At 36.1% G+C, this 72089-nt stretch overlaps 2 protein-coding genes across 7 annotated transcripts; one reads left to right on the plus strand and one right to left on the minus strand.

Annotated features, from left to right (window-relative positions):
- The first annotated feature begins 27265 nt into the window (after window positions 1–27265).
- On the plus strand, window positions 27266–32964 carry LOC104218200 (uncharacterized). Of its 6 annotated transcripts, none has more exons than XM_009768639.2 (7): window positions 27266–27381; window positions 30346–30421; window positions 30612–30648; window positions 31275–31348; window positions 31440–31533; window positions 31669–31751; window positions 32583–32964. In XM_009768639.2, the coding sequence occupies exons 2-7, from the start codon at window positions 30350–30352 to the stop codon at window positions 32745–32747; spliced, it is 525 nt and encodes a 174-aa protein (XP_009766941.2). In that variant the 5' UTR covers window positions 27266–27381; window positions 30346–30349; the 3' UTR covers window positions 32748–32964. The 6 variants fall into 6 exon arrangements, with proteins under 6 accessions (XP_009766941.2, XP_009766937.2, XP_070027846.1 ...); XM_009768635.2 differs by having other exon boundaries at window positions 27267–27381; window positions 30340–30421; XM_070171745.1 differs by lacking the exon at window positions 27266–27381 and adding an exon at window positions 28186–28325 and having other exon boundaries at window positions 30340–30421.
- Window positions 32965–59454: 26490 nt separating this feature from the next.
- Window positions 59455–62006, minus strand: LOC104213872 (universal stress protein PHOS32-like). The gene is made up of 4 exons (XM_009763429.2): window positions 61646–62006; window positions 61437–61546; window positions 60634–60752; window positions 59455–59804 (listed from the first exon to the last, which is right to left on the minus strand). Exons 1-4 carry the CDS (start codon window positions 61818–61820, stop codon window positions 59705–59707), a joined length of 504 nt encoding a protein of 167 aa, XP_009761731.1. The 5' UTR covers window positions 61821–62006; the 3' UTR covers window positions 59455–59704.
- Window positions 62007–72089: the final 10083 nt, after the last annotated feature.

Below are 72089 nucleotides of genomic sequence, written 5' to 3' on the forward strand. Positions count from 1 at the left end.
ATTTTTAGTTTTTATTTTTATTTTTGAAAGCTTAAATATTTTTCGGAATTTTTCTCTCTTCTATTCTCTGTCTGTTTTTTCTCTCTATCTGTGTGTGTATTTTTTCTCATATCCCCTCTCTCATTGTCTTGTGTTCAAGACTTCTTCTTATAACTCATCCCATAAATCTTTCAAATAATTAAAATCCATACTTTTTCTCTACCCAACCCATTATCTTTCCACTCATCCCCATTACATTAAATAAACATATTACACCACCCTATTATATTTTGTACCCCATGCTTCATTTAAAATAATGCAAGATTCCCCCTTTAAATTAAATCTTGTCCCACCTTTATATTAAACAACTATATCACAACTCACCCCATTTCATTTTGTCCCCCATGCTTCAAATAAACAATTTCAAAATGTACAATTCCTAAACTACCCCTCACGACCTTACTGAAATTACCAAACTACCCCTGAACGTACTACAAATTACCAAACTACCCATCAGCTATAACACATCATTTAATCAAACATAACCAAAATATAGACAATATGATTAATTTCTAACAATGTTCAAACAACAAATTTCATGAACATGATTTCTTCAACATTTCAACAACAAAGCACATGAACATGATTTCAACAACATTTCAACAACAAATCACATGAACACAAATTGAACAACAAAGAACAACTAAAATTTGATTGAACAATATTTTAGCAACAAACAATCCTATTTTCGGATTCAACAACAACAACAAACAAGTATATTTAGATTTCTAAATTCAATAATATTGAACTTAAAATCAACTACTCTAACAACATTACAACAAACAATTCCTATAAACAAGATTATGAGACAAATTCAAGAAATAATCATAAATGATAAACAAAAAATCAAACTATACACATTTCGGATTCAAGATCAAACAAACATAATATGAACATGAATTAAATCTAAAAAACGATGGATTCAAATGATTAAAACCAACATACTTCCCTTATTACAACTAAATTCTTTTAGGCAAATGACAAAACAAAAACCTAAGAAGAAACAATTATGAACTTAAGCTTGAACTTAACAATATTAACAATTTCCGGAAAATACATAAAATACATGAAACAAATTGAAGAAACAATTAATTAAACTTCAATTTGTATCTAACTAATATTAAACTAACAAATATTCATTTAAACAATAATACAAACATGAAATAAACATGAAAACAACTAATTAAACTTCTATTTTGAAATCTGAAAATTAATTTTAACAAAGCACATGAACATGAACAAACTAGAAAAATGATTTCAACGATAAACAACGAACAAAACAAGAATCAAATATTTAACGATTTTAACTTTTAGAAATATAAAAACGAAATATGGACAAAATAAAACTCAAAAACAACTAACCGGAGATGAATCAACGAAGAACTTTGATTGTAAACAAATCTGTCCGAGCCTCGACCAAAGCTCGAACAAATGACGACGAAGACGAAGAGAAGATGAAGCAGCCCGTAGCTACTGCCGCGACGAGCAGCAGCAGCAGTCCGTCCAACACCTGCTGCGACGAGCAGCAGCAGCACAACGTCGAGACAGCAACAGCGGCGGCGACAGGCAGCAGCAGCGGCGACAGGCAGCAGCAACGCGGACAACCATGGACGACGACATGGTCGACGTCGAAGCTCGTCCATGGCTGTGTTCGTTTGGTTGTTTGGTTGAGATAGAAGCAGCAGCGACGGGGCTTCGAACAACAGAAGGAACAAACAATGGGCTGGTCGACGCACAAGCAGAAGCAACTGGTGGCGACGACGGACTGTTTTGCCGGAGAAGATGAAGCTCGACCAAACGACGACGAACTAGAGCAACAATGATGGACGAAGAAGATGAAGTGCTCGGGCAGCAGCTGTTTGGACGATGAGGATGTGTCGAAGAAGAAGGTAAAGGGCAGCCATGGATGCTTGGTTGGAGCTTTGGAGGAAGAAGAAGAAGATAGGAGAGGGGGGGATGGTTTAGATTTTAGGGTTTTCTTCTTTTAGTTTTTGTTTTGTTTTTGTAAAATGTAAGACAAAGGGGTTTGGGTCTTTTGGGTTATGGACTGGGTCGACCCAGTTCGAAATGGACTGGGTCGTAGGGAAGATTGAGCCATTTTTTGGGCCTATGGCTTGAAATCGAAGAAGAGGCCCAATTCCGACTTTCTTTATATTTTCGCTCTTTTTTCTTCTTTTATTTCTCTAAAACTAAATTATAAAAATACTTAAACTATTATTAAGAATTAAATTAAGTTATAAAAGCGCAAATTAACTCCCAATAACAATTAACGCACAATTAAGTAATAATTAAGCATAAAATTGTATATTTGGACATTAAATGCTAAAAATGCAAACGATGTCTATTTTTGTAATTTTTAATTTTTGTAAAACAAATTTAATTACTAAACAACTATAGAATTAAATCCTACATGCAAAATGCGACATATTTTTGTATTTTTTATTAATTTATCAAATAAACACGCACAGACAAATACAAATAATTATTCAAAATATCACAAAATTGCACACCAAAGAAAAATCATTTTATTTTTGGATTTTTTGGGAGTAATTCTCATATTGGGCAAAAATCACGTGCTTACAGCTGCCCCTCTTTGCCCGAAGACACGAAGGGTTTTCGTGCAAAGATAAAGCGAGCGATTTTTTGCCCATCCGAGTACTCCGTGTGAAGCAATTTTTTGAAAAAGATTTGACCGAACCTTTGCTTCAAAGGTTTCCTACATATCCTGGGCTAAACAGGAATCAGGTCAATGTAGTTCGGGAAGTTTTGGTAGCTGGGACTACCGGGGAACTGCATTGTTACTGTTGTTGCATGCTATTACCACTGCTTACCGATCTCCTTGTTACACCATGCTTAAAAGAAAACAAGAAGCTAGGCTAGAGTACAATTTGTTTTTGTTGCCTTGCTTCCTTGTCTGCTTGCATTTCCTCCGGTGCTTTTCTTCTTTTGACACATGTACTTGAGTTTGTGTTGTGACCTCTTGTTGCAACCTTCTGTTTCCCGGTGCCGGGGAATTTTATTGTTTCCTGCTGGGGATTCCTATTGTAACCCTCTGTTTTATTGTCCTCTGACTTGATCTTGAAATGTATGCCTCTGTTATCTGGGCGGGCTCCCAACTTCAATACTTGAAAATTAAAGACTTGAAATGTATGCCTCTGTTATTTGGGCGGGCTCCCAACTTCAATGCTTGAAATATAAAGACTGAAATGTATGCCTCTGTTGTCTGGGCGGGCTCCCAACTTCAACAACTGAAATGTAAAGACTGATATGTATGCCTCTGTTATCTGGGCGGGCTCCCAACATCAATAACAACTTTAGAAATAAACGTCATTCCTCTCTTCAGGCGGGCTCCTGACTTCAACCAATACATTGCCATTCCTTTCTTTAGGTTGGCAAGATTTCAACAACTTTTAAAAACGCCTTTCCTCTCTTCAGGCGGGCTCCTGACTTCAACAACAACTTTGAAAATAATCGTCATTCCTCTCTTCAGGCGGGCTCCTGACTTCAACCAATACATCGCCATTCCTTTCTTTAGGTTGGCAAGATTTCAACAACTTTTAAAAACGCCTTTCCTCTCTTCAGGCGGGCTCCTGACTTCAACAACAACTTTGAAAATAATCGTCATTCCTCTCTTCAGGCGGGCTCCTGACTTCAACCAATACATCGCCATTCCTTTCTTTAGGTTGGCAAGATTTCAACAACTTTTAAAAATGCCTTTCCTCTCTTCAGGCGGGCTCCTGACAACAACTTTGAAAATAATCGTCATTCCTCTCTTCAGGCGGGCTCCTGACTTCAAACCATACATCGCCATTCCTTTCTTTAGGTTGGCAAGATTTCAACAACTTTTAAAAACGCCTTTCCTCTCTTCAGGCGGGCTCCTGACAACAACTTTGAAAATAATCGCCATTCCTCTCTTCAGGCGGGCTCCTGACTTCAAACAATACATCGCCATTCCTTTCTTTAGGTTGGCAAGATTTCAACAACTTTTAAAAATGCCTTTCCTCTCTTCAGGCGGGCTCCTGACAACAACTTTGAAAATAATCGTCATTCCTCTCTTCAGGCGGGCTCCTGACTTCAAACCATACATCGCCATTCCTTTCTTTAGGTTGGCAAGATTTCAACAACTTTTAAAAATGCCTTTCCTCTCTTCAGGCGGGCTCCTGACAACAACTTTGAAAATAATCGTCATTCCTCTCTTCAGGCGGGCTCCTGACTTCAAACAATACATCGCCATTCCTTTCTTTAGGTTGGCAAGATTTCAACAACTTTTAAAAATGCTTTTCCTCTCTTCAGGTGGGCTCCTGACAACAACTTTGAAAATAATCGTCATTCCTCTCTTCAGGCGGGCTCCTGACTTCAAACCATACATCGCCATTCCTTTTAGGTTGGCAAGATTTCAACAACTTTTTAAAACGCCTTTCCTCTCTTCAGGCGGGCTCCTGACAACAACTTTGAAAATAATCGCCATTCCTCTCTTCAGGCGGGCTCCTGACTTCAAACAATACATCGTCATTCCTTTCTTTAGGTTGGCAAGATTTCAACAACTTTTAAAAATGTCTTTCCTCTCTTCAGGCGGGCTCCTGACAACAACTTTAAAAATAATCGTCATTCCTCTCTTCAGGCGGGCTCCTGACTTCAAACCATACATCGCCATTCCTTTCTTTTAGGTTGGCAAGATTTCAACAACTTTTTAAAACGTCTTTCCTTTCTTTAGGTTGGCAAGATTTCAACAACTCTTTTAAAACGCCTTTCCTCTCTTCAGGCGGGCTCCTGACAACAACTTTGAAAATAATCGCCATTCCTCTCTAGGAGATAAATCGTCAGACTAGGTCCATTTTGTTGTGATCTTAGGAGAAAGATTCATCCGACTAAGATTTTATTATATTATCTTGGGAGAAAAATTTCATCAGACCAAGATTTTGACTCTAGGAGATAAATCGTCAGACTAGGTCCATTTTGTTGTGATCTTAGGAGAAAGATTCATCCGACTAAGATTTTATTATATTATCTTGGGAGAAAAATTTCATCAGACCAAGATTTTGACTCTAGGAGATAAATCGTCAGACTAGGTCCATTTTGTTGTGATCTTAGGAGAAAGATTCATCCGACTAAGATTTTATTATATTATCTTGGGAGAAAAATTTCATCAGACCAAGATTTTGACTCTAGGAGATAAATCGTCAGACTAGGTCCATTTTGTTGTGATCTTAGGAGAAAGATTCATCCGACTAAGATTTTATTATATTATCTTGGGAGAAAAATTTCATCAGACCAAGATTTTGACTCTAGGAGATAAATCGTCAGACTAGGTCCATTTTGTTGTGATCTTAGGAGAAAGATTCATCCGACTAAGATTTTATTATATTATCTTGGGAGAAAAATTTCATCAGACCAAGATTTTGACTCTAGGAGATAAATCGTCAGACTAGGTCCATTTTGTTGTGATCTTAGGAGAAAGATTCATCCGACTAAGATTTTATTATATTATCTTGGGAGAAAATTTTCATCAGACCAAGATTTTGACTCTAGGAGATAAATCGTCAGACTAGGTCCATTTTGTTGTGATCTTAGGAGAAAGATTCATCCGACTAAGATTTTATTATATTATCTTGGGAGAAAAATTTCATCAGACCAAGATTTCTATCTTAGGAGAAAATTCATCGGACTAAGATTTGATATCTTATCTTGGGAGAAAAATTTCATCGGACCAAGATTGTATCGGGAGGGAAGTTCATCAGATTAGGACTTTTTATCCTAAGAGGAAAATGTAAAGATCAATGATTTGAGAAACTTACCTTCGTAATTTCTTCTTTTCTTTTCTCCTTCCTTTGCTCTGCTTTGTTCTTGCTTGCTGGGGATAATACCACTGTGGGAGTCTCCTTTCTTCCCCTCCTCCATTCTTTATATATATATATTTTTTTTCTCAACACTGCTGGGGATAAAAGGGTTATCTTTTTGGATAACGTTGTTGAGGATAACGCTGTTGGGGAATTTTATCCCTTCAAATCGATGCTTTATTCTTCTGGAAGCCGTTGGGGATGACAATGGCTCTTTGCTTTTCTGAGCACAAATGTCATCCCTTTGTTCTGCTAGGGAACAACTTCTCCATTGAAACTTGTTATGCTGGGGGCAACACTGGTTCAATGACCACTTCCCTTGAGACTGGTGTTATCTTTATTCTTCCTCGAGTGGGTACCTGACTTCCAGAAAATTTTCCAAATGAAAGGAAAATTTTCTGCCCCAGTTTTACAGTCTCCCTTATGGCATGCATTTCTGTCATCAATGCCATTCCCTTTACCTGTTTCAAATCAAACAAAATTTGTTAGTTTAAAACGTGGTGGTTGGTTGTGATACTCCCACTGGGATGGTTTTCCCTTTTCCCTTCCTTGCTCTGCGTTCCACAACTTGTTGGGGATGATATTATTTGCTGGGGATAATCCTTTTCTGCTGGGGATATCCCTCTTCTTTCGTGGCATGGCTCGGAAACTTGCATTTTCCCGACCTTTTAGTCTCGCATGAATTTCCCAAATCATGCTTATTGTTTTTCTTGTTTTGTCCACGGGCTCTGGTCTTGAGGTTTAATAACCTTTGATTTCGGCAAGGATATCCCTCTTGACACTCGTCAATCCTTTTGCTGGGGATATCTTTCTTGACACTGGCCTCGCGCTTGTTCCTTCCTGACTATATCACTTGGATGTACTAGTCAGATCTTATCTTGGAAAGCTGATGGTCTACTTTGAAGTCATTTCCCACTGGTCTTGACCCAACAGACTCTACTGGGGAAATTTCTATGAAAGGAAAAGATAAAAGGGAACAGAATAAAAGACAAAGGAAAAAAATGACTCTTTAACAAAAGAAACTATAAATAAAAACCTATCAAACGAAAACACTGACTCTAATGGTCATGACATGCATATGTGGCCTATCCTTCGTCATCAATCGTCTTTCGAGGTCTTCCCTTGACTATCCCCCATCTGATTCCCAATCTTATTCAACCTGTAGTGCCCGAAGGGTTTTCACTATCAAGCCTCTCTCATTTTGGTTTTTCTCTCAGCTTGCGTCGCCTTATGGTGTCCGTAAAAATTTTCACCGATAAGACTCTCTCATTTGTATCACTTTCCAGCTGGGGATTTGGAGTGTTGCCGGTATGACTCTCTCTGCTGGAGATTAGAGTCCTTTCTGCTGTGGAACAGAATGTTATGTTCGTTGGTAAGATTCTCATTTGTCTGACTTGGCATCTTTTGCAGACTGATCAGAAGGTCTTTCTTTGGACCGTAATGTGGGTTTTTTGGATAGGCTTAAAAAGAAAGGGTATTAAAGGCTCAAAAACAAAATAAATTTGGGGTTTTAAAATTACAACCTTCGGAACCAATTTTGCTTACAACGAGTACAACTCTTGCCCCAGTTTCTTGCTTGGGGATTATTTATTTATTATTTTTAATTTCTTTTTACACCATGACCGAGCCGTGAGGCGCCTACGTATCCTCTTTGAGGAATCAGGTCAAATGTAGTTCCCAATTCCTCTTTTTTCATTTGACTTTCTTTTGTTTTTTTTTTCATTTTTCTTTTTCTTTTTCATTTTTTTTGTTTTTTTGTTTTATTTTTTCTTTACCTTCCAGGCTCGTATTTCCTAGTCGTTGTTATTGATTCCGAACGAGGAGTATGAAAGAAAATAAATAAGGCTCAAAAGGGGTAACGAAGGATAAAGTGTTTAGGTAGCAGAATAAAATGCCTTCGTCATTCCAGTCTTCAAAACATGCCAAGTGCAAACAACACAATTGAACATAGATTTATAGTCTCTTCCGATGGTGCTGGACTTGACAATTATGTTAAACACTTGCTTTTTCATTTGTCATTTCTAAAGCACTGCTGGGCGACACTCTCACTCTCATGCACGACCCTCATGCCAATTTGGCGAATCTTGCATTTAACGGTTTTCTTTATGTTTTACTTGCCCCAGTTCCACATGACTCGGGCTTCAAATAATCTCAAACCGTTCTTATTTCCTTTAAATGCTTTGATCACCTTCCCAGGGTTTTATGATTAACTTTATAGACTAGGCCCAAACTGTGTGCGCATGTCATGTCCCTAGAATCGGCATTGAACGAAAATGACAAAAGGACTAAATAAAAAGATGACTGGAAATAATAAAAGACCGGCTTTTGTATTAGACTTCCGGCGAAATGGTTAGAAAAACAAACAAAACAACCAGAATAAAATCTTAACACAACATCAACGAGACTTAAACAAACTGATACGACAAAAATGGAAAGATAAGAAGGTTTGACACAAGACAATATTCGGATTACAACCCTAAGAATAATCCGGATAACAGAAATGACAACAAAATAAACCACCAACAGCTTCTCTCTTGCTAACCAAGGAACGGAGCGTCCTCCCATTTTATCAAAATTGGCATCTTAGCCACTAAGCTTTGCATTAGTATTGCCAAGACCATTATCAGCTTCCATATCATCAACCTCCGTCAACAAGTTCTCGATAGGGTTCGAGTGCTCCATGTTACTGTTATCGATCACAATCCGCCCTTCTTGGATCATTTTCTCTACTTCCCTTTTCAAATTACGACAACTCTCAATGTTGTGCCCTATGACATTGGAGTGGTACGCGCATTGCGCTGCCGGATCAAAGTTTCTTGCATGTGGATCTGGAGTATATGCGGGGAGCGGCTCAATCAAGCCAGCATGCTTTAGCCTTTCAAACAGACTTGCATAAGATACTCCGATAGGGGTGAGAGCCTTTCCTCGTTTCAGCAACCTTTCGTTCCTAAATGCTTGATTGGGCCGGAAACCTGATCCAGGGGGCTTCCGGTAGGCTTGTGAGGGTGGATAGGCCTTCTGTGGAGCTGGGTATTTGGAAAGTGAAGCCCATCTTTGGGAACCTCGTGGAGAGAAGTAGCATTGGGGAGGGGAGTAGCGTGGACGAGTGATGGAACTACTCGGGTAGCTAGGAAAGCTGTCATAAGTGGGTTGGGATGGAGAGTATGGGGGATGGGTAATGCCAGAGTTTGAAAAGCTTGGCGGTGGTGGGGGTGGTGCTTTCCCAGTTATCCATGCCTGATACATGTCTGCCACATGTTGTCTCAGCATTTTCACTTCTTCTACCAACCCGTTGTTCTGTTCGACCAATTGTTGTCGGTCATCAGTACCGACCCACCCTGTTCTGAGGTTCTGTGTCATTTGCTTTGCAGGGAGGAGTTACCACAACCAACCACTTTTCTATATATGAACACAGCAAAGGGAAGCCATCACGTTAGTGTCAGGGCATTTGACAGATAATCATATATTAGAGATGCAATGCACCTAAGCAGTTAAACCGTTCTATCAGAGATGCGATGCACTTGCGCTTTCCTTTATTTTTCTTTCTTCCCTTTTTTTTTCCAGTGGTGGTCGAATCTTATGGAGATTGCCTACGTATCATGACCCCGCATGAATCAGACCTTGCGTAGTTCGGACCAATAAAAGATAAACAATACTAATCATTTTTTCGATTTTCATATTAAAATAAACTGGGTTTCAAAGGTTTGAAGATGACCTACAAACTCGAAAATCAAACATCCCACATATTTTAATTAAAAGATTTTCAAAATTCAAAACAAACGGCCAGCTTCCTTTCTCCGTTTGACAGATGCAACCGAACGGTTATTTTTGCAAACGTGGCCCCTTCCAAATTTTGAGGCCGGAGAGGATTATTTATGACACTTTACACACTTGTTCGTTCTTTTACGAAAATAGCCTTTCGACAACTGAAAGATATTCTAAGGCTATTTCGGCAAGAACGGTTTAAGACGCGGCCGAAGCTGGCTTGACTTATTTTTGACTAAAAAAATTCAAATGGTATTCACCTGACCGCTGACTCTTTGTTTTTTTTTCAAATTACAATAAAAACCGGGTGTTGCAAACACGGCCCTTCAGCGCCTCGGGGACGAAGATTTTTTTTTAAGGCCGTGTGGGTTAACTGGACCAAAATCCTACACATGACCCAAAAAGTGGCTGTTTATGCAAAGTCAGCCTTCCGGCGTCCTTTTCGGGAACATTCGGCTATGTCTTGATAAAACAGCGTCACCCGATTTCTTTATGACAAAATTAAAATTAGACATATTTTTTTTTGGCTATTTTTTTTTAGCAAAAGGGGAGGCTAGACACCGCCCGACTTATTTATGACAAAATTAAAATTTTGACACGTTTTTTATTTATTTATTGGTTTTTGGCTATTTTAGCAAAAAAGGGGGTTGGACCCGATGAGGGTTGCCTACGTATCTCACATCCAGTGAGAATCAAACCCGCGTAGTTCGGGCAGGTCATGAATAAAGTAAATAAACTAATTTTAATTTTTTTTATTTGTAAAAGAACTGCTTTAAAAGAAGAAATGAAAAGTGTATATATATATATATATATATATTTATTTATTTTATTTATTTTTGATTGATTTTCTTTTTGAAATAAAGACTTCTAAGAATTCCTTTTCTTTTGATTTGAACTTTGAGGATTTCAAAAGTAAAAGGAAGATATTTTTTTTGTTTTTTCTTATTCTAAGAAGAAAGAAAATATTTTTTTGGAATTTTACCTTTAATAAAAGAAATGCTTTCTAAAAAAATATTTTTTTTGAATTTTGAATTTTCTTTTCAATTTTTAAAGAAGAAGGAAAATATTTTCGAATTTGTTTTATTTTATTATATATATATATATATATATATATATATATATATATATATATATATATATATATATATATATTAATAATTAAAAAGACTTTCTTAAAGAAGTCAATAATGGAAAATATTTTTTGAATTTTTTGTTTTGAAAATTGGGAGTCTAAAAAAAACTTTTCTAGACTTTGGCAGGACAAATATTTTTGCAACAAATAAAGATATATATACATTTTTTGGAAATAAAGAAAAACTTTTTGGATTTATATATATATATATATATATATATATATTTGCAACAAATAATAAAACCACTTTCAACGCGACTCTTTTTATTTTATTATTTTTATTTTTATTTTGGTATCTAAACAAATAAATAAATAAAAACCCATTTTAAAAACAAGACTCTTTTTCATTTTCATTTTTTATGGCAAGACAAACTATTTTTTTTCTAATTTGTTTTTTTTTAAAAAAACAAGACAGAACAACGACTCTTTTTTTTTCTATTTTTCCTTTGCTTTTAATAAAACAAACTAATAAAACATTTTTTTTCATTTTCTCAAAATTTCGGCAGAGTTTTGACAGTTATTTGGGCATTGGTTTTTTTTTCCAAAAATTAACAATCAATTCCCTAACCACTATTTTTTTTCAATTTTAAAATATTATTCCCGATATTCAAAAGTCAATCAGCACACAAGTACGAATCAAATAAATGCGCAAGTAGGAGCAAGTAAGATGCATCAGGATGGTCATTTTCATTTTTTGGTACACCTGTCCTAGACAGACCCAACCCCTGTGTTGAGTCTCCAAAGTCAAATGCACGTGATGCAAACAAACGCTCCTACTAGGGATCCGGCATGAAGCTGAGTTATTCTAAGTGAAAAAACCTGAGGCATATTGATCTAGCCCTGGCTTACCCAAACGGACAGTTTGAGCCGAAGCGGGGGCAACGTACCGGGAGCACGAAAGTCTACCCGGCCTAGTTACTTGTCCCAACTTCGTCTTATTTGGTATGACTTTAACAGAAAGGTGGGCCACGCGCACGTGTGCACCATAAATTTAGAAGACTCAGAAAGAAGGGGGTTTCGTAGCAGTTGTATATATTCATAATTCAAATAATATTAAAGCGGTAAAAGTGTCATTTAGCACATTGGGCATATATCATGTAAAAAAAATCAGATAATAAATAAAGCCAACTATAACAATTATTTTAAGCTCGAATTCTTGAACCCTGAGCCAGAGGTTCTGGGTTCGGTCCCCAGCGGAGTCGCCAGAGTTGTCGCACCTCCTTTTTACATACCCGAGAGGGTGCAAGGGAGTTTTCTCCAATTAAAGGACAGTCGAAACGGGATTTGTTTGTTTGTTTCAGAGTCGCCACCTGGGAATTTTAAGGCGTCCCAAGTCACCGGTTTTAATCCCTGAATCGAGGAGAATATGACTCTGTCTATTTAACAGTCTGCGCACCAGAAATCCGGATAAGGAATTCTGTTAACCCGGGAGAAGGTGTTAGGCATTCCCGAGTTCCGTGGTTCTAGCACGGTCGCTCAACTGTTATATTCGGCTTGATTATTTTGATTTGTAAAATACATTTTTATTGCATGATTTTATTGTTACCGCTTCTATTTATATTTAAAGACCCTTCTTTGAATTGAATCACGCGTACGTGTATTCGTGTTATAAATTATATATTTTTTTAAAAACATGCGGAGTTGTGTCACGCGCACGTGTACACAATAATATAGATAATATTTTTATTATAATAATTATTTTCGAAATTATGCTTTAATAAAATCAAGAACATTCGCCCTTTTTGTATAATTAAGTAGTGAACCTCACATCTCGGGTTTTTATGAAATTAATAATGATATTCTCCGAGGAATCCCTTTTATTAAATATTCGATCGAAGTTGCGCGAACGCATAATCCGAATTGCTTTTAGAAATATAATCAGGTTACGCGAACGTATCCCTAATCACAAAAATATTCTTGATAAGGTTCTCTACAAATTGTTATTATGTGTTGACCGCGAGCCTTGTTTTACACATATGAATCATATACCTCAAATTTTAAAGAATTAATGACGTGAAAAAGAAAACAGACAATACGTATCTAAAACTAACATTTTTCGTGGATACAACCTTTGGATGTCCATAAATCGAATCGTGTATAAAATTGGGAAAGAACTTAAAATGGTAAACAAATTAATATTTTCCGCAGAATCTTCATTGTTTCATTTAAGGCGAACTCTTCTTCTATATATCTTTTACATAAAATGCCACGATTCGTTTATAAATCCTATGTCCTTCTCATGTATTTGTTTTAGTCCAAAGTTGCAATGGTTTGGTTAATGTTTGCAATGGAAGATAAGAGTCAAGTTGATAAGAAAGAGAACTATTATACAAATTGATTCAATAAAATTACATCACATGCAATATAGTTGTACGTTTGAACCATTCCTAATATTGTATCAACTCACCTTCCACATATGATTATATATATACTCATCATCATGCCATATATGAACATACAACTTATATCAATCTAAACGAAAATCAGATTTTTTTTACAAGATATACTAATAATGTAATTTATTGATACTTCCATTCTACTTTACATTTAGCTAACAATATTACGGGATGTAATTAATGGCCCATTTTATGCCATGTTCCCTACCTTGGTATTTTAATCATGACTTCACTTAATGAAAATTCCGAAATAGATGATATTATTACAACACTTAAACGAATTTTAAGAGGTAACAATTATCTTATATTCATTACGCCAAACGTACTACTATATTAATCAACTGAAACAAAAACCAAATTTTTAACTAATGAACTTGAACGAATGGAAAACAGAATTATAATTCCCGAACTTCATTAATTTGTCATGTTGAAGCTTTTCGTGACATGAATTTACAGATATGTACCTGATATTGGAAGCAAAAGAAAATGAAGATGAGAATCAGCAGCAGTAATAACAGTACAACAGCAACAACTGCCCAGCAACAGTAACAACCCAGTAACAGACCGGTGGAGTAGTAATCCCAAAAACAAAAGCTTTAAGCTTTAAATGAAACAACAACCATTAATACTAATTTCAAACAAAGAAAGAAAGCAGTAGATTTTTAGTTTTTATTTTTATTTTTGAAAGCTTAAATATTTTTCGGAATTTTTCTCTCTTCTATTCTCTGTCCGTTTTTTCTCTCTATCTGTGTGTGTATTTTTTCTCGTATCCCCTCTCTCATTGTCTTGTGTTCAAGACTTCTTCTTATAACTCATCCCATAAACCTTTCAATTAATTAAAATCCATACTTTTTCTCTACCCAACCCATTATCTTTCCACTCATCCCCATTACATTAAATAAACATATCACACCACCCCATTATATTTTGTCCCCCATGCTTCATTTAAAATAATGCAAGATTCCCCCTTTAAATTAAATCTTGTCCCCCCTTTATATTAAACAACTATATCACAACCCACCCCATTTCATTTTGTCCCCCATGCTTCAAATAAACAATTTCAAAATGTACAATTCCTAAACTACCCCTCACGACCTTACTGAAATTACCAAACTACCCCTGAACGTACTACAAATTACCAAACTACCCATCAGCTATAACACATCATTTAATCAAACATAACCAAAATATAGACAATATGATTAATTTCTAACAATGTTCAAACAACAAATTTCATGAACATGATTTCTTCAACATTTCAACAACAAAGCACATGAACATGATTTCAACAACATTTCAACAACAAATCACATGAACACAAATTGAACAACAAAGAACAACTAAAATTTGATTGAACAATATTTTAGCAACAAACAATCCTATTTTCGGATTCAACAACAACAACAAACAAGTATATTTAGATTTCTAAATTCAATAATATTGAACTTAAAATCAACTACTCTAACAACATTACAACAAACAATTCCTATAAACAAGATTATGAGACAAATTCAAGAAATAATCATAAATGATAAACAAAAAATCAAACTATACACATTTCGGATTCAAGATCAAACAAACATAATATGAACATGAATTAAATCTAAAAATAAAAACGATGGATTCAAATGATTAAAACCAACATACTTCCCTTATTACAACTAAATTCTTTTAGGCAAATGACAAAACAAAAACCTAAGAAGAAACAATTATGAACTTAAGCTTGAACTTAACAATATTAACAATTTCCGGAAAATACATAAAATACATGAAACAAATTGAAGAAACAATTAATTAAACTTCAATTTGTATCTAACTAATATTAAACTAACAAATATTCATTTAAACAATAATACAAACATGAAATAAACATGAAAACAACTAATTAAACTTCTATTTTGAAATCTGAAAATTAATTTTAACAAAGCACATGAACATGAACAAACTAGAAAAATGATTTCAACGATAAACAACGAACAAAACAAGAATCAAATATTTAACGATTTTAACTTTTAGAAATATAAAAACGAAATATGGACAAAATAAAACTCAAAAACAACTAACCGGAGATGAATCAACGAAGAACTTTGATTGTAAACAAATCTGTCCGAGCCTCGACCAAAGCTCGAACAAATGACGACGAAGACGAAGAGAAGATGAAGCAGCCCGTAGCTACTGCCGCGACGAGCAGCAGCAGCAGTCCGTCCAACACCTGCTGCGACGAGCAGCAGCAGCACGACGTTGAGACAGCAGCAGCGGCGGCGACAGGCAGCAGCAGCGCGGACAGCCATGGACGACGACATGGTCGACGTCGAAGCTCGTCCATGGCTGTGTTCGTTTGGTTGTTTGGTTGAGACAGAAGCAGCAGCGACGGGGCTTCGAACAACAGAAGGAACAAACAATGGGCTGGTCGACGCACAAGCAGAAGCAACTGGTGGCGACGACGGACTGTTTTGCCGGAGAAGATGAAGCTCGACTAAATGACGACGAACTAGAGCAACAATGGTGGACGAAGAAGATGAAGTGCTTGGGCAGCAGCTGTTTGGACGATGAGGATGTGTCGAAGAAGAAGGTAAAGGGCAGCCATGGATGCTTGGTTGGAGCTTTGGAGGAAGAAGAAGAAGATAGGAGAGGGGGGGGGATGGTTTAGATTTTAGGGTTTTCTTCTTTTAGTTTTTGTTTTGTTTTTGTAAAATGTAAGACAAAGGGGTTTGGGTCTTTTGGGTTATGGACTGGGTCGACCCAGTTCGAAATGGACTGGGTCGTAGGGAAGATTGGGCCATTTTTTGGGCCTATGGCTTGAAATCGAAGAAGAGGCCCAATTCCGACTTTCTTTATATTTTCGCTCTTTTTTCTTCTTTTATTTCTCTAAAACTAAATTATAAAAATACTTAAACTATTATTAAGAATTAAATTAAGTTATAAAAGCGCAAATTAACTCCCAATAACAATTAACGCACAATTAAGTAATAATTAAGCATAAAATTGTATATTTGGACATTAAATGCTAAAAATGCAAACGATGTCTATTTTTGTAATTTTTAATTTTTGTAAAACAAATTTAATTACTAACAACTGTAGAATTAAATCCTACATGCAAAATGCGACATATTTTTGTATTTTTTATTAATTTATCAAATAAACACGCACAGACAAATACAAATAATTATTCAAAATATCACAAAATATCACAAAATTGCACACCAAAGAAAAATCATTTTATTTTTGGATTTTTTGGGAGTAATTCTCATATTGGGCAAAAATCACGTGCTTACAGAGGAGACGGTGTTTTTTAAGTTATATATATTACTATACCTTTAAATTCAAGAAAGTATGGTTGTATTGTATTTAAAGAGGCGTGAAATTGTAGAATAGGTTGATTGTGAGGAATGAGTCAAATAAGACTCACCATGGCTTGTTTTCTACATTTATTCTATAATAAAACTACATATCATTTGGAGAATTAACATGAAAATATAGAATTTCAATGTTTCTACAAATTATCTACAAAATTTCTACAAACTGTTCATAATAGAATTTATCTTTATTTTCATGCATGTTCGTCTGGAACACTAAAGTTACTTGATATGCCAAGATCTCCTGCTATAGAAGAATACAACTTATCTACAATTTTCTACAACGTTCACACATTATTTCCACCCAATTAAATACAACTACAATAACATAAAATTTGAGCTTTGTGTTTTTGTGTTAAAAGTTTTGATGGGAGCTTGTTATTACACTTTGTCTGTTTTGGAGCTAACTTGTGCAGAGGAGAAGATGTTTTTTAAGTTATATATATTGCTATACTTTTAAATTCAAAAGGTATGGTTGTATTGTATTTTAAAAAGCATAAATTTGTAGAATATGTTGAATGTGAGGAATGAGTCAAATAAGACACACAATGGCTTATTTTCTACATTTATTCTACAATAAAACTACATATCAGTTGAAAAATTAATATGAAATTACAGAATTTCAATGTTTCTACAAATTATCTACAAAAATTTTACAAACTGTTCATAACAGAATTTATCTTTATTTTCATGCATATTCGTCTGGAACACTAAAGTTACTTGATATGTCAACATCTCCCGTTATAGAGGAATACAACTTATCTACAATTTTCTACAACTTTCACATATTATTTCCACTAATTAAATACAGCTACAATAACATAAAACTTACATACAAAATTTATGCAATATGTCTTTTGTATATTTTGTATCTGATTTATACATACTAAAAATAATTTTCATACAACTAATTATATATTATACAACTTATCTACAATTTTCGTACAATATTTCTACTAAGTTATATACAACTACAATATAATACCACTTAAGTATAATTTTTATACAATGTTGTTCAACTTTCATACAATATGTAAATGAATAAAAGAAAAATAAATAAACAACATTCTAACAATTTTTCTACAATTTCTGCAATATAATGTATGTCATGTCTTCTTCTTCTTCGAGTTTCAATCTGAAATTCAGCCAAAACCAAGTCTAATCTTCACCAAAATCCCTCAAAATTGAGATATAAACTCCAAACCATATTCCCAATTATTTTCAACAACACTCAATCCAAACAAGTAATGATTTTTGAAAACCCAAATTTGAATTCAAAGCTTCAAAGTTTTTTAATGGTTGTCAATGGTAGAATTGTTGCTCTCTTTTCTTTTGCTTTGTATTACTGAAATTTGGACATAATTGCGTTTGTTGCAGAAGAATTGTAGAAGATTTAGTCGTTTTAGATTTGTAAAATCAGAAAAATGTTGAAACAGAGTGTATCGCAAAAATAGGGTATGAAAAGTTTGAAACGAATCCGACGATAATTATGAATGTGCGTGATTTGCGTTGTAGAAGATCTTGAAGAATATTTAATTCCCCAATTTTAGCGTGCCTAAATAAGAAAACTTACAGCTACAATGATTCCTTATTTAATGAATTGACTATATTTTGTAGAAATACTATTAGCATGGTGGGTAATATGTAAACTATGAACATATTTGGTAATATAGTTTCCTATATGGTATAGGAATGAAAATTTCCCTTTGCTTTATGGGCGGAATTTTAAGTTTAATAAGTATTACCTCACTTGTCCATAGTAATACTTTTAAATTTTGACTTTGAATCTGTCGATGAAAGAAAAAAGGAATTTTTACCTCCTATAATAAAGGTTGATACCTTATTTATTTTAACTAAATACCATTTTAAAAAATTATATTTCATAACTACCTTTTAATTTTTATAACCAAATATCTATTTATGATCACTTCCTACTCTTAAGCCATAAAATACGATGCTCTCTCTCATAAAATACGTTGTCATCTCTTTCTCCACCCACTCTCTTCAATTGTTTGTTTTGTTGATTAGAAAAACAAACTTTTGAGAAATTCTTATAGATTACTAGATCGGGCTTTCCATGGCCTTTCCGCCGTAACTGATCCATCTGTGTCCTCTGTTTTTCTTCTCTTTCATTTTTTTTAATTCACCAACCAACAATTCAAATAAAAATCATGAACCCTTAAAACTGTTTCTGCACTATAATCACCGACAATAGCATCTTGCTGTGTTAATTTCAAAATCTGCTATCGACGAGAGGATATTGGGGTTATTCTTGAACAAAGACGACAGAGTTTTGGTGCTGAGCAACTTGAAGAGTCTGTTACTTTTTTTCCACTGTATTTCCATGTATTTGGAGTTTTGGGGCTGAGCAACTTGAAGAGTCTGTTACCGGTTTTTTCATTGTATTTCAATGTATCTCGCTGTATTCTATGTATTTCATTGTATTTATTGTCTTTTTTATTGTATTTCAATGTATCTTGTTGTATTCCATGTATTTCATTGTATTCATTGTCTCGCTATATTCCATAAATGTATTCATATTTTTTTTAATCAATATAATTTATATATTCAAATGTATTTATGTATTCAAATTTATAATTGAGTTTGTTGAGTTATGTTAGGAGTCTATTTGTGTTAATTGATTCACTTTCCGTTTAAAAACAGTGTAATCCCCTATTTCACGCCGTGAATACAATCGAGTACAATCAAATACAATAATTTGTTCGGCTGTAATCCTATGTTTCACGCCATGAATACACTCGAATACAAAAATATGTCTAGTTGTAATCTCTTGTTTCATACCTAGAATTGTTACTGTATTTATGAATATAATAGCTTAAATACATCGAATACACTCCAAAAAATCTGAAAACATAGCTATAGGAAATAATATAGTAAATGGTAGCTACAACTAGCTAATAACCACTAAAACATATTAGTTTCTAAAAGTTTCTCAAGAAAAAAATGCAGCCGAATACACTAAACATCTCACATTTACATAAGGTCTGGGGAAGTGTCGCACCCTAACCCTAAGGGTCAAGCAGGGGTCAATGTTAAAGATTGGAAAAAATATCATTTTTCTGCAAATTTTTTGAGTCTTTCAACTGGAGTTAAGTTCACCAATAGCCACTATTTAAGATATAATCAATATTTAAAGTATTTAAATATTAATCGTAACAACGACACATGACTGGCTTCTCCGCGCTTTTTTATTCGAATCATCAAAGAATATTGTCGACATATGAATATTAATTGTGAGCACGTAATTTTGCTTATATATGAAATCGCTTCTAAAATAGTTCAAAAATAATTTTAATTTTTTTATAGAATTTTATGAATTTTTCTTTATTTTTTTAATCCAATTTGTTGCATTTAGTTGCATTGTTCATGCGTATTTAGAAATTTTTTAAATCCTAAAAAATCATCAAAAAATATTTTATCATCAAAAAATATTTTATCTTTCATGTAGTGTGTTAGTTGTATTTTAAGATTTAATCAAATGTTAAATGCGTTATACATAAAAAATCACAAAAAAAAAAATGCATTTGTCGTTTGCCATTATTTTGCATTCTTTGAATTAATTAATTAGATAGTTGGTTAGTTAGTCAATCATCGGATAAAATTAGTGGGTAGATTAATCTTGCAAATTGGTGGTTTCAAATTAGAGTGTCAATTTGGAGTGATTAATTGTGCAAAATCAAGGGAAGAAAATGGGCTGTCGATACACATCTTTTGGAATTGGGCCAACAAAATTCGGTGGCCCAGTTACTCCACAAGCGCGCTCTTTTTGGCATGGTATAACAACATACTCATATAATTGACAGAAAATAACCCAGTTATAGATATTGACATCAAATAGCCAATAAACGTATATCACAATAATAATATATATATCACAACTCTTTTTTTCTTCTTTGTCTATATCAACATGTATATTAAAATTTTATTTTTATTCTTTGTATATAAATAAAAAATATTATTCTTTGTATATCAATAATATAAAATTATATATATAGTTATTGCTGCCTTTTATATCAATGTATATCACAATAAAAATATTATATTATTTGTATATCACAGTGTCTAGAACATCGGACATGTGTATACCAAAATAGATATTATAATTTTATTTTTCTTCGTTGTGTATATCAAAAATTTAATTTTTTTATATACCAAAATATTATTTACTCCCACAATCATATTTATTATTTTTATATTTTAGAACTTGCTTAAACATGCTATATCAAAAACTTATTTTCCCTTTTTGATCAATAATTAATAATTACATTATTTGTATATCACTGTGTATAACATAATAATAATGTTTATATCAAAACAAATTATTAAAATTTTATTTTCGTTCTTTATATAACACATTTAAGATTGAAAACTCAAGTTCAAGATGACTCCACATGTGTATCCCCTATTGTAACTCGTGTATATCTCTATGTACATTAGTGATATCTCATGTATATTATGTGTATCTGTGTATATTCATGAAAATTTGTATTATATATATGATATACAATGTGATATATACGAGCGTCCAAAAATAAATTATGTTGTATACACGATATATGAAGTGATATACACATACATCCGTAAAAACTTGTGTGTGATATACACTGATGTACACGATATACAATGTGATATACACATGTCGTATTTGGATTTTTAGGTCTGATTTTTTGCTTAAAACCACTCTAAAATCACTTCTAATATTGCTCAAATTTTGTATATAGCCTCGTTTAGGTATTTTCAATCACATCCACTCATTCAATCCAACCAAAAAAGGAAGAGAGAAGAAAAACAAAATTGAAATATATTTATTCTCTCTTAGTTTTTGCTAATCTTGCTCAAATTTTGTATATAGCCTCGTTTAGGTATGCATCTACGCTGAGTGAATCACCATCCATTTCAATAACATGATTAATTGCCCTCATGTATTTCTCTTAAGTTTGAGAAGGATCCGAAAATTCCTCAAAAACCTATGAATCTCGTAGAGTTCACATCTTGTAGGTTGGTCTTCTTCGGTTGCGGCGGAAATTAATTGGACGACGTCGGCAAGGCATCGGTGGTTGTGGGTGCTGATTTGACGATGCAATTGGTGTGGATAAACGGAAAAATTTTAAAAAAAAATCCTAAATTCTCTCCCCTCCTCTTTAAGATAGAAGAAGAAATACAAGGAGAGAAAGGGGAAGAAAGCCAAAATAAGCGTATAGTTTTTTTGGGAGAATATAAAATAGAGTAGTTTTTTTAGATTTGGCTATATAATGCGAATTGTTTGGGGCTATCTTTGCCAAATCTAATATAAGGCTAAAAAATTGCAACTTTTTGTTATGGGTTGTTATAGGATGCCAATTTTTCCCCTAAATTCCCCCTTTATTACCCAATCCTTTTCCCATTTTAAGATGAGAAAATGGCATGATATGATAACACATAAAGAGAATTTGCAATATTTTAGCCTTATAATAGGTTTGGCAAATGTAACCCAAAAGAATTGGCATTATATAGCCAAATCCTAAATAACCCTAATTTCTTATTTATTCTCTTTTCCCGAATCTTATATTCTCCCTCTCCGTATTTCTTCTCCAATTTTCTTCTTCAATCTTTTTTTATTATTATTATTCTTCAATCTAGCAAATTTTTCTGTTCAATCTAGATTTGGAAGGGTATGTGTTCTTTGATATGGGAAGTTGTAATGGTTGGATACATTTTTCTATTTAGTCTCCCTCTCTACCCGTCATATTCCCATCTATACAAATAAGCGAAAGCCCTAAAAGTGGCTATGATGATGATGATTGCAATGACATTTAGCAATGATAGATGTCGATTTCCTTTGGCAAATTGCTATGACAATGACGACAACAATAATAGCAATCGTAGAGTTTGATTTGTTTCGTGTCTCTTTGGTGATTTCGATTTTCTTCTTCTTCTCTATTTTTTTTTATAGTAAAAAAGATAATATATATATTTGAAGTGGTATACATCTATGTATATCGTCATGTATACCCATGTGTATACCATATTGTCTATCGTGATATTTTGGCAATATAATGTTTGATCAGAATAAAATCGTCCAATTAATTTGAAAAAGGTGAAATTTATTTTGAATAAACTTACTTCAATTTTGTTATTGAACAAAGAAGGAAAATAAATTATTGGTATAATAGGTGTAGAGCAAGTTCTAAAATAAAATTAATAAATATAATTATGGGAGTAAATAAAATTTTGATATATAGATAAAGAAATTTTGATATACACAATGAAAAAAATAAACTTAGGATATACATTTTGGTATACACATATTCGATGTGTTATACGCTATGATATATAAACAATACAATATTTTTTATTGTGATATACATTAATATAGGGGCAACAATAAATTTTAAATAACTATAATATAATTTCATATTGTAGATATACTAAGAAGGAAAATAAAATTTTAATATACATGTTTATCCACGCAAAGAAGAAAAAATGTGACGATATATATATTAATGTTGTAATATACATTTATTGGCTACTTGGTGCCAATATTTATAACTATGGCTTTTTTTCTACTAATTATGTGGGTAGGTTGTCACACTATACCTCTACACAGACGCCTGCATGGGGACTCTCATCTGAATTGACAGAGAATCTCCCCCCCCCTACATACATAATTCTCACCCAAAAATCATCTCCTCTCATTTTTCTCATCTGCATACACAAAAAGTACTTACTAATCTCACACATACGATTAGAAATATAGACCAATAGCTAAGAGAGCTGGAAATATATTTTTTCCCCAAATCTAGAAAACAAAAACCAAAAAAAAAGGAAACAGAATTTCAAGTTTTCTCTGCCTCTGCTCTTCTGCTTCATCTCTCTTGATCAAAAAGGTTGAATGCCTGTTGAAATTATTGTTTACTGTTGAAATTACCACCGAGCTCTTTAAATTACTTTTTCTGCCTTTATTTGGCTCATTTTAGTGCCATCCTTTGTTCGATTTAGGTAAGTTTTGAACCTTCCCTGTATTACATTTGCATTGAATGATTGATTTGTTAAATCCTCATGCGATCTTTGTAGACTTGTTGATTGGCACTTCTGTGAATCTAGTATCTTGTGAATGTGTCTTGTGCTTCAACTTGGAAAAGTGTCTACAATAGTGAAGTAATTAAAATGCAAAATACATAAGTTCCCCCTTAAACTTGTCAAAAAATATATTTGAACACTTAAACTAAACGGGTGTTCTTTTACCCTCCCCCCCTTCTATTCTTGTTCGGAGTGAATTAGATACCACCCTGAAGGCTGATATAAGAAACGGAAAAAGAAAATAAAATAAAAGTGCCTAAAATTTTTAAAAAAGTGGGTCCGCTGATAATTTTACCCCCTCATCCTTCTTCTCCATGCCCCCCTCCCCTCCCCTCCCGTGCTTCTTTCTCCTTCCCTTCGTCCTTCTTCTCTGTTCGCCCCCCTTCTTCCTTCTTCTAATCCCCCTCTTCTTCTTTCTTCTAATCTTCGTCCCCCCTCTCCCCCTCCCCCCCCCCACACAATACTTATTTCTCCTTCTTCTAACCCCCTCAGAGGCGTTTGATAGGTTTTCCGCTTATGTCCTCTTACTATTCTTGTAGACTGCAAAATGTCGTACCCTTCTCCCCTTTTGGTTACTAGGGCAAATTGGAGCTGACAATGGAGGTTCGAAATCTGCTATCGACGAGATGACATTAGGGTTATTCTTGAACAAAGACGACATAGTTTTGGGGCTGAGCAACTTGAAGAGTCTGTTACCTTTTTTTTAATTGTATTTCAATGTATTTCGCTGTATTTTATGTATTTCATTATATTCGTTGTCTCTTTTTTTCATTGTATTTCAATGTATCTCGTTGTATTCCATATATTTCATTGTATTCACTGTCTCGCTATATTCCATGACGTATTCATATATTTTTTTTAATTAATATAATTTATGTATTCAGATTTATTATTGAGTTTGTTGAGTTATATTAGGAGTCTATTTGTGTTAATTGATTCACTTTCTGTTTAAAACAACTGAATAGACCACGATTTACGCTATTTACGTTACTGTATTCACAAATATATATTGTGAATACAGTCGAATATAATAATTGCCTAGCTGTACTCCCCTATTTCACGGCGAGTTTTGCTACTGTATTCATGAATACAATAACATAAATACATCGAATACACTCTAGCAAAACTGAAAATATAGCTATAGAAAGTAATATAGTAAATGGTAGCTACAACTAGCTAATAACCACTAAACAATAGTGGTTTGTGAAAATTTCTCTTTGTCAATTTGGAAACAAATGAGCTTAGCAATCGTCCAATATTTCCACAACAAAAAAATGAATTCCATAAATTCTAGGCTTGCGCACGAATCCCAACAAAATAAACTCCATAAATCCTTGGACCATCACAGATAATTCCAATTATAGGAAATTAACCAGGAATATGATAGCATGCTTTAGGCGCGCTCTTAATTAATCAATTTATCATGATTATGTATACGTTCGCGTGACATAATTATGATTCCAAAATAAATCAAGGTACACGTTCGCACGACTTTGGCCAAAAATAATCTTAATAATTAATAAAGCGTGATTAATTGTGTACACATTCGCGTGACATGATTTTAAACGCACTAAACAAAACGGATTTACGCACACGTGATCGTTTCAAAGATAAATCCATAATGCCATAATTAAAAGCGGTAAAAGGTACTATACACATATGTTCTAAAATACGTAATTAAGTAATTAATTAAGCCAGGTATGATTAAAGCGACCGTGCTAAAGCCACAAAATTTGGGAATGCCTAACACCTTCTCCCGGGTTAATCGTATTCCTTACCCGGTCTTCCATATTTCGCGGACTGTAAAGCAGAGTAAAAATTTTCCTTAGATTTGGGATTCGAAATAAATTGTGACTTGGGACACCCTAACAATTATTCCAAGTGGCGACTCTAATTAAATAAATAAGCCAATTTCGAATAATATCACTTTAGTTGAAAAAAACTCCCTTATCTTCGGAAAAAGGAGATGTGACAGCTTTGGCGACTTTGCTGGTCCGCGAAACTAGAGATTCTAGGTTTGATCCTCAAAGAGTCGGCAGAGCTATCACGCCTCCTTTTTCCGAAGAACCAAAAACTAACGTCCAATTGTTCTTGTTAAGAACAATCGATCAACGTAGGTTCTAGGTCAAAACAAGTTGAAATCGCCAAAGAAATCAGAAAAGGGGAAAAATTAGGTTTTCCAGAATTTAGATATGTTATTCTACGTGTTTGGGAAGATTTCTGGGGAAATTGAGGGTGAATTTGGGATAAGGAGATGCTGGGGGGTGTTTGATAAACCTTTGGGATGATTTGGGGTTTAACTGCCGGTGGCTATGATTTCTGGAGGCGGCTAAGGGTGAGGGGGATAATAGATGTGAGAGATGGGGAAATTAAGGAGGTTCTAGGGTTTGGGGGGTCTGTTAGGACAACTATAAGGGAGAGTTTGATTAGTTCAAGGCCGTTGGATGATGGAAAATCGACAACCAAAACTTGATGTGACAAAAACGGCGCCGTTTGGTTTTAACAAAGGGATATACCGGGTAATGGAAGTGGTCTGCGGTATAAGGGCGAAGCTGAGCGGGTATTTGAGCTTGAAAAGAGGAGCCCAATTCAAATGTGAAACCAACAACCGTGTTTTCTCTTTTTTCATTATATTGAATTTCAAAATTGATCACTTATTAACTTTTTAATTCTAAAACCTAATTTGCAAAATTAAACCTACTTACCTATTTTAGTCTACAATTGGCAATTTAATTAATTAAACAATGCAGGTAAAGTGACTAATGTATGCATATTTTGGGTATTTTGTAGTGTTTTTACGAATGCAATTAATTATGCAATTAAAATTTGAAAAAATGTAAAGATTAAAAAATATTTGTTTGTATTTTTCTTAGGATTTAAAATTCTATTAGAAAATGCATCAAATATAAATACGCACAAAATAAATCATGTAAAATAAAGCAAAATTCCTAAAAATAATTAAAATCCACTTTTGAAGTTTTCTAGGAGTAATTTTATATTAGACAAAAATTACGTGCTTACATTAATTAGTAAAATAGCTTGTAAGCTTATCCAAAGGAAACAAAGCACATTAGGTAAATGAAAACGTACTAACATTTTATTACAAACAACAACGATAAGGCGCCGTTTGACCATGAGTTTTGCCAAAATAAATTTGGGATTTATTTTCAAAACTCATATTTGGCCATAAATTTTGTCCACATTTTGGTAAAATCCCAAATCCCAGATCCCTAAATCACCCCAATTGTTGATTTTGGGCCAAAATCCTAAAATTTGGGAATTATATACATGTTTTTTCAAAATAAAGTTGGAAAATATGTTTTGAAAATGTATGTCCAAACACATATTCATTTTCAAACCAAAATTCAACCAAATCAGATTTTTCAAAATAAATTTGGAATCTATGGCCAAATGCTTGCTAAAAGTATAGTAAAAAAAGATTTGAACCTCTTCAACAATAATATAATGAACTTAAGGCTAGTGTCATGAAGTTAGGTATAGAGTGAAGAAGTTAAGGCGGAAAGGCCAATGTCATGAAGTTTTGAGTTTTGAACTTGGCAGTTCAACAATGTAGCTAAACTTTAAATACATTATAAAATGTGGCTAGGTTTTAAATAGAATCATTTAAAAAGTGGCTACCTGATGTCATTTCTACCTATTTATTGTACTCTAAGCCAACGCTCCGAACCCCAAGTGCTCCCCCGTCATCTTTGCCGGAAAATTGAAGAAATTTCATCATCTCCTCTTGTCGGAGCTCTCCCTCATTTTGCTCAAAAGTATAAGTTTTATCTGTTTACAGCTCTATTTTTTGCTCTTTTTTCATAATTTAGTTGTTTCTAATGTTTCATTTGATTGGTTGAAAATCCCCTTTAGGACCTTAAGTTAAAATAAGTGCTACTATTTTTTTTAGATTTTCATTTTTCTAATTGAAAGTCCTCTTTTAGCATTTGATTTCAATGTGTTTCAGATCTTTCAGGAATTTTAATTATTAAACCATTTGGTTGATCTTGAATTTGCTGCAAAATAATCAACTTTGTTACTTCTTTTTTTGGCTTTTAGTTATCATTGGATGTCTTGCTACAATGAAAAGCTTTACACACTTGTCGTAACCGATTAAGAACGAAATATAGAACACAATAGAAACAAATGAAAAATGTTGTACCAACTAGTTGGGATCAAAGTAATTATGTTCAGCACGAAAAGTGTGAGATTTAGACAACCTAAGTTTCTGCTTAAGATGGATTATTTGGTTAATATGAGATTGAGGGATACTTGATTGATTATTAATGATTCATAGGGAGTTTGTTCATGGACTAGTTTACAGTAATTATAATTATTGTATGAAATTCTAAAGGAATGCGGGGACTACAGGAAATAACCTATCTACCTGCATAAGGTAGGAGTAAGGCTATGCACATACTATCCTCCTCAGACCTCTATTTGTGCGATTACCCTTTTTTTTTTGGTGGTTGTTGTTGTTGTTGTTGTCTAAAGGACCGGAGAAGGGGGAGGGGGTGGAGTTCACACTTAAACATCATATGCTTGTGTGGATAACTACTGAAAGGGTGTATTGCACGATGAAGCTTTGCAACTATGCCATTCTTGGAGACGGTGATTGCCGACAAGAAGGTGACAACCACTTAGCAAGGGCGGGATATGGAGGAGGAGGAATGGTTATTGAGCTGGATGGATGACACAAGGGTGCAACAGCTGTAGACATGTAATTTTTGACCCTCCCCGAGATTTTACCCTTTTTAGCGTTTAAATATTTAGTTTAGGTCTAATATCGTTATTTTAACTAGTTTTGACTCTTTTACTTTATTTTTATCACAAAATTAAAAAATACAAAAATAGTTTCATTTTTCTCTATTTAATTAAGGTATTAGGTATTCTTAGAAAAATATTATTTTTAACCCATTCTTATATTTAGTATAATCCTTGAAAATATCCAAAAATAGTTTCATGTCATAATATAGTTGTTTTAGTTAATTAGGATTAATTTTACAATTTTATGGTATTATTTTAGGAAAAAAAATAATATTTTTAGCCAAAATTACAAGAATTATAGAATTAAAAGCTAAATTTATAACCCAATTCAACAAGCCCAATCTTCTTGGCCCAATTGACCCACTAACCCAACCCATAACCATTTAATCCTGACCCTCTATTTAAATTTAATCCTATGGCCAATATTAATTCCCCCAAAACCAAATAAAAGCCACATATTCCATGAACCCCAGGGAGAACCAGTGGCCGACCCCAAGAAGATAACCGACCGCCCCCTTAATCCTCCATCTTTATCACCAAAAAAAAAGAAAACGCACACTCAGCAGAAACAGAGGGACGTGAATAGAAGAAAAGGAGAGGGAACGAGAGTGATAGAGGGGAGGAAGTCATACACGAACAGAACGGATTGGGGGAAGTTGAAATTAAGAAAAACTATGGCTGCTAGTTAAGGGATATAGGGGTTAGAGAAAGATACAATATATTTATTTGGGTCGAAGCAAAATAAATGGAAGATAAGAACACCAATTGCTGCTGCTGTAGTTGAAAATTCATACACTCTTTGAGGTCCGTTTCTTACTCTAATCTTTCCCTTCAATCCTGTATTTTGAGTTTCTGACGAAATGAAATCTTTGATCCGTGTGGTTTGAGATTCTCCGAATTCATGTTGCTTTCATGCCCTTTCCTGATTAGCTTTTGAGATCATTGTTCGTTCATTAGCATACTACTTTATTAATTAAGTTGATTATGAGAAAGATAATTCATTGATGGTTTCTAATTAGTGTAATTGGGTTGTAGATGGCTGGGCTTAAAGAGAACGAGAATTTGGACCTAAAATATTTTATTGCTTTAATTTATTGCTTTATTACTTGTTTATATCGCTAGTAGCATGATTAGGCCGTAACACTTGGGTAGGCAAGCCTTAGGATTTTGTTAGTTTTGAGGCGAGAGCTCGTTCCCTTAGTTGAATTTATCCGGGGAATGCCCCGAAGAGTTTGTATATATTTTATTCCGGGAAATGCCCCGTAGTATTCTGTAATTGGAGGCCGATAGCGAACTCGTAGTACTTTTGTTCTTATTTTATTATTCTTTTTGCTATCTTCTTTTATTAGGCGGGAACGATCTTGAGCCTCTTTTGATTGTTTATTTTCTTTTTGTGTGTTTTTTTAACTCAATTTGAATATTTTAAAAGACAACTAGAATCCACACAACCGTACTAGTTACGGAACTTGGAGATGCCTAACACCTTATCCCGAGTCAAATGAACCCCTTACCCGAATCTCTGGTGCAGACTTAGTTTGGAGTCCAAAGTGTTTTAAAAGGAAAATCATTTTTAAAAATGGTGACCTGACACACCGAAACCAATGTCAGGTGGCGACTCTGAGTTATTTACTTTTGAACACAATTCTTTGTCACTTTTTAATTAAAAACCCTTTTGAGCTTTACAAATCTTTTTATTTATTTTAAGAAGGTTAGTGAGTTTGTAAAAAAGGGGTGTGACAGCAGTGGAGTTTAAGGTTATGGCAAGGGCGGGGGAAGAAAAGGGGAATGATCATAATCTAAGGGATACTAGTTGCTTTTTCTGTTCTCTGTTTCTGCTAGATCTAAGTTGCTTTTACTAATATTAATTGCTTTATTACTGGGAAAATACAACTGTAAGTTAGAAGCTTATATTTAGTGCGCATCCTGTTTGCATTGTTGCTGCAGTCTGATCTCTTCCTCTTCCATAGTTGCAGTCACATGTTCACGAATACCCAAAGGCAAGAAGAACGCACTGGAAAATATGGAACTCCGAGGGTTGAATACCTTCAGGTAAGTCCTCCTTACTCGATATATTTGATCGCCTGGCGACATTAGGTAAGAAAGAAAACTGGAGCTGCTCAACTGCAGAACTTCATATGCTGATATTAAGAAAACATAACTTGTACATGAAATTCCTGTATAAGCAGAAAACTTGTTCGCTCGCATATTTCACTAATCAATTCTTTCATTCTTGATTCAGGAATTGGTAACTCAATTTCAGAATGCATCTTCTGAAGGTATGCTTAGAGTTTTATTCAACTGCTTCATTCTGTGTCTACAACGTTGGATTGCTGTAATGAGACAAAATGTTTTATCAGAATATCATATTGACCTTTTTGTTGAGTCAATTGCAATTCTTTGATCAGGGAGTTCGTAGGTGTTTTCTAGATTACAATAATGTTAATATAAAAATAAAAACATGATAAACAAGCATTAATACTTTCAAGTCATAAGAAAGCTGTGTTCGTATTTGTGATTCCGGGGTGACTTATTGTGAGTTTAGTTTTTCATGCGAGATGTTGAGTGAAAGAGCAACTGTTTACACTGACCAGAAGATAGCTGTTAGCTGTGACAACACGACTAAATCTGTCTCTGAAAAAAGAAAAAGAAAAAAAATCGAAGGGATAGCTGCCTAATTACTTAGATGTCTGTCCTCTCATTAGCATCAGGCTAACACTCCGAGCACAATCAATAATGCCAACTGATAGAGCCTGTTAGTCTGATATTTTGGTTGCTATTAAATGGGAAGTTAATTTCATGTTTGCCAAGATTAAGCCAATATAGAAGCAAGTAACTATAATGTGCTTTTGTTTTCACTTCTTGTTTCAGCTCTATATGATTTGATACATTCTTGTTACTACAGAGACGAAAGAGAAGATTGCTGCTAATTTGGCAAACTTTGCATATGATCCTTACAACTATACCTTTTTGCGCCAGGTTAAGAATCTTCTGTTGACTAGTTTAAGCTTGTTATTCAATCATCTTTTCCGATTCTGCTTGCCTTAACATGTCTTGTAATATTAAACAGCTTAATGTTATAGAACTTTTTCTCGACTGTTTAACTGAGCCTAGTGAGAGGCTTGTGGAGTTTGGGATTGGAGGAATCTGCAATGCTTGTGCTGGTAAGACTAAAGTTTTTGGAATTTATGTTGATTCCATGATTTGGAACTTTTTTTTTTGGTGGTATGCTCATAATCGCAGTAGACTTACTGTAATCTGCTCCAGAAAATTAACTCATATGCATTTGCGACTTGCAGATCCAGCAAATGCTGCTCTTGTTACTCAAAATGATGGTATTCCTCTCGTCATCCAGTGTTTATCAAGTCCTGTTAGGAACACGGTAAGGACATAAAAACAGTTTGTGGTTTTCTTGGTTATTGAGGGCTTGCTGTTCACTCGTTAAAATTTGCACATAAACATAGTGAGAAGCACTCCAAACTAATAATTGTAATTTGAACTGTCCAGTACCATTGATCTGTCAGTCTTGTCGATTACTCTGATAAGAATTTACCTGGCATCAGTGTTATCACCTCTTATTGAATGTAATCATTTTAACAGTTGGTGTCGTATGAATTTCTGCTACTTTGGGCGTCATCAAGAATAAAATGATGTTTGCCTTCAAGAATAAAATGATGTTTGCCTTTATTGAAAAAACTCTTAAATTTAGTAGTAGTATTTTTGTTCCTGTCTCAAAGATTGTTTTTACTTTACCACTTCCTTTCACGAGTGAACCCCGCACGAGCCTACCTTGGTTGAACCAAAAAAGGGATACAGGGATACCTACCTTTACCATATAGGGAATGAACTGAGTTAGAGGCATATGGTTTCGTTTCGATCTCTTCGGCTAAACCTAAAGGAGACTTCAATCATTCTGGCTTTCTGAAGGAGGAACATGTCACTCGGAATTTCAGAAAGTGAATCCTCTTTTTCAGATCCTGAACAGCCTCATACTTAGGTGGTCAGTTTTACTTCTCAAAGTCTATGTCAGTCTCTCATCGACATCCTCTTCTGAGCAATTACAGTATGCGAATTGTTACACGGTGTACTATCTAAACAATAAAAAATGGTTATTGTATGCATATGCACATAAAGAGCAACAGTAACACATGTATATGGGTGTATGTGCATGCATTTCACCAACGGTTTTAACAAATGAACTTCAAACTGGCAGGTAAATTATGCTCTAGGAGCTCTGTATTATCTTTGCAATGCATCAAACAAGGAAGAGATCTTAAAGCCAGAAGTAATTGATGCCATCAAAAGTTATGCAGCTGCTGGTGGAGTTAGTACAAGCTTCAGCAATTTGGCTCAGTCTTTCTTAGATAAACATGTCTAGTACTTGTATCCGGTGGAATACTCGAGTGTTTTGCGCGAGCTGGCCCGCACACCATCCGGGAAAGAAGAAGGAAGTCCTATGTATATCATCAAATTCCAAAACCACCTTTGTTTGTTCCTTGACTCTTTTGTGGCTTCCTATCTTACAATATAACAATTTACTAAGTATATATGAAAAAACTTATGGATAGTAAGTTGACGTAATTCTAGAAAACCAACACAGTGACTCCTGCACTGCATATGATAAATTTGCGAAAATTGTTGCTACTATAAAATTCATGTATCGTATGTATTATTGTGAATAATTCATGTATACCGGTGTCACGACCCATTTCCATAATAGGTCATGATGGCGCCCTACACCATTGCCGGGCAAGCCAACGCGGAAAATACCAAATGAGTTCTCATTTTACTTTTACCAAACAATTTCTATAATTCCTTAAGTTAAGATTAGAACGAGTAATAACTAGTAAAGTACCAAAAATAATTATACAATTCCCAAAAGAATAGTCTATTAATGTGTGTGTCAAGATCCGGTATCACAAGTTGTGGGCAACTAGTAGAATATACAAAAGAATCAATCTATCCTACTGTCCGAAATAGAATAGACAACAAAAATAAATAAGAGAGACTTCATCAAGCTGCTGAACGGAACAGGAAAGGAAGCAGCTCACCGTAGAAGTCTCGAAATCTGCTCAGGGATGCGCACCATATTGATAGCCAGAGGTACCTGCCTCAGTCACTTTATCTTTGTACGAAAACTCTTCGAGTTTCCGCACAAAGAGGGGCAGCTGTGAGCACGTGATTTTTGCCTTACGAAAAATTACTCCAAAATAAATCAAAATAAATTTCTTGTACTGTGTAATTTTTGAATTTGGCGTGGTGTTAAATGTTTGTGTTATGTCCGTAAATGTTTATTTTTGTCAAAATAAATCAAAAAATAAAGTAAAATACATATTGCATGCATATAGGATGCATTTAAGAGATAATTTAAATAAAATCGCAAAAAATACGCATTGGTTCTATTTTAAATGTTTCACTATGTAATTGATGTTTTTGCCTATGTGTTAAATAATTGTTATAGAGTAATTAATATATTTTTGTGAAGTTAAAATGGTTTTATAATTTTTAAATTAGAAAATGAATTAATTAAAAAATAAAATAAAGAAAACATACTAGTAAAAGATTGGACCTGGATTAAAATCCAGGCCCAAATCAATTAATCCCCTTCACAGCCCAATCCCAACAGCCCCATGTCCGGTCCAATTCAAACAAATCAAAACGACGACGTTTCATCACCCTTCATCAAGGGCCGTCGGATTCAATTCATCCAACGGTTGAGATACACTACCCTTACCCGTAACCCGTAACCCGACCCTTTAACCCGATCCAGCCTGACCCCAACCTTTAACCAAACGACGACGTTTGGTTAAGTGAATTGATCTCAACCGTAAATCTTAATTGATCCAACGGATGAGATCAATCCACCCCACTCGTATATAAATCCAATCCACACCCCAGCCCCCCAGACCAAACACCCCACCCTTCGGCCCTGTTCATCGTCTCCTTCAAGAGACCAAATGAACTTCACCTTCCACCACCGTGCACCGCCTACCGGAAATCGCCTCACGGCGGTTCCGGTAGTCCAAACCACCCCACCTTAACACCCTCGACTCCTCTCAACCTCCCCATTCCAAATCCATAACACATATACCTCGAATCAGGCCCCAATGTCTCGAATCTTCGATCGAAGTTTGGCCTGAAGAACCAACTGTCTCTGATGACTTCCAAAATAACACCAGAGCTTCCCCTGTCCATCCTCATCACGGATCTGTTAGTAGCATGGTTCGAATCTTCATAGAACTGCTCGAATCTTAACTTGAAGATTCGAGTGAAACCTAACCCTACTCAGATTCCTTCCAAATTAACACCAAATGACCCCTAGACCTCGCTCGTGCCTAGAATACCGTTGGTTTGCTTCGAATCTGCCTAGAAGTGTTCGGATTTAAGATCCAAAATCTGGAACCCTAAGAATTTTCCAATCTTGGAATTTTTCCGATTCGAGTGAAGGATTGAGGTCTAAGAGACTTTAATCGAGGTATTCTCAACTGAGAATACTTCGAATAAAGTCTGTTCAACCTCAAAAATGTCCGAATCCAAGTTGAGTCTGTGTCTGAATAAATTTGAAGATTCAGAGGTATTTTCTATTTCTTTTGTGTATTCTACGTGTATTGTTGTCTGTTTTAATAGTTTTTTTTTAATTTTTCATATTTGTTTTGATCAATTCTGTCATTTCTGTCTCCTACCCCATCTACTTGATCCGAATGAGAATTGTTTCTATTGGTTGTGATTGTTTACAATGTGTGTAATCGACTCGATTAAGTTCGTCGATTAATTATATTACGAATTCTCATAATACTGATTGAAATTATCTGTTATTATGTACTGTTTGTTGACGAATACTGTAGATAATCATTTTAGCTAATACTCGTTAGTTAAATCATCCTGGTTTATATGAATCTGTCAAAATAAAGGTTGTATATATGTTACTGTCTGAACATTAAAGTTTCAGGACATTGTCAGTATTGACAATGATCCTGTGTGTGTTTGATTCTAGTTCAGTATTAAGTCCAGTCTGAATTGTTTTGATAATTGCAGTAATATGTTGTTAATTCTGAATTCAGTATAATATTGCTGTAATGTCCAGTTTGAATTCAAGTTTGCAAAAGTTGGTCAAATGCAATTGTGTTAGGAAGTTAATAGGATTGGTTATAGCTGTAAATCAGAAAGATAACTAAGTTTGTACAGATTTTAGAATCTGTTTTGCTGTAGGTTCTGATTTTGTTTTCAGTAATAACATTAGGATTTCAGGGGCATTTCTGGGAATGAGCAGTAAAAAACAGGGTGTTAGTACTAGTATATTATAATGTAATGTTAGTGGCTATTAGTTAATGATACTAATGGGGAACAAGGAATAATGGGCTGCTGAAAATCAGGGAAAAGGTTTTACATAATGGGATTTTCTGTTTTTAAAAAGAAGAAGGGGGTCCAGGCAGCACTTAAAAAGAAAGGGGCAGACCTGTATAAATACAGGAAGCTGGACAGATTTTTAAGGAGAGATTTTTAGGACTAAGATTTTGAAGAAAGGAAAAGAACTCAGATTTTTTTAAAAAAAAGAAAGATAGGAGAGTTTTGAGCAGTTTTCAGAGGGAGGGAAATCAGTTTTCAGAAGAAGATAGTTTGAGAGATTTTAGAAGAGGAAGAAAAGAAAAGGAACAAAAAGAACAGTCATACACACACACAGATATACATCAGCAGAAACAGAAAAATCAAAAAAAAAAAAATGGGAATTTGAAACTGAAAAGAAATTGAAATCTGAAATATTGTTTCTTTTGTTGAATCTGTTCAACCTTACTTGGTTCCATTGATTCAGTTAACATCTGAAGTGTCTTTTTAAAAATAACTATACTGTGCATCTGTTTTCTTCGGATCTTATTATTGTTTAAATCTGTGGGAATACTGGTATTTGGCTGAATTTGTTACTGCTGCCACTGCTTAAATTTACTCCTTCCACCTTCATTTTCAGGTACATGTCTTTTAAATTTTAAGATTGGAAAGAGATTCAACATGACTCATCAATGAAGTTTGAATTGAAATGTTATTTTCCAATTGTCCAAGTTCATTAGTTCTAATTTCATTTTTATGTTAGTTAACTAAATAGTAAATTCAATTTGATAGCTATGAGTTAAATTGTCTTATTTTGAAATTCATATAAAGTTTTGTAATAATGTTAGCTATTCCGAAATCTCATTGGTATAGATATATGTGAATTGTCAAAACAGGGAGTGAGGCATAAAAATGGGCCATTGATTACATCCCATAATACCATTAGTTGAATGTAATGATTAAGAAGTTACATTAGTAGAATATCTTGTAACAAATATGATTTTTTTTGTTTAGGTTGGTATAAGTTATTATATGGTATGATGACAGGTATAATCATATGAGTAAAGTAAGTTGGTATAGCTCATCATGATGTTAAAACGTTATGAATATTTACGCCAAACAGTTAGGTTATATGTAAGGTAACTTTGTTGAATTAACTTGCATAATAACGCCTTTTCTATAAATTTGATGCTTATCTACTTTCATAAAACAAAGTGACCAAATAATTAGGTCTATTAAGATTAAAACAAGCATGTGAGAATAAGTTGATTTGTATATACATAAATGGCAACTTCTTAAATCAATGGTAATTAAAAATAGAATTTGCATTAAATAATCATGAAAATTCCCGGAAAATATTTCCTTCCTTTATGAATTATTTATTTTCGGTTTCATATGCAATTTATTCTTTGGCATATTTATATATGTCACATTTGTTTTAAAGTTAGTACTAATCATATTTTTATTCTGTCTTTTGAATTTGAATAATTGGAATGAATATGATTTATATTCGGAAATTATAATAAATGGTCGATATTTAATAAATTGTGGATTATTTTCCAAAAATTTAAAGAACATCTTAAAACGAGGTTTCTCGTGCTATAACAAACATTTTTTTTAAATTCCATAATATCATTACAAATATGTTGCGCAATTAGGGATACGTTCGCGTACCCCGATTATACTTTAAAAACAAAATTTCGAATTATGCGTACGCGCAATTTCGAATGATTATTTAATAAAAAGGATTTTTCTAAAAGCATTAAATCAATTTCATAAAAATTCAATATGTACGGTTCATTATTTAAGAAAAATAATCATTCTTGATTCAGCGCATTTTCGAAAAAAAAAAATGTGCTTAATAAATATATTGTCAAAAGTAATTGTGTACACGTGCGCGTGACACAATTCCGCATTTTTTTAATTTACAACACGAATATACGTACGCGTAATTCGATTCAAAGAAGGTCCTTAATCACGATAAGTATAAGCGGCAATAAAATCAGATAACATCAATATATTTAATAAAATCAAGATGATTAAGCCAATAATAAAAACAGTTAAGCGACCGTGCTAGAACCACGGAATTCGGAAATGCCTAACACCTTCTTCCGGATTAACAGAATTCCTTACTCAGGATTTCTGGTTCGCAGAAAAATAAACAGAGTCATATTCTCCTCGATTCAGGGATTATAATTGGTGACTTGGGACGCCTCAAAATTCCCAGGTGGCGACTCTGAAACAAATAAACAAATCCCGTTTCGACTGTCCTTTAATTGGAGAAAACTCCCCACGCGCCCCGCGGGCGCGGGAAAAAGGAGGTGCGACAGCTCTGGCGACTCTGCTGGGGAACGAACCCAGAATCTCTGGTTCAGGGTTTAAAGAATTCGAGCTTAAAATATTTGTTTTTATTGGCTTTACTTACTATATAATTTTCAACTGTTTATATGCTAATATGCTAAATGTTTTTTTTACCGCTTTAATATTATTTGAATTGTGCATATATACAACTGCTACGAAACCCCCTTCTTTCTGAGTCTTCTGAATTTATGGTGTACACGTGCGCGTGACCCACCTTTCTGTTAAAGTCATACCAAATAAGACGGAGTTGGGACAAGTAACTAGGCCGGGCAGACTTTCGTGCTCCCGGTACGTTGCCCCCGCTTCGGCTCAAACTGTCCGTTTGGGTAAGCCAGGTTTAGAACAATCAACCTAAGGTTTTACACTTAGAATAACTCAGCCATGTACCGGATCCCTAGTAGGAACGAATATTTGCATCATATGCATTTGCCCTTGGAGACTCAACACAGGGGTTGGGTCTGTCTAGGACAGGTGAACCCAAAATTAAAAGACCATCATGATGCATCCTACTTGCTACTTGTGCATTCATTTGCCTCGAACATGCTTGTTGACCAGCTTAAATAAAATCATGGTAAGAAGCAAGGAATAAAATGGGTTGCTTTAAAATTTTCGAAAAGATATAGTTTTAATTTTTTTTTTTTAAAAATCAAAGAGAAAAAAAAAAAAAAATTTCGAAAATGATTTTTAGTATAAATTTTGACTTTATTAAAATTAAATTTCAGATACAAAATGAGCACCACACAAAGCCCCTCATCCACAAGTACGGAGGAATTTCTATGTCAGCTTCAAATGTGGTGGTATGATTTGGGCGAAGACGGTCAAAAATGGGTCGTCAAGCATTTGGGAAATCTCACGGACATTATGAAAGTTGAGCCTCGGGATGATCTGATTACGGCATTAGTAACTTTCTGGGACCCTGTTCACAATGTTTTCCGTTTCTCTGACTTCGAGCTTACTCCTACATTAGAGGAGGTAGCTGGCTATGTTGGTTTTGACGGAAGTTTAAGAAATCAAAGCTTGATATTCACAAAGGCTCCTTCAATACATCGATTCTTCGGTCTTCTGAACATCAGCAGTCAAATCAGGAAAAGCAATGTCATCAATGGATGTTGTTCCTTCAACTTTTTGTATTCCAGATTTGGAAAGTCAGATGGGTTCGAAATTCATGAGAAAGGCCTTACTAATAAGCAAAACAAAGACACTTGGCAGATACACCGACGATTTGCTTTCATGGTGGCTTTTCTAGGAGTCATGGTCTTCCCAAATAAAGAGCGAACAATTGATATTCGCACCGCAAAAATTGTGCAAATCCTCACCACTAAAGAAAATCACACCCTTGTCCCCATCATTCTGTCAGATATTTATCGGGCTTTGACTTTATGCAAATCAGGGGCGAAGGTTTTCGAAGGATGCAAAATTTTGTTGCAAATGTGGGTGATTGAACATCTCCAACAACAACCCAAGATCATACAGTATGGGTCGAACAGAGCTAATTGCATCGAGAGCTATGAGGAAAGAACAAAAAATTACCAAGCTCCAGAAGGGATAGAAGCATGGGTATCTCATCTAAAGGCTTTAACGGCAAATCAAATTGAATGGACTCTGGGATGGCTCCCGATGAGAAGAAGTAATACATATGTCAACCTCAAATAGTTATCTACTACTATTGGGATTGAGAAGCATTCAGCCATATGCACCACTAAGAGTCCTAAGGCAACTAGGGAGATATCAAATAGTTCCTGATGAGGAAGATTTGAGTATGCAAGTAATCGAATTACACCCAGAAGCCACTATTCCCGAAGCTCTACTTCAGCAGATGTGGAATGGGTGCCGATACTTGAAAAGTGATACTCAAGTCCTAGACGCTACCAAGGGTGAGATAAATCCTGGATATGCAAGGTGGTTCGAAAAGCGGTCCCGCGTGGATGATGCACCGGAACCTGAGCTAAAAAGGCCAACAAAAAGACCCCATGTTCAAAATTTCAATGATAAAATCCAAGAGCGGTTAATCTGGGGAGAAAAAGAAAAAGGGTACAAAGCCACTATCCATGCCCTAAAAGAAAATCTAAGAAGCCTCAGTTTGGAGAAAGATTTGCAAGAACAAGAAGCCAAAGGCGAGAAAAAGAGTCTAGCTTGTGAGAATGAAAATCTTCATGCTAGATTCCAAAAAATGAAAAGAGTCTCTGAAACGCCAAAGAGAAGCTGGAAAGATCAAAAAACCATCGCCAATCTCTTCGAAAAAATGCAAGATTTTGACTCCATTCTTGCAGAAAACGAAAGGGCATTGAGCAAAGCAAAAGAAAGGATCCAACAATTAAATGAAGAAGCCAGATCTAACAAGGAACGCCAGGATAGGCAATCCGAAAAAGACAAGGCTCAATTCAAGAAGGAAAAAGACTATTGGATGCGATCAGAAGACCAGCTTCGTGCACAACTAGAAGAGGCAAGAAGATGCAACAGAGAATACCAACAAGCAGACCTCGACAGGGAAAGATCACAAGCAAGATTAGAGCAGGCCAGACTCCGAGCTCTATTAGAATCAGCTTTAGATCGTGAAAACCGTGTCAGAGACATAGCCACCACTCGTCAGCAGCAATTGCAAGACCAAGACCAACGTCTCCAAGGTTTCAGGGCACAAGTCCACGACTTGGCAGTCTTCACATCTCAAAGTTATGTAAACTGCCAAGGAATGGATTATGAAAGGTTTACAGAGCATGCGCCCACTTTTGCTCGTCATCTAGCAATAGAGTTGGAAAGGATGTATCGTACGCTGGGAGGCCATCCAGGTCAAGCCCCACATTGAGCAGATAATCCAATATTAGAGAACAAAAGTGGAAAGTGGGGCATTTTGTGAGATGTTATGAATTGTATCTTTTATTCTGATTTAAGTGTGTGTATTTCAAGCTATTTTCTTAAAGTTTTCGAATGTAATTCCATCTTTGTATAATAAATAAACATGATTGACTTTGGTCCGAACTACGCAAGGTCTGATTCATGTTTGACATAATACATAGGCAATCTCTAAGAGTCGACCACCACGATAAAGATATCTGTAATAAATAAAAGTGAATAACAATAAAAAATTTCAAAAGCTGGGACGATACAAGCAACCGAGCGAATGCATAATAGAAAGGGATTATTTGTCTAGGAGCATTGCATCTCAACGTGTGATTATATATGTGTTAAACTCTCGAAACTAACAAGTTTGTTCATTTTCAGAATTCAACCAGTTAGTTTCTCTAAAGAGTATACTGGCATATTATCACTATCACACAAGATCAAAAGGACCAATACCCGAAAGTATGTCTATCCCAGATGTTGACACAAGTATGGAGATAGAAGAGATGGATGTCGGGAAAATGAAAGAAGAAATGCTTAAGCTCAAGCAGCAAATGGCAGAAATGTACCAAGCTTGGTCTACAGGACAGTTGCCCCCATCTTACCCAAATAACCCTGCTCCATCAATAATCCAAACTCAGGATAATATCACCACTGAATTATCCCCGAGTTTCCCCATTTATCAGCACTACCGAGGCACCACCTCTCAGACACCACAGTCTCCACCTCCAAAACCAGTTCCGTACCTTCCTCCACCTATGACTCCTGTTTTTGTAGCACCTCCCCCTGCTACATTTCACAAATCTCCTAGTGAGCCTACATTTCAGGCCCAAGACAACCAATATTACCCCCCGGAGCCCACCTTCAAAGCCTCCGAAATCAATTCACCTGCTCCTCGGTTTGATCTCCCAACCGAAATTGACAAGCCAGCCAAAAATGCTGAACAAGAAGAGATGTTCAGGAAGGTCAAAAGTCTAGAACAGTCGTTCCGAGACATGCGAGGATTAGGTGGGCAAGTCAGTGTAGCCTACAAAGATTTATGCTTATTCCCTAATGTACAATTGCCATTTGGCTTCAAGATGCCCAAATTTGACCTATACAGCGGGCACGACGACCCAGTAGCCCACTTAAGGGGTTTCTGTAGCAAGATGCGAGGAGCTGGGGGAAAGGATGAATTATTGATGGCTTACTTCAGTCAAAGTCTAAGCGGATCAGCTTTGGAGTGGTATACACGCCAAGACCATGGAAGATGGTATACCTGGGATGACCTGGCACAGGCATTCGCATACCATTTCCAATACAATCTGGAAATCATCCCAGATCGATTATCTTTGACCAAATTTGAGAAGAAACACAATGAAAGTTTCAGAGAGTATGGTTTTCGGTGGAGAGAACAGGCAGCAAGAGTGGATCCTCCTATGAAGGAGAGCGAAATGGTAGACTACTTCCTCCAAGCCTTGGAACCAACTTACTACGCCCACTTGGTTTCAGCGGTTGGAAAATCATTCAACGAGGTAGTGAAGATGGGAGGTATGGTAGAAGAAGGCCTCAAGACAAACAAAATCATGAGCTATTCAGCAATTAAGGCAACTACTCAAGCTATTCAAGGCGGGGTAGGAGGAATCGGAAGAAAGAAGAGGGAGGAAGCAACCGTAGTTGATTCAGGAATTTGGCCAGGACCCAGGGGTTCACCGCTTTACTATAATCAGCAACGACCTCGCCAATCAGCTTACCACCATGATTCATCCCAACATTACTATCACCCTTCAGAGCCTCATTTCGCCATTAACCACGCTCAAGCATACAATCAGCCACCTGTTCACACCAATTGGCGTGCTCCTGTCACACCAAATACCTACCCCCGAGCTTATCCCGGACCAGGTTTCAGGCCTAGACCAGCATTCAGGGGAGAAAGGGAACAGAAAAAGAAAACTTACACTCCATTGGGAGAGTCTTACACTAGTCTGTTCCACAGGCTGAGACAGTTAGACATGTTGAGACCAATACAATCCAAGCTACCCAATCCTCCACCAAAGAATCTGGATTACACCATTAGCTGTGAATATTGCTCCGGTACACCAGGCCATGATACGGAGAAATGTTGGCATTTGAAAAATGCAATACAAGAGCTGATTGACACTAATAAAATCGAGGTTCAAACCCCCGAAGCTCCAAATATCAATAGAAATCCAATGCCAGCCCATCAAGAGGCTAATATGATAGAAATCATACAAGCTGATGGGGAGACAAAGAAGCCGTCACAAACTGTCATGATGATCAAGTCTCATGAAACCAAGCCAGATAAGCAGTTAATGGAGGAGAAGCCGGTGTCTAAGCATAACAAGAATGGTGGTGAACCGTCTATGATAGTCGATGAGGGATCATCGAACAAAGTTGCCGCAAAACAAGAGAGGACAAAGGTGATAGTACCAGGGGTTGCTAACAAACCCGTCGTAATTGTGGAAGGAGCACGTACAGATCGAGTTATTATTGCACCTGTAATTCAGCTGCCAATCATCAACAACAAAGCCATCCCATGGAACTATGAACGGGTGACCGTAATGTACAAAGGCAAAGAAATCAAGGAAGAAGTGTGTGAGGTACAAGGCTTGACTCGTTCGGGAAGATGTTTTACTCCCGAAGAGCTGAGAAAAACTAAAAACAATCCAATGCCCACGAAGAAAGCTGTGACGGAAGAAGAGGCGGAGGAGTTTTTAAGAAAAATGAAGCTCCATGATTATTCTGTTGTGGATCAATTAAAGAAGACCCCCGCTCAAATTTCATTGTTGTCATTACTGATCCATTCAGAGGAACACCGTCTGGCATTGATGAAAATCCTGAATGAAGCTCATGTTCCTGAAAAGATCTCTGTAAATCATTTGGGCAAAATAGCCAACAGAATCTTTGAGACGAACAGGATTACATTTGCTGATGATGAATTACCTGTGGAAGGTACCGAGCACAACAGAGCTCTTTACCTCACCGTGAAATGTGAAAACTCCGTAGTAACCCGGGTATTGGTCGACAATGGGTCCAGTGCAAACATATGCCCTCTCTCCACTTTAAACAAATTAAAAATTAAAGAGGAGAGGATTCAAAAGAACAGTATCTGCGTACGAGGATTTGACGGTGGAAGTAGAGATTCATTTGGCGACATAGTGTTGGAACTAACTATAGGGCCAGTTGAATTCACAATGGAATTCCAAGTTTTGGACATGACTGTTTCTTACAACTTGTTGTTGGGTCGACCATGGATCCATGCTGCTAAAGCAGTCCCGTCAACATTACATCAGGTTGTCAAGTTTGAATGGGACCATCAAGAAATAGTCGTGCATGGAGAAGAAAATTTAAATGCTCACAACAGCACCATTGTACCAGTCGAGGGAGCAGAAATTGACCAAGGACCATGGGTATACCAAGTATCAGACACAGTGTCGGTAGAGAAAATTCCAGAAGGAAAATACCTTGCGAATCCAAAGGTATCCTCTACATCAGTCATGGTAGCTTATGAAATGCTGAAGAATGGCTTTATACCCGGCAAAGGCCTGGGCTTATCTTTGCAAGGAATTGTACAACCAGTATCTCTCCCCGAGAACTGGGGAACATTCGGTTTAGGATTCACACCGACCGCCAATGACGTGATGAGAGCCAGGAAGTTGAAACACCAAGCATGGGTTCTTCCAAAACCAGTACCACAGCTGTTGAAGTCTTTTGTCAAGACCGGTGCTAAAAATCGCCCGATAACAACAATTCCTAAATCCCAGGTCAATCCTGAGGAGGAATTAATTGAAAGGTTCGAGAAATTGTTTAGTGATGTAAATATGCTGGAAGACGGAGAAGGGTGTAGCAACGCAGAAGTTCAATTCGTTGGACCAAAAACAAAGCTCAATAATTGGAAAGCCACTCCTCTCCCAATTCGAAAGGAGTCTTGGTAGTTTATTTTGATTTTCTTTCAGTTTGTTTGGGATATTTCAAGGTTGTAATCCCAAAATTTATCTTACAGTTGGTTTGAAGCGTGCAAAACCTTGTTATCTTTCATTATCCAATAAAAAGCAGTTTCCTTTTTATTATCATTCCTAATAGCTTTCTTTTCTTTTTCTTCTTTTTTGTACAGTTCTTTTTATGCTGGCTCTAGTGATATGGCATGCATGAGGAATCTTCAGCCCAGTCTTAAAAATCAATCTGATTCCGAAATATTAATTCAAGAAACATATTGTGATTATGAATCAGAATATGATGAAGATGAGGTTTTTGAAGAGATTAGTAAAGAGTTAATTCACTTTGAGGAAAAAATCAAACCTAACTTGAATGATACCGAGGATGTCAATATAGGGGACACGAGTAATGTCCGAGAAACTAAAATAAGTGTCCATCTCGAGCCAAAAATCCGAGAGGAGTTAATTAAAGCACTCATAGAATTCAAAGATGTTTTTGCATGGTCGTATGACGACATGCCGGGCTTGAGCACTGATTTAGTGGTCCACAAATTGCCCACCGATCCAATGGTGCCTCCTGTCAAGCAGAGGCTGAGAAAATTCAAGCCTGATATGAGTGTGAGAATTAAAGAAGAAATCACCAAACAATTGGAAGCAAAGGTCATTCGAGTCACTCGATATCCTGTTTGGTTAGCTAATATCGTTCCTGTGCCAAAGAAAGACGGCAAAATTAGAGTATGCGTCGACTATCGCAATCTCAACAAAGCAAGTCCAAAGGATAATTTCCCATTACCCAATATCCATATTTTGATCGACAATTGTGCCAAGCATGATATAGGATCTTTCGTGGATTGTTATGCCGGATATCATCAAATTCTAATGGATGAAGAAGATGCAGAAAAGACGGCATTCATCACACCATGGGGAACTTATTGCTACAGGGTAATGCCATTCGGTTTGAAGAACGCCGGAGCAACCTATATGAGAGCAATGACCACAGTGTTTCATGATATGATACACAAGGAAATTGAGGTATACGTGGATGATGTAATCATAAAATCAAAGCATCAGACCAACCACGTTGGGGATTTGAGGAAGTTCTTCTTAAGACTTCGCAGGTACAACCTCAAGCTTAACCCTGCCAAGTGCGCATTCGGAGTTCCATCTGGAAAATTGCTGGGATTCATAGTCAGTCGACGAGGCATCGAGCTAGACCCATCAAAGATCAAAGCCATCCAAGAACTGCCACCCCCAAGAAACAAAACTGAAGTAATGAGTTTGTTGGGAAGGTTAAATTATATCAGTAGGTTTATTGCTCAGCTCACAACAACCTGCGAGCCAATTTTCAAATTGTTAAAAAAGGATGCTGCAGTCAAATGGACCGATGAGTGTCAGGAAGCGTTCGATAAAATAAAAGGGTACTTATCAAACCCACCCGTGTTGGTCCCGCCAGAGCCAGGAAGACCTTTGATTCTTTACTTGACGGTTTTGGAAAATTCATTTGGTTGTGTATTGGGGCAGCATGACCTCACTGGCAGAAAAGAACAGGCCATCTACTACCTTAGCAAGAAGTTCACAGCTTATGAGGTTAAGTATACTCATCTGGAAAAGACATGTTGCGCCCTAACATGGGTAGCTCAAAAATTGAAACACTATTTGTCATCCTACACTACTTACCTCATTTCTCGGTTGGATCCATTGAAATACATTTTTCAAAAGCCTATGCCAACAGGAAGACTTGCAAAGTGGCAGATATTGCTCACAGAATTCGACATCGTCTATGTGACTCGAACTGCAATGAAGGCTCAAGCACTGGCCGATCATTTAGCCGAAAACCCGGTCGATGAGGAATATGAGCCGCTGAAGACTTATTTTCCTGATGAGGAAACAATGCATATCGACGAGGTGGATCAAATTGAAAAACCTGGCTGGAAACTTTTCTTTGATGGAGCTGCTAACATGAAAGGAGTCGGAATAGGAGCTGTAATCATTTCTGAAACAGGGCATCACTATCCTGTTACGGCTCAACTACGATTTTATTGCACCAATAATATGGCTGAATATGAAGCTTGCATTTTGGGGTTAAGGCTAGCTGCAGACATGGGTATCCGAGAAATCTTAGTCATGGGAGATTCGGATCTTTTGGTACATCAAATTCAAGGAGAATGGGAAACCCGAGATTTGAAGCTCATACCATACCGACAATGTCTACATGATCTTTGTCAGCGGTTTCAATCAGTGGAATTCCAACATATTCCAAGAATCCATAATGAAGTTGCCGATGCATTGGCTACCCTAGCATCAATGTTGCACCATCCAGACAAAGCTTATGTGGATCCAATACATATTCAAATCCACAATCAGCACGCTTATTGCAATATGGTTGAAGAAGAATTTGATGGAGAACCATGGTTCCACGACATCAAGGAATATATCAGGATGGGCATATATCCCGCACAAGCCACAGGAGATCAAAAGAGGACCATCAGGCGATTAGCAAATGGATTCTTCTTAAGCGGAGGAGTTCTGTATAAAAGAACACCAGATCTTGGATTATTAAGATGCATAGATGCCAGACAAGCTACAACTGTCATGTCTGAAATACATTCAGGAGTTTGCGGACCCCACATGAGTGGATATGTGTTGGCAAAGAAGATCCTACGGGCTGGTTACTATTGGCTTACCATGGAGAGAGATTGTATCAGTTTTGTACGCAAATGTCATCAATGCCAAATACACGGAGATTTGATTCATTCTCCACCATCCGAGTTGCACACAATGTCGGCACCATGGCCTTTCGTTGCTTGGGGCATGGATGTGATTGGACCAATTGAACCGGCAGCATCCAATGGACACAGATTCATTCTGGTAGCTATTGATTATTTTACCAAATGGGTTGAGGCCAAGACATTCAAATCAGTGACCAAGAAAGCTGTGGTCGATTTTGTCCACTCAAATATCATATGTCGATTCGGAATCCCGAAGGTGATCATCACAGATAACGGTGCTAATCTTAACAGCAACTTAATGAAAGAAGTATGTCAACAGTTTAAGATTACACATCGTAACTCTACCCCATATCGGCCCAAGGCGAATGGAGCAGTAGAAGCAGCCAACAAAAACATAAAGAAGATACTGCGGAAAATGGTAGAAGGTTCAAAACAATGGCATGAAAAATTACCATTTGCATTATTGGGATACCGCACTACTGTTCGCACTTCAGTAGGAGCAACTCCTTATTTGTTGGTATACGGCACTGAAGCGGTAATTCCTGCAGAAATTGAGATTCCTTCCCTTCGAATCATCGCCGAAGCAAAGATTGATGATGATGAATGGGTCAAAACCCGTTTAGAACAGTTGAACTTGATTGACGAAAAACGATTGACCGCAGTATGTCATGGTCAATTATATCAAAGAAGAATAGAAAGAGCATACAACAAAAAGGTGCGTCCCCGGAAGTTTGAAGTAGGTCAGCATGTGCTGAAACGCATTCTTCCACATCAGGCTGAAGCAAAAGGCAAATTTGCTCCGAATTGGCAAGGACCATTCATTGTGACCAGAGTATTATCGAATGGTGCACTATGTTTAACAGATATTGAAGGCAAATGCATAGATATGGCGATCAATTCTGACGCGGTAAAGAGATATTATGCATAACTTTTTGAATGTTTGTATTTAGCACTATTTCAAAGATTGAAATGACAAAGGCAATTTATTCTGCTGTCCAAACACTATACCATTTGCTTCCCCTTTGAGCCATACTTGTTTCTTTCCTAACCTCTCTTGGAATCAATAAAATAAAAAAAAAAAAAATCAAAATCTTCACTATTATGTAATGAACTACGTTTGACCTGATTCCTCAAAGAAGGATACGTAGGCGCCTCACGGCTCGGTCATAGGGTGCACAACATGCACAATGTGCACGGAAAAGAAATATCAAGAGACCCCAATCAAGAGACTGGGGCAAGAATTGTATTGGAAATAAGAAAAGATTCCAAGAGTTGTAATTTTAAACCCATACCACAGCTATTTAGCTTTTAATACCTTTTCCATTCCTAACCTTATACCAAAAAGACCTTTCGATCAATCTTAGAAAAATGCTGATGCAAGCAAATGAAGTGGTACAAACAAGGAAAGAAAGTAAAAATGAGAGAGTCTTATAGGTGAAAACCCACACGGGCACCATAAGGCGACGGAAGTGGAGAGAAAAGTAAAATGAGAGAGTCTTATTGGTGAAAACCTTCGCAGGCACCATAAGGCGAAAGGGAAGTGGAGAAGTGAAAAATGAGGAAAATTGATCAATGAAAACTCCTTGAGACAATTGAAAGGAGATTGATTAAAAGACTGGGTTGATTAATCCGAAATGCATACCCTGATCATTGGTGCCAGTAATTCCAATCAGATAAGTCTTTTATTCCTTTTCCAACAGTCATCCAAAAATTGGATTTTTCTTTTCATTCTATAATTGTCGAAATCAGCGTATTTCGCTACTAATAATCTTACTTTCTCCAAGCTTTGAGATAAATTTTATTCTAAACAAATAAGAAAGAATGTCAAGGTATACTACCAAGATTCAAGGTTACGAAATACAGCCACGAAAGGTGGGAGATAAAAGTACGGGTGTAAGAAAGATGAAATCAAAAGAGGATCAGCAAAGTCAAAAGAAGCACATGATTACAGTTGAAAGATTTTGAAGGAAAACACACAGAGGGAAATCCTATAGTCAAGGATCAATTACAAAGACAAAACAGTCTTTTCAATCATTCCAAGGCAATAAAGAAAGACGAAGAGAAACATCACCATCGGCAAGAATACCACAACCAGCCACCCTGCTTTAAACTAACGAAGTTTTCTTTGATTTAAAACAGGGGCAAATACAATATTTGTGTCTGGAAATACCTGGTAGAGAAAAGAAGAAGTCAGGCGTCCACCTGGAGAATGAGGATGAGAAAAGAAGAAGTCAGGCGTCCACCTGGAGAATGAGGACAAAGAATTAAAGAAATCAGGCGTCCACCTGGAGAATGAGGATGAGAAAAGAAGAAGTCAGGCGTCCACCTGGAGAATGAGGACAAAGAATTAAAGAAATCAGGCATCCACCTGGAAAATGAGGATGAGAAAAAAGGAAGTCAGGCGTCCACCTGGAGAATGAGGATGAGAAAAGAAGAAGTCAGGTGTCCACCTGGAGAATGAGGACAAAGAATTGAAGAAATCAGGCATCCACCTGGAGAACGAGGATGAAGAATTGAAGAAGTCAGGCGTCCACCTGGAGAATGAGGATGAGAAAAGAAGAAGTCAGGCGTCCACCTGGAGAATGAGGACAAAGAATTAAAGAAATCAGGCGTCCACCTGGAGAACGAGGATGAAGAATTGAAGAAGTCAGGCGTCCACCTGGAGAATGAGGATGAGAAAAGAAGAAGTCAGGCGTCCACCTGGAGAATGAGGACAAAGAATTAAAGAAATCAGGCGTCCACCTGGAGAATGAGGATGAGAAAAGAAGAAGTCAGGCGTCCACCTGGAGAATGAGGACAAAGAATTAAAGAAATCAGGCATCCACCTGGAAAATGAGGATGAGAAAAAAGGAAGTCAGGCGTCCACCTGGAGAATGAGGATGAGAAAAGAAGAAGTCAGGCGTCCACCTGGAGAATGAGGACAAAGAATTAAAGAAATCAGGCGTCCACCTGGAGAATGAGGATGAGAAAAGAAGAAGTCAGGCGTCCACCTGGAGAATGAGGACAAAGAATTAAAGAAATCAGGCATCCACCTGGAAAATGAGGATGAGAAAAAAGGAAGTCAGGCGTCCACCTGGAGAATGAGGATGAGAAAAGAAGAAGTCAGGCGTCCACCTGGAGAATGAGGACAAAGAATTGAAGAAATCAGGCGTCCACCTGGAGAACGAGGATGAAGAATTGAAGAAGTCAGGCGTCCACCTGGAGAATGAGGATGAGAAAAGAAGAAGTCAGGCGTCCACCTGGAGAATGAGGACAAAGAATTGAAGAAATCAGGCGTCCACCTGGAGAATGAGGACAAAGAATTGAAGAAATCAGGCGTCCACCTGGAGAATGAGGATAAAAATTAAAGAAGTCAGGCGTCCACCTGGAGAATGAGGATGAGAAAAGAAGAAGTCAGGCATCCACCTGGAGAACGAGGATGAAGGAAGAAAGAAAAGCAGTCGAGGCACCCACCTGAAGAACGAGGGAATGCAATTGAAGTGTTGAAACCAAAAGCCCACTCACGTGAGAAAGGAGCACACTTAGAATCAATAAAGCAGAGGAATCCAACAGAATCCCCAGCAAGAAACAACAAGAGTTCCAAGAGGAATACAGAATAAGCCAAATGCCCAAGATTCACCAAGATATCAAGACAACAAGAAACAAGGGCATGATCTAGATAAGATTTTTATAATTCCTGTACCATAATCTAGCTTAATTTTGTATTTCCTTTAAAGTAAGGTGTAATAAGGAGGTCAGCAAGCAGTAAAAACAGCATGAAGCAGCAGTAACATCACAGTCCCACGGTAGTCCCAGCTACCCAAAAATTCCCGAACTACACTGACCTGATTCCTTTATAGCCAAGGATATGTAGGAAACCTTTGAAGCAGAGGTTCGGTCAAATCTTTCTAAAAATGCTTCCCACGGAGTATTCGAACGGGCAAAAATCGCTCGTGTCCGCTCACTTTATCTTTGTACGAAAACTCTTCGAGTTTCCGCACAAAGAGGGGCAGCTGTGAGCACGTGATTTTTGCCTTACGAAAAATTACTCCAAAATAAATCAAAATAAATTTCTTGTACTGTGTAATTTTTGAATTTGGCGTGGTGTTAAATGTTTGTGTTATGTCCGTAAATGTTTATTTTTGTCAAAATAAATCAAAAAATAAAGTAAAATACATATTGCATGCATATAGGATGCATTTAAGAGATAATTTAAATAAAATCGCAAAAAATACGCATTGGTTCTATTTTAAATGTTTCACTATGTAATTGATGTTTTTGCCTATGTGTTAAATAATTGTTATAGAGTAATTAATATATTTTTGTGAAGTTAAAATGGTTTTATAATTTTTAAATTAGAAAATGAATTAATTAAAAAATAAAATAAAGAAAACATACTAGTAAAAGATTGGACCTGGATTAAAATCCAGGCCCAAATCAATTAATCCCCTTCACAGCCCAATCCCAACAGCCCCATGTCCGGTCCAATTCAAACAAATCAAAACGACGACGTTTCATCACCCTTCATCAAGGGCCGTCGGATTCAATTCATCCAACGGTTGAGATACACTACCCTTACCCGTAACCCGTAACCCGACCCTTTAACCCGATCCAGCCTGACCCCAACCTTTAACCAAACGACGACGTTTGGTTAAGTGAATTGATCTCAACCGTAAATCTTAATTGATCCAACGGATGAGATCAATCCACCCCACTCGTATATAAATCCAATCCACACCCCAGCCCCCCAGACCAAACACCCCACCCTTCGGCCCTGTTCATCGTCTCCTTCAAGAGACCAAATGAACTTCACCTTCCACCACCGTGCACCGCCTACCGGAAATCGCCTCACGGCGGTTCCGGTAGTCCAAACCACCCCACCTTAACACCCTCGACTCCTCTCAACCTCCCCATTCCAAATCCATAACACATATACCTCGAATCAGGCCCCAATGTCTCGAATCTTCGATCGAAGTTTGGCCTGAAGAACCAACTGTCTCTGATGACTTCCAAAATAACACCAGAGCTTCCCCTGTCCATCCTCATCACGGATCTGTTAGTAGCATGGTTCGAATCTTCATAGAACTGCTCGAATCTTAACTTGAAGATTCGAGTGAAACCTAACCCTACTCAGATTCCTTCCAAATTAACACCAAATGACCCCTAGACCTCGCTCGTGCCTAGAATACCGTTGGTTTGCTTCGAATCTGCCTAGAAGTGTTCGGATTTAAGATCCAAAATCTGGAACCCTAAGAATTTTCCAATCTTGGAATTTTTCCGATTCGAGTGAAGGATTGAGGTCTAAGAGACTTTAATCGAGGTATTCTCAACTGAGAATACTTCGAATAAAGTCTGTTCAACCTCAAAAATGTCCGAATCCAAGTTGAGTCTGTGTCTGAATAAATTTGAAGATTCAGAGGTATTTTCTATTTCTTTTGTGTATTCTACGTGTATTGTTGTCTGTTTTAATAGTTTTTTTTTAATTTTTCATATTTGTTTTGATCAATTCTGTCATTTCTGTCTCCTACCCCATCTACTTGATCCGAATGAGAATTGTTTCTATTGGTTGTGATTGTTTACAATGTGTGTAATCGACTCGATTAAGTTCGTCGATTAATTATATTACGAATTCTCATAATACTGATTGAAATTATCTGTTATTATGTACTGTTTGTTGACGAATACTGTAGATAATCATTTTAGCTAATACTCGTTAGTTAAATCATCCTGGTTTATATGAATCTGTCAAAATAAAGGTTGTATATATGTTACTGTCTGAACATTAAAGTTTCAGGACATTGTCAGTATTGACAATGATCCTGTGTGTGTTTGATTCTAGTTCAGTATTAAGTCCAGTCTGAATTGTTTTGATAATTGCAGTAATATGTTGTTAATTCTGAATTCAGTATAATATTGCTGTAATGTCCAGTTTGAATTCAAGTTTGCAAAAGTTGGTCAAATGCAATTGTGTTAGGAAGTTAATAGGATTGGTTATAGCTGTAAATCAGAAAGATAACTAAGTTTGTACAGATTTTAGAATCTGTTTTGCTGTAGGTTCTGATTTTGTTTTCAGTAATAACATTAGGATTTCAGGGGCATTTCTGGGAATGAGCAGTAAAAAACAGGGTGTTAGTACTAGTATATTATAATGTAATGTTAGTGGCTATTAGTTAATGATACTAATGGGGAACAAGGAATAATGGGCTGCTGAAAATCAGGGAAAAGGTTTTACATAATGGGATTTTCTGTTTTTAAAAAGAAGAAGGGGGTCCAGGCAGCACTTAAAAAGAAAGGGGCAGACCTGTATAAATACAGGAAGCTGGACAGATTTTTAAGGAGAGATTTTTAGGACTAAGATTTTGAAGAAAGGAAAAGAACTCAGATTTTTTTAAAAAAAGAAAGATAGGAGAGTTTTGAGCAGTTTTCAGAGGGAGGGAAATCAGTTTTCAGAAGAAGATAGTTTGAGAGATTTTAGAAGAGGAAGAAGAAACAGAAAAGGAACAAAAAGAACAGTCATACACACACACAGATATACAGCAGCAGAAACAGAAAAATCAAAAAAAAAAAATGGGAATTTGAAACTGAAAAGAAATTGAAATCTGAAATATTGTTTCTTTTGTTGAATCTGTTCAACCTTACTTGGTTCCATTGATTCAGTTAACATCTGAAGTGTCTTTTAAAAATAACTATACTGTGCATCTGTTTTCTTCGGATCTTATTATTGTTTAAATCTGTGGGAATACTGGTATTTGGCTGAATTTGTTACTGCTGCCACTGCTGAAATTTACTCCTTCCACCTTCATTTTCAGGTACATGTCTTTTAAATTTTAAGATTGGAAAGAGATTCAACATGACTCATCAATGAAGTTTGAATTGAAATGTTATTTTCCAATTGTCCAAGTTCATTAGTTCTAATTTCATTTTTATGTTAGTTAACTAAATAGTAAATTCAATTTGATAGCTATGAGTTAAATTGTCTTATTTTGAAATTCATATAAAGTTTTGTAATAATGTTAGCTATTCCGAAATCTCATTGGTATAGATATATGTGAATTGTCAAAACAGGGAGTGAGGCATAAAAATGGGCCATTGATTACATCCCATAATACCATTAGTTGAATGTAATGATTAAGAAGTTACATTAGTAGAATATCTTGTAACAAATATGATTTTTTTTGTTTAGGTTGGTATAAGTTATTATATGGTATGATGACAGGTATAATCATATGAGTAAAGTAAGTTGGTATAGCTCATCATGATGTTAAAACGTTATGAATATTTACGCCAAACAGTTAGGTTATATGTAAGGTAACTTTGTTGAATTAACTTGCATAATAACGCCTTTTCTATAAATTTGATGCTTATCTACTTTCATAAAACAAAGTGACCAAATAATTAGGTCTATTAAGATTAAAACGAAGCATGTGAGAATAAGTTGATTTGTATATACATAAATGGCAACTTCTTAAATCAATGGTAATTAAAAATAGAATTTGCATTAAATAATCATGAAAATTCCCGGAAAATATTTCCTTCCTTTATGAATTATTTATTTTCGGTTTCATATGCAATTTATTCTTTGGCATATTTATATATGTCACATTTGTTTTAAAGTTAGTACTAATCATATTTTTATTCTGTCTTTTGAATTTGAATAATTGGAATGAATATGATTTATATTCGGAAATTATAATAAATGGTCGATATTTAATAAATTGTGGATTATTTTCCAAAAATTTAAATAACATCTTAAAACGAGGTTTCTCGTGCTATAACAAACATTTTTTTTAAATTCCATAATATCATTACAAATATGTTGCGCAATTAGGGATACGTTCGCGTACCCCGATTATACTTTAAAAACAAAATTTCGAATTATGCGTACGCGCAATTTCGAATGATTATTTAATAAAAAGGATTTTTCTAAAAGCATTAAATCAATTTCATAAAAATTCAATATGTACGGTTCATTATTTAAGAAAAATAATCATTCTTGATTCAGCGCATTTTCGAAAAAAAAAAATGTGCTTAATAAATATATTGTCAAAAGTAATTGTGTACACGTGCGCGTGACACAATTCCGCATTTTTTTAATTTACAACACGAATATACGTACGCGTAATTCGATTCAAAGAAGGTCCTTAATCACGATAAGTATAAGCGGTAATAAAATCAGATAACATCAATATATTTAATAAAATCAAGATGATTAAGCCAATAATAAAAACAGTTAAGCGACCGTGCTAGAACCACGGAATTCGGAAATGCCTAACACCTTCTTCCGGATTAACAGAATTCCTTACTCAGGATTTCTGGTTCGCAGAAAAATAAACAGAGTCATATTCTCCTCGATTCAGGGATTATAATTGGTGACTTGGGACGCCTCAAAATTCCCAGGTGGCGACTCTGAAACAAATAAACAAATCCCGTTTCGACTGTCCTTTAATTGGAGAAAACTCCCCACGCGCCCCGCGGGCGCGGGAAAAAGGAGGTGCGACAATATGTACCCAGTAAGTATCCCGTCTAATCTCGAAGAAGTAGAGATGAGAGGTCGACTTGATACTTACTATGGTCAAATAATATGAGAAAGAATTTATACTAAGCATGGATAGTACAATTTATTTAGCATTTCATGACAAGAAATAACAGTTTCTCTTTCCAGATAATATCATGGTTAACTATTTACATTTCAAGGCATATACGAAGTTCAGTCCACAGAAAAATACTAAGTGAAGGATGCGCAAGTAGTGCTGAGAGTCGTACGGCCCGATCCAACAAAAAAGTAAATTGTGCACTGCCGAAGGTCGAACGACACGAACCATAGATGCATTTATTACCCCGCTCGTGAATCAAACATGCGACGCGGTCAAATATAAATAAACACAACAACAAGCAGACAATAGTGTATGTCTAGGAAGCAGTTACTCACAGAAATAATCAATTTCTCTTTAAAAGGCCAAGAAAGGTAATGTTCCTCTTACTAGTCTCATTTACCCTAATCAACATGATTTATACAAATCCGAATTAAACATAAAGTTACAAGAATGTCACATAGAGCATGCTTTTGGGTCCTGAACTACCCGAATTACGCACGGACTCTCGTCACCTAGTGCGTACGTAACCCCCCGCATATAGTAGTAATTTATTCAATTATTACACCTATGGGGACAATTCCCTCTTACAAGGTTAGAAAGGAGACTTACCTCGCCCAAAAGTGTACTTCCAATACCAAGAACGAGCCCATACTCTCAATTCGGAGCCGGACGATCCAAAACTAGTTAAATAAAGTAGGAACTAGTCAATATAAGCTTACAAGATCGTATTCTAGCTATTTAAGCAATTTTCCAACCCTTAACACAAGTTTCCTAAAATCCAACCCCGGGCCCACGTGCCCGGATTCCGAAATTTTTCGAAGAAAATTGTTCTTTGTAACCCAAGGATTAATAATATATGATTTCTAATTCATTTCATAACAAATTTCGTGGTTAAATCTAACTTTTATCAAAACTCTAGGTTTTCACTCAAATCCCATGATTTTCACTAATTTTAGTGTGTTAATCTACCCAAAACCCAAGTATTAAACTCACATTAAGTAAGAATAACTTACCTCACAATGCTAGGTAGAAATCCTCTCTTTGAAAGCTCCCAAATCGCCCAAGTGTAGAAGTGAAATGAAATAAATGGCTAAGTCCCGTTTTTAAAAGCTGTGCCCAGACCTCTAATTTCGTATTTGTGACACCAGGTTCGCAAATGCGAACTGGGCCTCCCTCTGCGTTGTTTGCAATTGCGATAGAGGGGTCGCAAATGCGGACCCTGCTGGGTTCGCAACTGCGAAGCAAAAGTCACAAATACAACCACTGCACCCAGCCGGCCTCATCGCAAATGCGATGTTATCCTCGCAATTGCGATGTCATCCTCGCAATTGCGATCAATATCTCGCAATTGCGAGATCTGCAACAGCAGCAAAAACACCAGAAAACTGGTGTGGTTTTCTACTCCCAACCCATGCCCGAAACTCACCCGATCCCTCGGGGCTCCACTCCGAACACTCACACAAGTCCAACAATATTGTACAAACTTGCGCGAGCGATCAAATTGCCGAAATAACACCTAAAACCATGGATTCAACACTAAAACGAATGAAATCCTTAAGAACATTCAAATTCCTATCCTTACAACCGGACGTCCGAATCACGTCAACTCAGTCCCGTTTCTCACCAAATTTCACAGACAAGATTAAAATATTATATTGGACTTATACCGAGCTCCGAAACCAACATACGGTCCCGATACCAACATGATCAAGCATTATTCCTTTTCATTAAATCCTTAGGATTTCAGTTTAACAATTTCTGATAAAAATTTATTACTCGGGCTAGGGACCTCGGAATTCGATTCCGGGCATACGCCCAGGTCCCATATTTTCCCACAGATCCTCCGGGGCCTTCAAAATACGAATCCGAGTCCGTTTGCTAAAAATGTTGACCAAAGTCAAATTTAGCCTTTTAAGAAAATCTTAAGGAATCAAATAAGCATATTTCAATTAAAACTTTTCCAAATTCCGAACCAACCATCCCCGCAAGTCGTAAATTAGTTAAAGCAAGCGCAAAAAATTTTATTTAAGAGAACGAGGTTCTAAAAAGTAAAATGACCAGTCGGGTCGTTACAATCGGCTAGAAAAAGTATATATCAAATTTGGCGGGCAATTTCTGTTAAAATCTTGGATGAGTAGAATAAATGTTGATCTCGCTAACATGTCAAATCTGAATGTGGTAATCTCAAAATTAAAATGACAAATATTTACAGGATTTATCACAAAGTTTAACCAATTTGTTCCACATAAATTAGATAAATCATGTTTAAGAAGTACTTGATGAAAGTGGAAAAAACGAAATCTTCATTTTCTCTCTCTTTGCCTCTTTGATCTGCCTATGTGCCTGAAAGAACAAAAGTACCTAAATCTCCAACATTGATGTTTAAATGAAGATATTAGTTTTGTGCGGGGTGTGATCTAGTGATCAATATAATGCGTTAAAAATCATAGAATACCAATTTCAAGTTGCAATGAAGATAAAAGAAACACTAAAAAATACTTATTCAATCTTTGGTGAAAAAAGTTATTCAGTACACAGGTACCTCATGAAATCAATAGCTTAACAACACTACGCCAAGAGTAGTCAAGTGAATAGCCTTCGCTAAAAAACTATACTGTGAATATAGATCAATTTAATTTATATGATTATATATTACCTTTTGAATACCCTTAATATTGATGAGTGAGATATGTTTAAATCTTCACGTAAATGTTTGCTCCTTTTGTTTGCCAAAACTAAATGGAGATCGTCGTATGTGTAAAAACAAACAACTAATCTTAGAAGTTGTTTTTAAATTTAAAATTGTTTATGAATAAATTTTATAATTTCAAAGTCAAGCTTTCAAAAATTTCTTTAATAAAAGCTCCCTATATACTACTCCACAATCCTCTCGACTCTCTCTTTCTTTTTGTTTTATGCTTACTTTTATTTTTTTTTATTTTTATCCTTTTTTAATATTAGTTTTGATTTATAAAATTATAATTCTATTACAAAGTATTTTTATTATTAAGCTAACTATAGTGTAATTTAATTTAAAATTTTGGTGCACCTATTCATTGAAAGAAAAATTTATTAATTTTTTTAATGTTTGAACTCCCTTGATAAAATTTCTGACTATACCATTATATGAAATTAATTGAGATACGAATAAATTAGTTCTGATATGTAATAAAAAGATTAATTCTCGGCCAAACTTGATGCAAGGTTTTGCTTTTTGTTAATATCGACCCTTCATGTTTTCACAGTATTCACTTATCACAGGGAACTTCACATTTTTCCCCAGCTCACAAGTGAAACATTCAGCATTTGACAAAGACAAATGTCCATAACGACAAACAAGAAACCAACAAAAATCATATAAGATGATAAATTCAAAATATAATACAACCCCACAATTGTCTCTCATACAACACTCTCAAACAAAAGCCAACTCATACCAATGAACCTGATAAGTATATCCAAAATATATATACAGAAAACAAAACAAAAAAAGAAGTAAAAGTACAAAATGGACATAAGAAAATTTATCCAAAAAATAAGCAATTTTTTTTGTTTTTTTTTTCAACAAAAACAAACTTAATAAGATTTGTTTTTACTTTGAGGGCTGGCCTTCACAACTGTGACAGGACACGTTGCATTTTGTACCACGTGGTTGCTCACACTTCCAAGTAACATCCTGCAAATATATAAGCAGTTGCAAATTAACCCCATATTTGATAATTAAACCGACGCCTTATTTATTCTGATAAAAGATCACTACAACAATTAATTCTAAATTATTTTAGATCGATATTATTTTCTGGTTCGAGTCGTAAAATCAACTATTAACGTTTTAGGATAGACCGTCTATAATATACTCTTTGAAAATGGTCCTTTCCCGAATCTATGCAAACGCAAGATACTTACCACTCTTTTTTTTATACATCAATAATGAAATCAATTTTTTTTAGGAGGGGAGCCTTGGCGTGTAAAATTGCTACCATGTAATAAAAAAATCACGCGTTCAAACCGTAAAAAAGAAATGCAGGATAAGACTGTGTACAATAGACCCTCGTGGTAAATCTGAACCCTCATATACATGGGCGGATTTAGGAGGACGAAAGGGGATTTACTCGAACCCCCTTCGCCGAAAAATTATATTGTATATATATGGCAAAATCTATTTTTTTATCTCTATAGATTTTGTTTTGAATCCCCTTGATATAGTCTAAAAGCATAGCTTAGTGGTCAAGGGGGTTCAAAACCCTTGTAAGGTCATTGGTTCAATTCCCACTAGCTACAATTTCATTTAACCTTTTAACCTTTTTTCTTTTTTGAACCGCCTTAGAAAATCATGCATCCGCCATTACGCGTATAATGAGAGCTTAGTGTATCGGGTTTTGAACCACCTTAACGAAAATCCTGCTTCTGTCATTACTCGTATAGTGAGAGCTTAGTGTACCAGATTATTTCTTTATTGTTTAGGATGCTATATTGTGTGTGTGTGTGGGGGGGGGATAATTTACCTTTTAAGGACTCCTAAACCTCTGCTTCCAAGTACAAGTGAATCAAGCTTCAGATGTTCTGCAGCATCACAAAGCTTCTCCCTTGCATCTCCCCAATAAACCTTTGCCACCACTATTACCTGTAGTTTTTAATTTACCAACAAATTAAAATTCACAAACTAATAATTAAACAATCCTTAATTTTCTTAACACAAGCTCTTCAAAATAAGAAAAATATTTTAACTATGGCAAAATCAGAAATTCTAACACAAGCTCTTCCACAAAAATAGTTTTTTTTTCAAAGTCGAAGTGTTTCACCAAACTTTTAAAAGGAAAAAAAAGTGATTTGAGTAGAAGCAGAAGCAATTTTGGAGAAGTAAAAAAAATTAACTTTTCTCCAAAAGTACTACTTTAAAAAGCACTTTTGAGAAAAATACATTTAGGATCACTTTTTAAAAGTTTGACCAAACACTAATTGCTGCTCATAAATGCTTTTCAAATTAAATAGTCAAACATAAACTACTTCTCGCTAAAAATACTTTTGAAAGAAAACACTTCTCGAAGTGAACTAATTTTTGAAACTTGGCCAAACAGATTATTACTTGTGATTTAAAGCAATTTTAAACCTCCTTTACCATTACACTTAAATGGATTTAAAAAGTTAAATATAAATAAAAAATATTTATCGTATTTGTGCAATTGAATCCTCTTCATAGAACTTAATTTCACTTAATTTCTCTACTAATCTAAGGACACGTGTTGTTGGTTAAGTTATTGCGAGAAAGAAGAAGAGGAAAAGAAGAAAGAGGAAGAATTAAACTTACTTTTTTAAGCTTGGAAACAGTGTCAAGCATATCAAGAACCTCTCTATCAGGGTTAAGTCCATAATACTTAGACACATTAATTTCTCTAAATTCATCCAAAGGTATTAAAGCTGCAAAATATATAAAATAATTAGCAACAAATATATTTTAATTACAAAAATAAACAAATTAAAACTTCTTTAAATAAAAAAATAAAATAAAAAACTTACGAGATCCAGTGTCTTCAAAGAGTTGCTTATTAGTAGGCTCAAGTTTAGAAGAAACAACATGAATAATTATGATTTTATCACCTTCTTCTATTAAATTATCAATTGCCCATTTCAGTGCTATTTTGCTTGTTGCTGAATAATCCATACCTATTCCTATTGAACGTGCTTTTGCCATTTTTTTTCTTCTTCTTCTTTTTGTTTCTCTTTCTTTGTTTCTTTTTCTCTGAGTTTTCTGTATTTAGCTTGTCGGATTCTTGTATTTATATGAATTTCTGGTTTTGGATTCTGATAATTTAAAGAGTAGAAGTTCTTGAAGGGACTAGAAGGTGGAGTTCTTTATGTTCAAAGTTAAAGTTATTCTTCTCGTTTCAAATTACGTGTCGTAATTTAAATACACTAGAATTTAAAAAGTTTTTTTATTTTGAAATTTATAGTTTTAAAAATATTATGCGACTATAATTTTTTTAAAATTTATAATTTTAAATATATTATAATATTTATATATGGATTAAAAGCTTGTCATTAGCAGTAAATTAGAAGTTTTAAATTATTTTTAAATTTTAAAAAATTATTCTTCTTCTTCGACACTCGAACCATTGCCCCTTCAAATTAATTTAGTAGGGTCTCCAAACAATAACCTACCAAGGCCTTTTAGGTTTGAGTCAATGTGGGCTAGCCACCCGCCCTTTCCTAACATCATCAATCGGGCATTCTCAGATCATTCCAACCTCCTTCAATCCACTGATTCCTTCAAAACAATGGTCACCAAGTGGAACTGGGAAATATTTGGAAACATCTTCCACCAAAAGAGAAAAATCCTAGCAAGAATTTCTGGAATCCAAAAATCTCGTAACTACCAGTTCAGTAATTACCTGCTACATCTTGAGACTAATTTGATTACAGAGCATAACTTAATCCTAAAAACGAAGAGGATTTCTGGAAGCTCAAATCTATGATTAGTTGGCTTAACGAGGGTGATGCTAGCACTAAATTCTTTCACACCTCCACCCTCAATAGGAGAAGAAGGAACATAATCCTCTCGAGAATGGAAACTGGCTCCATGACCAGAAGGATATCCAAGCAACCATATTGGGCTTCTTCACTGATCTATATACTACATCCCACTCCCAAGCCCCTGTGGCTTTCACCAACCACTCCATATGTCCCCCATTTTGTATGAATCCCAAAAAGCTTTCTTAGACATACCTCTTGAATTGAGTGAGATAAAAAAGACAGTCTTCTCCCACAAACCCTTTATCTCCTGGCCCTGATGGCCTTCACCCCTTTTTTACCAAAAATACTGGGACACAGTTGGTGACTCTGTCACAAACTTCTGTAAAAAATGCTTCTCTTCAAGTTCTATGGATGACACCATGAACCAGACTCTATTGTGCCTAATCCCAAAATGCTCCCAAGCTTCAATGTTAAAAAGTTTTAGGCCAATTGGATTGTGTAACACAATATACAAGTCCGTCACTAAAATCACAGTGAACAGAATAAAGCCTATCTTGCCTCACATCATTGGGCCAAGCCAAGCCAGTTTCCTTTTCAATAGGAGAGCCTGTGATAATGCCATCATTGTCCAAGAGTACATCACTCACTTTAGAAGAATGAAAGGGAAACATGGCAATATGATCCTCGAAACTGACCTAGAAAAGGCCTTTGACACACTGGAATGGTCCTTTATTAGAAACACTCTTTCTTATTTCAACTTTCCCCAAGGTTTATCCAAACTCATTATGTCCTGCATCAGTTCCTCCTCCATCTTCATTCTTGTCAATGGGGGAAAACTGAACCCTTCAAACCTTCAAGAGGTATCAGGCAGGGAGACCCAATGTCTCCCTACCTCTTCATAATGTGTATGGAAAGAATATCAAGATCAATTGACAAGGCTGTTCTGGATAATCAGTGGCAACCCATACGTATAAGCAGGCCTGGCCCAAAAATATCCCATCTTTTCTTCGCAGATGACCTAACCCTCTTTGCTAAAGATAATGACAAGAACTGTAACACTATACTTTCCATTATGCAGAATTTCAGTGAACAGTCAGGTCAGAAAATAATCTAGCAAAGGCAAGGGTCCTGTTTTCCTCAAACACCCCACATGACTGTCATACCTCTTTTTTCCTACCCCGAGAGGGGGTATAAGGGAGTTTTTCCAATTAAAGTGACAATCGAAATGAGATTATTTATTTATTCAGAGTGACCACTTGATATAATTTATGGTGTCCAAAGTCACCGGTTTAAAATCCCGAATCGAGGAAGTTTGACTCTTATTTATGGTTTGCGAACACAGAAATCCGGGTAAGGAATTCTGTTAACCTGGGAGAAGGTGTTAGGCATTCCCCGGTTCTGTGGTTTTAGCACGGTCGCTTTGATCATACTTGGCTTAATCAAATTGTCTAATTACTCATTTTATAACCTATGTGTATTTGCTTTAAGAAATTATCTTGAAACAGGTCACACGTACGTGTACTCGTTTCATTTGGTGCGTCACAAATCGTGTCACGCGCACGTGTCCATAATTAACCATGCTTTATTGTTATTAAGAAATTTTTGGTCGAAGTTGCGTGAACGCATACCTCGATTTATTTTAAAAATCATAATTATGTCACGTGAACGTTGTCACACCTCCTTTTTCGCCCGCGCCCGCAAAGGCACGTAAAAGGAAGTTTTTCCAATTAAAGGACAATCGAAACGAGATTTTATTTAAAGATTCAGAGTCGCCACTTGGAAGATTTATGGTGTCCCAAGTCACCGGTTGAATCCCGAATCGAGGAAAAGATTGACTCTGTATTACAGTCCGCAAACCAGAAATCTGAGTAAGGAATTCTGTTAACCCGGGAGAAGGTGTTAGGCATTCCCGAGTTCCGTGGTTCTAGCACGGTCGCTCAACTATCATATTCGGCCTGTTTATTTGATTTTAATATATGTTGAACCTATGTGCAAATTTTAACTGTGTACCGCTTTTATTATTATTATTTTTTACCGAGAATTGCAACATCATGAAAATACACCTCGAACCACGTCACAATCAATGTACCCGTGATTACCGACATATTTCGACTTCGTTGAGATTTGGATTTGGGTCACATAAATATGCATCCGGATTTAAGAAGGTAATATTATTTAAAGTACACACTTAAAGAGACTAACACGTTGTTATTTAGGGAAATGGCCGTGAAACTCGCTAAAAGGCCTCTCCCAAAATCTATGTATTTTAATATGTACAATTATCGAGGGCCCCGTAGTTTGCAACTTATTAGGCGAGGCACGCCTCGTTTATTTTAAGGATATCCTAAAGCGACTATGGTTCTCTATTTACTTTTATCTCTAAAGATAGAGAAAAAGGCCTAATTAATTACAAGCGTGCAATGTCCCAGCTTTTGTTGTTCGAACCAACAACTTAACGATGACGCACCTCAACGACAATGCATACCTTCATTTAAATCGACCGACATGAACTCCAAAATTCCTAAACCAATTTATCATACCCATTATCTGTTACGAACTATGGGTTTAAATGCACCGATTTAATGTAAATGAGCCTTTCTTTTCTTGACTTCTAACTGATTTCAACACTAATCTACCAACAATAATTCAGGTTTTGCTTACTATCGAATTCAGAAACTGTTATTCAAACGAAGACATCCTAATACACTAGCATGATTACTGATAAAATTATTAGCGAGTAGGATGAATATTACTAGATCAGCTTATGAATTGAAATCCTATTACAAGTTCATTACCCTTTTAACCTGACATTAGTCTAGATCCTCCTATTGCTGATGACAATCGAGTTCCTCCAAACTGATTCAACAATCCCATTTCACAAACCTATTGAACTGACTACATTTTATGCCATTCCAAGGGTTCAATTTAACAGTTCAATGTTATACAATGTTTAGCAGACAACCCACCTTAAGAAACAATTTTGAAGTATTCAGAAGTGCAAAAGATGCAAGGAAACAGTCCTGATTTTTTTTAACACTCAAAATAGAACACTCTCAAACAAACTCTCAAACTACTGGTCTCAGGACAAAGACAGCCTGTTTTCACTCTCTAAAAACTGAACTCTTTTTTGATTTTAAGATCAACCTGTTCTTTGCTCTTTAATTCTGAATTCTTAGTGTCAAAACTCCAGCCTAACCTTACTCTATAACTCTGACCTTTTTCAGATTCCAAAAGCCCCTATCCTCTGTAAAAACTCCGACCCTAAATCTGTCCTAAGTGACTTTATTTATAACCAAACACTGACCTTGCCCCTCAACTTTCAAAAGCACTTTGGGCAGAATTTTCCCACTAATTCTGCCCATCATCTCCTTTTAATTCCACTAGTATATGTTTTGTTCTCCACTACACTTGTCTTTTCTTTATTTAAATTCAAATAGGTATGGGCACCTATTTCTTAATCCATTTTCTTTAAACCTTTCCCCTACCATTATGTCTTGTTCCCCATTAGCACTAAATAATTGTATTAGTTTAATGATATTTTAGTACCCTACTGTCAACCCACATAAACTAGCCAATTTCTGAACTTTTCAATCCCCAAAATACCCCCTATGTATTACTGCCATGCCCTAAACTTCAATCGATATGTTTTCTAAGTTACAAACCTAACAACTGATTTTTCACTGATCACTAAAGTACTACAGCTATAACCAATTCACAATCAAATTCAAACAATGATTCAATCAGAATTGAAGCAATACGAATCACATTGTTATCAGGTTATTTAATCAGAATTGAAGCATGTAAAACACATACAATCAATAGCAAATAAGAATCGAACAGGCATACAGGTGATTCGAATCGTATTGATAGAAAACAGGGATTCATAACAAAACTTAACTAATCGACGACACTCATTCAATCGATTATATAGTTTTATCACATTCATTAACCATGACCAGAAAAAGTTCGACCAAATAAAGGGTCATTGAAGACGGACAGAATCAATCGATAAAAGAAAATGAAAAGTCAATAAAACTAAACTAAAGTAACCAGAAACAAACACAAAAATGGAGCAAACAGGAAAGGGGAAAATACCTCAAGAACTCGGGACCTGGACGACCCTGATTCAACCTCAAACTCGAACTATTTGAGGTCGAAAGGACCTTAATCGAGTGTTCTCAACTGAGAACACTTCAACTAAGGTCAGTTAAACACCCACATTCCCTTAAACTTCAGACAGAAACCAGTTTTGATTTTCTAGGGTTCTTACGTTTCGATTTGGGGTTCGAGTGTTTCTAGCCAGATTCGATTCAAACCAAAGGTGGTTTGGGCACGAGGGAGGTCATGGGGTGTCAGGGTGTGAATTTGGGCTTGGTTGGGGTAGGTTCGAGTTCTGCTCGAATCTTCGATTGAAGATTCGAGAAGCTGGAGGTTGATTCGAGGCAAACGGTTAACAGATCCATAACGAGAGTGGTCAGGGGGTGCCTTGGTGTGAGTTTGGGACTGGTTGGGGTGGGTTTCAAGTTTGCTCGAATCTTCAATTGAAGATTCGAGAAGCTACAGTCTGATTCGAGCAAAACGGTTAAGGGATTCGTGGAGAGGGTAGTTAGATGCTCTAGGGGTGTTAATTTCATGGTCATCGACATTGTTGCCGCCGGCTTTCAGGCGAAGGGGTTTCAGGGTGACTAGCGTTTGGAGGGTTGTTTGGTTTGTCTCTGAAGGAGACGATGAACAAGGGTGTGGCTTAGGGGGGGGTGAGGTGAAAGGTTGAATTTATATACGGAGGGGGTGGTTTGATCCTGGATGTTGGATCAAGCACGATCAACGGCCTGGATCAATTCACTTAACAGGCACGACGTCGTTTGGAATAGTACTGGGGCAGTTTGAATCGGGAAACGGGTCGGGCCAGGGAATGGGTAAGGGGTATTGATCTATAGCCGTTGGATATGGCTTGATTGAATGGCTGAGATTTTTGCCATTGAGACGACGTAGCTTGGTACCTATACTACGTCGTTTTAACATCCTGTGAGAGAAGCTGCCTGGACCGGGCTTGGGGGGAAATTTGGGCCTGATCTTTTGGTGTAAAATAATGGCCCAAACCGATTTCACTCTTTTCTTTTTCCTTTTAATTCCTAAAACCAAAAATTCCTAAATTAAATTGTAAAACCAAGATTATTTAAAAAGATATTAATTAACCCTTAACAACAATTAGCACAAGATCAAACAAAAATAAAATCGCACAATTAAATAATAAAAATGACAAAGCTACCAAAATTCATATTTTTGTGATTTTCATTCTTTAAAATAGGACATGGTTTAATTAATTCCAAAATGCGTAATTAAATCCTAAATTCACATGCAACACATATTTTTTGTATTTTTCTCATTTAAAGTAGAAACAAACACGCGCAGACAAAAATACAAATAAATCACAAACAACACAAAACCATTTTGTTTTTTTGAATTTTTGGGAGTAGTTGTTATAGGATAAAAATCATGTGCTCACAGCTGCCCCTCTTTGTCCGAAAACACAAAAGGTTTTTGTGCAAAGATAAAGTGAGCGGATACGAGCAATTTTTTGCCCGTTGGAATACTCCGTGTGAAGCATTTTTGAAAAGATTTAACCGAACCTTTGCTTCAATGGTTTCCTACATATCCCTGGCTAGAAGGGAATCAGGTTAATATAGTTCGGGAAGTTTTGGTAGCTGGGACTACCATGGGACTGCCTTTTGCTGTTACTGCTGCTGCATGCTGTTGCTACTGCTTTTCGATCTCCTTATTACACCATGCTAAAAAGAAACAAGAATCGACTAAACTATAGTCTATGAATTACAAAATCTTATCTAGATCTTCAGTCATGCTTTTGCGTCTCTTGTTGCTTTGACGTCTTGGTGATTGGTGTTTCCTCTGACGTTTCTTTCTTTCTGTCTTGACTCGTAGTCTTCTTTTGATTGCCGAATTTGAATTGCTTATTTCCTTTTTGTGTCGAATTATTTTTCCTTCGAAGCTTGAACCGCCTTCTTCTGACTAGTGTTGCCTTCTTTCCGACTTCTGAACTTTAACTTATGCTGGGGATCTTTGTCGTAACCCTTCGCTCTCCGGGCGGGCTCCTGACTTCTACTATGACTCCATTCTCCAGGCGGTCTCCTGACTTCGACTACAACTTGAAAATATAACAACCTCCATTCTCCAAGCGGGCTCCTGACTTAAACTATTTCTTAAAACATAACACCTCCATTCTCCAGGCGGGCTCCTGACTTCAACTAAAATATAACACCTCCATTCTCCAGGCGGGCTCCTGACTTCAACTACTTCTTAAAAATATAACACCTCCATTCTCCAGGCGGGCTCCTAACTTCAACTACTTCTAAAAAATATAACACCTCCATTCTCCAGGTGGGCTCCTAACTTCAACAACTTCTTAAAAATACAACACCTCCATTCTCCAGGCGGGCTCCTGACTTCAACTACTTCTTAAAAATACAACACCTCCATTCTCCAGGCGGGCTCCTGACTTTGACTATTTCTTAAAAATATAACACCTCCATTCTCCAGGCGGGCTCCTGACTTCAACTACTTCTTAAAAATATAACACCTCCATTCTCCAGGCGGGCTCCTGACTTCAACTACTTCTAAAAATATAACACCTCCATTCTCCAGGCGGGCTCCTAACTTCAACAACTTCTTAAAAATACAACACCTCCATTCTCCAGGCGAGCTCCTGACTTCGACTATTTCTTAAAAATATAACACCTCCATTCTCCAGGAGGGCTCCTGACTTCAACAACTTCTTGAAAATATAACACCTCCATTCTCCAGGCGGGCTCCTGACTTCAACTACTTCTAAAAAATATAACACCTCCATTCTCCAGGCGGGCTCCTGACTTCGACTATTTCTTAAAAATGCGTTTTATTGATGTTGCTCCTTCCTGCTTCCCGAACCATTTTCCTTCTAACTTGAATCATCTTCTTTCAACTGCTTCCCTCAAAACTGGTGTCTTATTCCTCCGAAAACTGCTGGGGATAGCACCGGTGTTTTATTCAAAAATATGTGATTTTCCTATTTCAAAGACTACTTCCTTTGAAGCTGACGCTTTCCTTCCACTGGAATTACTTCCCTCCGACTGGTGTTTTCACTTCTCTGAAACCTGTCGGCAATAACACTGCTGGGGAATTATCTTCCTTCTTTAAGACTAGTTACTTTCCTCCCTTTAACAATGGTGGGGATGACACTGATTCACGGACCACTACCCTTAAAACTCAGGTTATCTTGCTTCTTCCAAGATTGCTTTCTTTAAAACTTGTATCGCCTTCTCTCGTATACTGCTGGGATTTCACTTCCTTCACTACTTGTGTTATCTTCCCTCCTTGAGTGGGTATCTGATTTCAAGAAAATTTTTGCAATGAATTTTTTTGCCCTAGCTTGATAATCTCCTTTGTGGCCATGTCTTCCCGCTGTCAATAACATTTCCTTTCCCTGCTTCAAATTAAAGAAAAATTTGTTAGTTTAAAACGTGGGGAGTGGTCGTGCCACTCCTGCTGGGGATGGTTTTTCCCCTTTTCCTTTCCCTGCTTTGCGTTTTATTACAAAACTTGCTGGAGATAATATTATTTGCTGGGGATGATATTCCTGCCGGGGATGGTTTCTCTTTTCTCTTCCTTCCCCACTCTGTGTTGTCCGACCATCGCGGAACTTGGTCGATAATCTACCGGAGTTGTTCCTGCATCTAGCAAATCTGCTGAGGATCCTCTTGGAATTTGATCCATAACTTTTCAACTGTTGTTTTTTCTGTTTTTCTCCAACTTCCCCTGGAAATATTGGTCCTCTTGGAATTTAGACCCATTCATCATTTGGTCTTGCGACAAACTTCTTTTTACTTTGTCGCCTCCTATTCGCCTTTTGCTTTGCACCGTTTTGGCGACTAGTAGTAAGCTCTGAAAGTCCTTTTCAAAAACAAACTGCTGGGGGGGGGGGTAAAGTCTTTAAACCAAGAAATGAAAAAGTGATGATTTAAAAAAAAATAGAAAAAGAAGAAGTCTTTCTGAACAAATGCTGGGGAAAAGGAAAGAAAAGAACTTATCTAAATGATATAACCGATCCCAACGATCACGTCGTGCATTCCGGATTAATCAACCCAGTCTATTTGCGTCAATCAACCTTTCGGACGACCTCATGTTGCCGGGGATAAACAGGCACTCAACTCTTTGCCAACTGCGGATCCTTCCCGCCAATCTTGTCTTACCGCCTCATAGTGCCCTTTGAGGGGTTTTCACTAATAAGACTCTCTCATTTCTCTCAACTCCCGTCGCCTTATGGTGCCTGCGAAGGTTTTCACCGATAAGACTCTTTCATTTTATTTTATTTTTTCAGCTGGGGATTGGAGTGTTACCGATGTGACTCTCTCTGCTGGGGATTCTTTCGTCCATAAACTTTAAACTTTTGAATTCAAGAATCTTTAGAGAGTATGGTGATCTCGATATCTTAGTCGAAATTGGAGGTTCATTTAGGAGCTGAAAGAATAATGCGTGAAATGAATAAATAACCAATTTCAAGAATTATAGGAACACTTTTTGTTAGTTTTGAAGGCAAAATACAAACATGATTATAGGAATACAAATAAAAAGGCATGCACAAGTACTAACCTGCAGACACTTTCCATCAAGACAAAGTAGTTTGACATTAGGCAAGCTACCCATAAACATATCCAAATCGGAGACATGATTGCCTCTTACAACTCTCTCTAGTTAAATAAAAACTTCAGACAAGTTAGGAGCCTTCTCTAAGGAGATTGATTTTATCTTATCATCAGCATCGACGGACAACCTCTTAAGATTAATACCGTTGATATTAAAATGCTAATACTAGAGCAACGATGCAAGCTTAGCCTTTCAAGAAGAGGGCAGCTGGAAAGAAAACTTTGATAACAGTTATTGACAAAGTCAACCCGAGTAAGTATTAATGGTAGAGATTTAGAAACCCTTTAAACTCTAGGGGTGATGAAAGAAAAAAATTTTAGAGCTTAAAAAAGTTAAGTCTAAACAAGAAAAGAAATAAACTAAACCGACTTCTAAGACCAGGCCTAGGATTATGCGTGCATGTCATGTCACTAAAATCAATCAGGAAAAGAACTATAAAAGAAAAGAGAACTAAACGAAAATGACTGGAAATTACGGAAAACAGAAAATTGCATTAAATAGATGGTAAAAGAGTTTGGACGACAAAACAAACAAACTAAACTGGGGTTACAAACCTAGAACAAACCTAGACAACACTAGACGGGTTACTATGACTAAACAAACTAGGAAAAATAAAAGGATAGAAGGGTTTGAGTCAGGAGACAATATCCGGATTACACCCTTGAAATAACTCGGACAACAGAAATGACAACAAAATAAACCACCAAAACTCCTCCTTGACTAACCAAGAAAGGAGCGTCTTTCCAATTGCCAAGCTTGGCATCTTAGCCACTGCATTCTGCATCAACATTAC

The sequence above is a fragment of the Nicotiana sylvestris genome, chromosome 4, assembly GCF_000393655.2.
Source record: "Nicotiana sylvestris chromosome 4, ASM39365v2, whole genome shotgun sequence".
Lineage (NCBI taxonomy): Eukaryota > Viridiplantae > Streptophyta > Magnoliopsida > Solanales > Solanaceae > Nicotiana > Nicotiana sylvestris.

Coding starts and splice junctions, on each gene's coding strand:
- LOC104213872 (XM_009763429.2), bottom strand. CDS start 61,820: ATGGCAAAAGCACGTTCAATAGGAATAGGTATGGATTATTCAGCAACA. Junction 61,547..61,645: donor CTTTGAAGACACTGGATCTC/GTAAGTTTTTTA, acceptor TATATTTTGCAG/CTTTAATACCTTTGGATGAA. Junction 60,753..61,436: donor CTGTTTCCAAGCTTAAAAAA/GTAAGTTTAATT, acceptor TAAAAACTACAG/GTAATAGTGGTGGCAAAGGT.
- LOC104218200 (XM_009768639.2), top strand. CDS start 30,350: ATGTTCACGAATACCCAAAGGCAAGAAGAACGCACTGGAAAATATGGA. Junction 31,349..31,439: donor ACTATACCTTTTTGCGCCAG/GTTAAGAATCTT, acceptor AATATTAAACAG/CTTAATGTTATAGAACTTTT. Junction 31,534..31,668: donor AATCTGCAATGCTTGTGCTG/GTAAGACTAAAG, acceptor TGCGACTTGCAG/ATCCAGCAAATGCTGCTCTT.